Raw genomic sequence first — 60,948 nt, forward strand, 5'->3', positions numbered from 1 at the left:
TCCCGCACATGTTGCCACACAGCTGGAATTTTTTGGTATTATATTTCATTAGAATGTCGTGCAGCTTTCAGGCCAGGTAACAGTTTCCTGCTCAGACCAATGGCTGATCTGTCCCACTGTAAAAACATTGCAGGGAACATTGCAGTCTGCACGGACTCAACTAAATAAAATTTCATGGTCTTAGTCAGTCACCATGACTGGTGATGAGGTCCTTGAGCTGCTCTGACAGTTGATTGCGACACAGTGGTTAGCAGATTTCAGTGGGATTCTCCTCAAGAAGCACCTCTTAAGGTTTGGATAGGATTATTGTTTCCTGAAAATCCTGGTCAGACAAGGACTTCACCTGAGAACCCTCCTCCCACTACCAGCAGCTTGTTCAGCCCGAGAGAATCGTTGATCATTCTCCTGATTTTAACTCTAAGCCAAAAAAAGCCTTCTAGTGCACTTGGAGTCTGAGTCATGGAGCTATTCAGTATAGAAATAGACATTTTGGCCCAACTTGTCTATACCGACCAAAATGCCTATCCAAGCTAGTCCCACTTGCCTGTGTTTGGCCATGTACTGTATTTCTAAAACCTTTCTTATCCATGTACCTGTTGAAATGTATTTTAAATCTAGTTATTATACCTGCCTCAACGACTTTCTCTGGCAGCTCATTCTAGCTGTGTGAAGAAATTGCCCCTCAGGTCCCTCTGAAATCTTTCCCCTGTTGGCATAAACCTGTGCCCTCTAGTTTTTGATTCCCTTTCGCTGGGAAAAAGACTGTGTATTCAGTCAGTCTATGCTTCGGCACTAAGGCTCAGTCCTGAACTCAGGGTGTTCTGTACAGAGTTTGTGTGTTCTCTGCATGGGTTTCCTCCAGGTACTTTCATTTCCTCCTATATCCCAAAGATGTGTGGGCTGGTAGGTTGGTTATCCATTGCAAATTCTCTTTTGACAATGGAGAGTGGGGGAGTTAATGGGCACGTGTGAGAGAGAAGCACTACAGGAAAATCAGAGGACAGAACAGGACTGATTACATCATTCCCAAGCCATAATAAGTATAATTAGCGCCTCTCTTCTGCAAACCCTGAAGATAACAAGTATTCTCCCAACTCTAACCACACTTACCTTTACAGCTCTGAAACACTAAAGCAGTTTAAGTCTTAAAATACATACTATCGTGGCAAGGCCTAAGAAGAATCAGTTAATACTGACCTTTAAGAACTTGATTACAAACAAGAGAAAATCTGCAGATGCTGGAACTCCAAGCAACACACACAAAATGCTGAAGGAACTCAGCAGGCCTTTAAGAACTTCAGCAGGTCTCAGCCCAAAACATCAACTGTAATTTTTTTTTCCATAGATGCTGCCTGGCCTGCTGGGTTCCGCCAATATTTTGTGTGTGTTGTTTTTAAGAAGTTGATGATCTCTTCAACTAGCACAGGTAAGAGGAACATCCTGAAACCCGATCTGTGTTCACCTGTGCAAAACTACAAGAGAGTTTGGCTGGAGGGTAGGGTTCTAACACGGCGGCACTTACTAACCTCATTCATAGTTTGCCTGTTTTGAATACTTCCAGTGAATGCTTAACTCAATGCTTGTTAATATACTGGCTGAGATGGTATCCAACATGCCTTACCAAAATAACAGGGGATACTGTCTCCAATTCCATAACCTGATTAAAAGTGCAAAACTCTTCTTTTACTCACTCCAGATGAAAAAAATATACCCAATCATGAAGATGAAACTGCACTTTATAACGGATTCAGCGCCATCTGTGGCTTTTGTGCCTGGTAAAATCATCCTCGCAATATCTGGAGATATCTATGCCTTTGCTATCTTACCAAATTCAACATCAGTTCCACTCTTCAATGTTAAACAGGTGAGCTTTAGTACTAATTTGAAAATAAAACAATTTGATTTACAAGTTGTGCTGGGTTGTTGTAGCTGAGTCTTCATCTTCATTTACAGAATGCTCACATCACAGCCACAGTTGGTATAAAAGATGACAAGATAACCGGGAAACTGGCTCTTGATAGGTAATGTCAGAACATTATGATTATATTAGAGTGATTGAGATAAATAAATTCAACTTAATGAATTATGAATGAACAAATATCCAAGATGCACATTCCTATTAAATGGGAAATCTGCCCTCCTAGGTCACTATCCTTCCCTCTTCCTTGGTATGGCGATGATGTTGTTACCATCTCTGACTACTCTCTTACATTAAGTCTACAACTTCCCCTTATCTATAATTACAGTTAACTCCTTGATCTCAGCACTTCCCAATGTATTGGTTAAAGAAGGGACCATAATTAAACCACACTTTGTCCTGCTATTTTCTGCTAATGGTCCACTGACGTAAGCTTGGTAGAAAATAAATTCAAGTTACGGTTCCCAGAAAATCTTTCATAAATTGTAACTTCTCAGAAAATTGCACAAGCAACAAAATGGTTTGACAATAATTGAGTGATGGAGTTTGGTGAGAGAAACAAACAAGAAGAATTTACTCCAGCTGTTGCAGATCTCTCTGTCCATGACTCTATTATTCAGCACAGTTCCAGACTCAGCAAATGCAATGGTGTGGTCGAGTCAGGGGTAGATTCAAAACATAGCAGCTCAAATAGCTGATAGGTAGTCAGAATCATTTTCCCCAGGGCAGGAGAGTCTAGAACTTGAGGGCACAGGAATATGGAAGGGAGAAATTGAAAGGAGATCTGAGGGATAAGCTTTGCCACACAGAGGATGATGAATACTTGAAACAAGCTGACCGAGGAGGTAGTGGAGCCAGATACTAGTACAACTTTTAAAAGACTTTGGACAGGTACTTAGGTAGGAAAGAAAGAAAGGGATAAGGCATCAATGCAGGCAAATTGGATTCTGCCCAATTCATCATGAACACATCCTTCCCCGCTATCAGTAGTATCGGGAAGATGTGGAATCGATATGGGTAGAGCTGCGTAACACTAAGGGGCAGAAGACGCTGGTGGGAGTTGTGTACAGGCCACCTAACAGTAGTAGTGAGGTCGGAGATGGTATTAAACAGGAAATTAGAAATGTGTGCAATAAAGGAACAGCAGTTATAATGGGTGACTTCAATCTACATGTGGATTGGGTGAACCAAATTGGTAAAGGTGCTGAGGAAGAGGATTTCTTGGAATGTATGCGGGATGGTTTTTTGAACCAACATGTCGAGGAACCAACTAGAGAGCAGGCTATTCTGGACTGGGTTTTGAGCAATGAGGAAGGGTTAATTAGCAATCTTGTCGTGAGAAGCCCTTTGGGTAAGAGTGACCATAATATGGTGGAATTCTTCATTAAGATGGAGAATGACATAGTTAATTCAGAAACAAAGGTTCTGAACTTAAAGAGGGGTAACTTTGAAGGTATGAGACGTGAATTAGCTAAGATAGACTGGCAAATGACACTTAAAGGATTGACGGTGGATATGCAATGGCAAGCATTTAAAGGTTGCATGGATGAACTACAACAATTGTTCATCCCAGTTTGGCAAAAGAATAAATCAAGGAAGGTAGTGCACCCGTGGCTGACAAGAGAAATTAGGGATAGTATCAATTCCAAAGAAGCAGCATACAAATTAGCCAGAGAAAGTGGCTCACCTGAGGACTGGGAGAAATTCAGATTTCAGCAGAGGAGGACAAAGGGCTTAATTAGGAAGGGGAAAAAAGATTATGAGAGAAAACTGGCAGGGAACATAAAAATTGACTGTAAAAGCTTTTATAGGTATGGAAAAAGGAAAAGACTGGTAAAGACAAATGTAGGTCCCCTACAGACAGAAACAGGTGAATTGATTATGGGGAGCAAGGACATGGCAGACCAATTGAATAATTACTTTGGTTCTGTCTTCACTAAGGAGGACATAAATAATCTTCCAGAAATAGTAGGGGACAGAGGGTCCAGTGAGATGGAGGAACTGAGCGAAATACATGTTAGTAGGGAAGTGGTGTTAGGTAAATTGAAGGGATTGAAGACAGATAACCCCCCAGGGCCAGATGGTCTGCACCCTAGAGTGCTTAAGGAAGTAGCCCAAGAAATAGTGGATGCATTAGTGATAATTTTTCAAAACTCGTTAGATTCTGGACTAGTTCCTGAGGATTGGAGGGTGGCTAATGTAACCCCACTTTTTAAAAAAAGGAGGGAGAGAGAAACCGGGGAATTATAGACCGATTAGCCTGACGTCGGTGGTGGGGAAACTGCTGGAGTCAGTTATCAAAGATGTGATAACAGCACATTTGGAAAGCGGTGAAATCATCGGACAAAGTCAGCATGGATTTGTGAAGGGAAAATCATGTCTGACGAATCTCATTGAATTTTTTGAGGATGTAACTAGTAGAGTGGATAGGGGAGAACCAGTGGATGTGCTATATTTGGATTTTCAAAAGGCTTTTGACAAGGTCCCACACAGGAGATTAGTGTGCAAACTTAAAGCACATGGTATTGGGGGTAAGGTATTGATGTGGATGGAGAATTGGTTAGCAGACAGGAAGCAAAGAGTGGGAATAAACGGGACCTTTTCAGAATGGCAGGCGGTGACTAGTGGGGTACCGCAAGGCTCAGTGCTGGGACCCCAGTTGTTTACAATATATATTAATGACTTGGATGAGGGAATTAAATGCAGCATCTCCAAGTCTGCGGATGACACGAAGCTGGGTGGCAGTGTTAGCTGTGAGGAGGATGCTAAGAGGATGCAGAGTGACTTGGATAGGTTGGGTGAGTGGGCAAATTCATGGCAGATGCAATTTAATGTGGATAAATGTGAAGTTATCCACTTTGGTAGCAAAAATAGGAAAACAGATTATTATCTGAATGGTGGCCGATTAGGAAAAGGGGAGGTGCAACGAGACCTGGGTGTCATTATACACCAGTCATTGAAAGTGGACATGCAGGTACAGCAGGCGGTGAAAAAGGCGAATGGTATGCTGGCATTTATAGCGAGAGGATTTGAGTACAGGAGCAGGGAGGTACTACTGCAGTTGTACAAGGCCTTGGTGAGACCACACCTGGAGTATTGTGTGCAGTTTTGGTCCCCTAATCTGAGGAAAGACATCCTTGCCATAGAGGGAGTACAAAGAAGGTTCACCAGATTGATTCCTGGGATGGCAGGACTTTCATATGAAGAAAGACTGGATGAACTGGGCTTGTACTCGTTGGAATTTAGAAGATTGAGGGGGGATCTGATTGAAACGTATAAAATCCTAAAGGGATTGGACAGGCTAGATGCAGGAAGATTGTTCCCAATGTTGGGGAAGTCCAGAACAAGGGGTCACAGTTTGAGGATAAAGGGGAAGCCTTTTAGGACCGAGATTAGGAAAAACTTCTTCACTCAGAGAGTGGTGAATCTGCGGAATTCTCTGCCACAGGAAGCAGTTGAGGCCAGTACATTGGTTATATTTAAGAGGGAGTTAGATATGGCCCTTGCGGCTACGGGGATCAGGGGGTATGGAGGGAAGGCTGGGGCGGGGTTCTGAGTTGGATGATCAGCCATGATCATAATAAATGGCGGTGCAGGCTCGAAGGGCCGAATGGCCTACTCCTGCACCTATTTTCTATGTTTCTATCTACAGAAAGCACTGTCTCAAGTAGGCAAAATCCACCATCAAAGATCTCCGTCACTTGGGCAACTACCATAGAGCAGGAAGTATAGAAGCTTGATGTCCCACACCACCAAGTTCAGAACAGCTACTTCCCTTCAGCTATTTGGTTCTTGAACCACCTGGCCCAACCCTAATCACAACAGTTTAGCAATACTATAACCTCTCTGATAGCTTTGCGCTTAAATGGACTTTGCTTTCTTTGTTCTAATTCTGTTCTTTCTTGTAAAAATTGTGTAATTATGTTTAATTGTCATTTTTCATGCGAATACTGTGTATCTGATGCTATGTCCCTGTGATGAAGCTGCAAATTTTTCATTGCACCCATGCATACCTATCTACTCAGATGAACTCAGATAAATGATTCTACAGTTCTAAAATTAGGCATCCATTGCATTGTATTCGACTCCAGCCTAAAACCTGATATTCGTCGTTCTACCATTACCAATGGCCAAGTGGTCAACTCTCATTCACTGAGGTGTGTTGATGATCATGCTAACTTCAAACAAAAGCAAAATGGTGAATGCAGGATTACATGCAAGCTAAGTAACAATACTAGTCCACAGGTCCAGTGCTCCATGGTCATAAGCAACACACACAATGTGAGAGGAACTCAGATCTATGGAAGAGAGTAAGCAGTCAACATTTTGGGCCAAGGCCATTCTTCAGGACTGAGAGGCAAGGGGTGAGCTGCCTGAATTAGAAGGTGAGGGGTGAAGCCAGGTGGATGGGAAGTGTCAAAGACTGGAGAAGAAAGAATCCGATAAGAGGGGAGAGTGGACAACAGAAGAAAGGGAGGGGAGAGGGGATCCAGGGGAAAATAATAGGCAGGTGAGAAATAGTAGAAGTTCAGAGCGGGGAATAGAATGGGAGGGGATTTTTGTTCCCTGGTAGGAGAAATCAATATCCATGCCATCAAATTGGTACCCAGAGAGAATATAAGGTGTTGCCCCTCCACCTTGAGGGTGGCCTCATCATGGATAAACACATCAGAAAGGGAATGGGATTGGAAATTAACCTGTTTGGCCACTGTGAAGTCCCACTTGTGGAGGATAGTACGGAGATGTTCAACAAAGCTGTCCCCCAACTTACGATGTGGAGGGAACATTGGACACAATAGACAACTCCAGCAGATTTGCAGATAAAATGTTGCCTCACCTGGAAGGAATATTTTGGTCCCTAAATGGAGGTGAGGGAAGAGGTGTTAGGGCAGGTGTAGCACTTAGGGCAGTTGCATGGACAAGTGCCTAGAGGGCAAAGGGAGCGATCCCTGCAGAATACTGAGGGGGGGCGGGAAGGTAAAAATATGTTTAGTGGTGGGGTCCCTTCGGAGATGGTGAAAATTACAGGAGAATATGTTGAATGCAGAGACTGATGGGGTGGTAGGTAAGGACAAGAGGGACTCCATCACTCTAGTAGAGACTGATGAGCTGGTAGGTAAGGACAAGAGGGACTCCATCACTATAGCAGAGACTGATGGTGTCATGGTCCGGTCCGTGAAGTCTGCATTCCGGTTCACAGTCCGGTCCATTGCTCCTTATTCCAGGTTTTCCCGTTTTCTCTTGTCCTGTTGTGTACCCTGATTGAGGCACATGATTCCCATTTTGGGCTGGTTACATAAACATCTCCTGCGTTTAGCTTCAGTTGCTCCAACCGCCGTAAAACAAGATACAGTTTCAGTTGCTGGACTGTTCCCTTCCCTTCTCCCTCCCCTTCCTACTGAAGCCCTGCCTGCAATGCTGTCAAGTTCAACCGCTGGAGCAAGACTGAGTCCTTGCTGTGTCAAGATAAGGAACAGTCTGTCATTATTTGGAATTGTCTCTTTGTGTCCTTGCCTTCACTAGGTAGGTCCACCATTTGCTGTTACCTTGAGTTCATAACTGTCTCTGTGTCCACGCCTTCGCTAGGTAGGTCTGGCCGTTTATTGCTACCTTGAGTTGTGAACCGTCTCTTTGTGCCCTTGGCTCTGCTGGGTAGGTCCGGTTGTTTGCCGCTACCTTGAGGGGAGACCTGTCTCTCGGTGTTCTGTGTATGAGTCCCGGCCCTACGTCCTGTTCCCAAGGAGGGGTCCAGGCTCTGTGTTCTGCGTTCCTGTCTCCCTCGACCAAGGCTCTGCATTCTGCGTTCCTGTCTCCCAAGACCAAAACAAAGCTTCGGGGTCTCATCCTGTCCTTGTGCCTCGCCCAGCCCAGGAGTACCTCGTTTAGTCCAAGCCACGTCCAAGTACCTCATCTAGTCCAAACCACGTCCAAGTACCTCGTCTAGTCCAAGCCACGGCTTTGTATTCTCCTCCTATGCAGGAGTTCCACGTCCAGTCCTGTAGCTGTCTTGTCCTAACCTAGATACGGGGTCAGAGCCCAAGTCAAGACCCAGGTTCCGGGTCCCTATCCAGTCTCTGGCTTGGAGTCCTTGTCTAGGTTCCAAGTCCCTAGTTCCTCGTCCAGGTCCTGCTTTCCTAGTATAGTCCTAGCCCAGGCCCTGTATCCCTGTCTTATCCAGGGCCTATGTCTTGTCCAGCATCATTTCTTCCCCACTTCCCTTGCTTGCTTAACTCTGGTCCTAGTCCTGTTCCTAGTACTTCAGTGTCTGTGTCTTGCATTTGGGTTCGCCACCAGCGCCCCCTTATGACAGATGGTGTGGTAGGTAAGGACAAGAGGGTCACCATCACTCTAGTGGAGACTGATGGGTGGTAGGTAAGCGCCAGAGTCTTAAGATGTTTTGTTAAGGATTTCAATGAACTATTTAAAAAAACGTTTTGAGGATGATTCAGGTAGTGAACAAAAGAATAGTTAAGGACACTACTTAGAAAAATTTGATGAAGTCCCTCAAAAGATATGTTTAGTTAAATCTGAAACTCATGAAACTCAAGGCAAATTCATTGAGTACAACATGACAGGGCATTTGTTGAACGTGAGCAATGGGAATTCACAAGGATATTTAATAAGGCCACAATTCTTCATTCTGTTATAAATTTATTTGGGGTGCTTAGCTAGATATTAGTTCACTGTTGAGGTAAAAATATGCAAAAAAATGCAAATATCCAAGCTGTGTTGATGTAAGCATTACATTGCAAAGAGATATTAATACATTAAATCAATTGATGTCAGAGACAAAAGAATCTTATTGTAGGCTAACAGTAAGCCAAAACATATTTAGAGCACTGTGGGAGTCTGGCCCTATGCATTAAAAAGGATACATTGGCCTTGGAGAAAGTTCAGTGAAGGTCTACCAAACTGACACCTGGATTAAATTAAGAAGATTATTAGCAGGTCAATCTGCAGTTCAGTGAGCAGTTCCATAGAGATGTGCCAGCTAGTTGGAGCGCATGGAGGTAAGGAGACCAAAACTGTACACCATAAACAATTGAAGGACAAGCCTACCATTTACACTATTAATGGCTATATAAGTTTTCAGTGATCTTTACATAAGAACATTGGTCTTTTACTACATTAACTATTACCAATCTAGCATAATTTAAATAATATAGCATGTTCATGTTTTCCTACTGAAAATTCATCATAATTATTCACATTATACTGTATCTGCATATTTTTGCCCACTCAGTCTTCAAGTGACTTTCTGCTCACCTCACAACTCATAATCTCACCTAGTTTAACATTTCAAATATTTAATTTGCCTGCTCTGTCCAAATTACTGACTATACATTTTGACTTCTTGAGGCCCAATCACTGCAGTGCTTCACCAGCCTGAAAACACACATTTGTTACTGCTCTCTGTTTCCTGTCTGTCACCTAGTTTTTGATCCATAATACTGCTGACGATACTAAGTGCACTCATTTTACACACTTATCATTCTATGGTATTTCATCAGGAACTTTTGAAAATCTGAGTGCACTAAATCTACCGACTTGCCTATATCTATTCTACAAGTTCCAACCTCAAAAAAAGCTCCAGTAGGTTTTATTCATTTCTTTCGGGATACAGAACAGAAACAGGCCCTTGGGGCCTAATAAACTTGCACCACCTAGTTACACCACATGATCAATGAACCTATTAACCTGTACATCTTCAGAATGTGGAAGGAAACCGAAGCACCCAGAGAAACCCCATACATTCGCAGGAAGAATATACAAACTCCACACAGATGGCAATGGGAAATGAACCCGGGACGCTGGCACCATAATAATGTTATGCCAACCACACTACCTTGCCACCCCCAAACAGTGTTTGTCGAACTCTATTTCTCTTACAGAAATCCATGTTGATATTTTATTGTATCCCATTGACATTTTCTAAGTGCTCTGTTATTTCATTCTTTATAATGGCCTCTACAGTACTGATGTTCATCTAGTTAGTCTGTAGTTTCTTGTTCTCTCTCTCATTTTTTTATTAAAATTATGGGGGTACCTTAATCACCCTTCAGACTACAAGAACTATTCCATCTATAAAATCTTGGAATGTATCCACAATTTCCACAGCTATATCCCTTGTTACTCTACATTGCAGATTATCATGCCATGGGGATTTATTGACTTTGAATGCCAGTAATTTCCCCAGCACTATTTTCTTACTGATATTAATTCCATAATGGTAGACATCACAAGTCGTGAATGTAAACGGAGACAGGATTCGTAAAAGAACACATCTTTTCAGGTTGTTAAGCTAGAGGAGCTTTCATAGATATGGAGATGCAAAACCGTGGAGGAAAATAATACAGAAAAATGGGGCAGCAATGAAAAGTAACAGTTAGCATAATGCTATTACAATGCCAGCAATCTGCATTCAATTCCATTGCCTCCTGTAAAGTGTTTTGCAGATTCTCCTCGTAACCATGTGCATTTGCTCTGGTTTCCTCCCACATTCCAATGACATCCAGGTTAGTAGGTTAATTGGTCACATGGGTGTAATTGGGTGGTGCGGGCTCCTTGGGCCAGAAGGGCCTGTTACTTTGCTGTATCACTAAATAAAAATAAAATACAAGTTTTTAATACTGAAGCACTAATGACACTCAAAACTTTACCTCAGAGGGCTGTGAAACTTTGGTCAGGAAAGTGGAAATTGCCATCCTGTTGAGAGGCACAGCAGGTTTGAGTAGCTACAGGCCCACTTTATTTCAATATTTATTTATTTATTTGTCTGTTTGTTGAGATACAATGTGGAACACGCCCTTCCAGCCCGTCAAGCTATGCTGCCCAGCAACCCCCTAATCAGCCTAATCATGGGGCAATTTACAATGACCAATTAACCTACCAACTGGTACATCTTTAGACCGTGGGAGGAAACCATAAGACCGTAAGATATAGGAGCAGAAGTAGGCCATTCAGTCCATCAAAACTGCTTCGCCATTCAATCATGGGCTGATCCAATTCTTCCAGTCATCCCTATTCCCCTGCCTTCTTCCCATACCCTTTGATGCCCTGGCTAATCAAGAACCTATCTATCTCTGCCTTAAATACACCCAATGACTTGGCCTCCACAGCCTCTATTGGCAACAAATTCCACAGATTTACCACCCACTGACTAAAGTAATTCTTCCGCATCACTGTTCTAAATGGGCGTCCTTCAATCCTGAAGTTGTGCCCTCTTGTCCTAGACTCCCCTACCATGGGAAATAACTTTGCCATATCTATTCCGTTCAGGCCTTTTAACATTTGGTATGTTTCTATGAGATCCCCCCCTCACTCTCTTAAAAAAACAACAAATACAGCCCAAGAGCAGCCAGACATATCCTTTCTAAAATAAGGAGCACAAAACTGCACACAATATTCCAAGTGTGATCTCATGAGTGCCTTATAGAGCCTCAACATCACATCTCTGCTCTTAAATTCTATACCTCTAGAAATGGATGCCAACATTGCATTGGGCTTCTTCACCACCGACTCAACCTGGAGGTTAACCTTTAGGGTATCCTGTACAAGGACTCCCAAGACCCTTTGTATCTCTGCATCTCTGCATTTTGAATTCTCTCCCCACCTAAATAATAGTCTGCCTGTTCATTTCTTCCACTAAAGTGCATGGCCATACACTTTCCAGCATTGTATTTCATTTTTCACTTCTTTGCTCATTCCCTTAAACTATCTAAGGCTCTCTTTTGCCTCAACCCTACCCAATCCTCCACCTATCTTCATATCATTGGCAAATTTAGCCACAAATCCACTAATCCCATAGTCCAAATCATTGACATACATTGTAAAAAGCAGTGGTCCCAACACTGACCCCTGTGGATCTCCAATGGTAACTGGCGGCCAGCCAGAATAGGATCCCTTTATTCCCACTGTTTTCTGCCAATCAGCAAATGCTCCACCCATGCTAGTAAATTCCCTGTAATTCCATGGGCTCCTATTTTGCTAAGCAGCCTCATGTGTGGCACCTTGTCAAAAGCCTTCTGAAAATCCAAGTATACCACCTCTACTGCATCTCCTTTGTCAGTCAAAAAATTGCAGTAGGTTTGTCAGGCAGGATTTTCCTTTCAGGAAACCACACTAGCTTTGGCCTATCTTGTCATGTGCCTCCAGGTACTCTGTAATCTCATCCCTAACAAGCGATTCCAACAACTTCCCAGCCACTGATGTCAGGCTAACAGGTCTATAGTTTTCTTTCTGCTTCCTCCCACCCTTCTTAAATAGTGGAGTAACATTTGCAATTTTCCAGTCATCCGGTACAATGCCAGAATCTATTGATTCTTGAAAGATCATTGTTAATGCCTTCACAATCTCTCCACCTACTTTCTTCAGAATCCGAGGGTGCATTCCATCAGGTTCAGGAGATTTCTCAGACCATTAAGCTTCCTGAACACCTTCTCAGTTGTAATTTTCACTGCACATACTTCACTTCTCTGACACTCTTGAATGTCTGGTATACTGCAGATGTCTTCCTCTGTGAAGACTGATACAAAATATGCATTCAGTTCCTCTGCTATCTCTGCGTCCCTCATTACAATATCTCCAACGTCATTTCCTATTGGTCTGATATCTACCCTCGACTCTCTTTTACCCTTTATATACTTAAAAAAAGCTTTTAGTATCTTCTTTGATATTAGTTTCCAGCTTCCTTTCATAATTCATCTTTTCCTTTCTAATGACCTTCTTAGTTTCCTTCTGCAAGTTTTCAAATGCTCCCAATACTCTATCTGCCCACTAGCATTGGCTTCCTTGTATGCCCACTCTTTTGCTTTTACTTTGGCTTTGACTTCACTTGTCAGCCACCGTAGTGTCCTTCTTCCTTTCAAAAACGTCTTCTTATTCTTGCACTTCCCTCATTTTTCACAGAAACTCCAACCATTGCAGCACTGCTGTCCTTCCTACTAGTGTCCCTTTCCAGTCAACTGTGGCCAGTTCCCCTCTCATGTTATTGTAAAACCAGAGCACCTGGAGGAAACGCAGTGGTCACAGGAAGAGCATACATAATCCTTTTCGCTTTCATTTCATGTGTCTTTAACTACAAACACTTCTGCACTATGGCATGGAACGGAAACTTGATTGCTGTAATTCACACATGAGATTCAGCAAAAGGAAAGCACAAATTTGACAACATGAAAACACAATCCAAGAGTTCATTGAGGAAATAGATGGTGGTGTTTTGTAAGAATGGTTTACTTTCAATATCAGCTGGTATAAGACTTGTGAAACAAAGCGGTTAATAGTTTAGTCAGGATAGGAGGTGAACGAGAATAAAAAGCAAATATGGGTGCTTAAGACAGTTTGCAATAAACTAATCATTTTAGCAAACTTAGACTGACATTGAAGTGTTCAGAGAATTTGAGGATGAGGATTTGAAATAAGAGGATTATGCAGTTTTAGCTTCATCCCTTGCCTATATGCCACACCAACTTGCATCTAGAATTACAAGAGACAAGTAACATGTGGGTCAAGCAGTTCTCAAGTATTGATTATTTCCAAAAGAAAGTTTCTGAAACACTTCACAATATTTTAATGGTCATTACTGTTAATAAGTACCCTGTCATCAACAAGTTGATGGTGTGGTTTGTGCGTGCCTGTCTATCTGTGTGTCTGGGGATGAGGAGGAAAGGGTGGTGGGAAATTGGTGATGGGACCAGGAAAGAGCATGGTACGAAACTTCTTTCACCACCATAATATCTGTTTCAACAAGGACAGGGTTCTGGGTATTCTGTGGTGAATTTTTCAAAGGATGTGCCCTTGAATATGCACTGGGACTAAAAATCCTCTATGGATATGATGCAGACTGATGAAAGATCTCATTAGTCTTTCTTCCCTTTTTTAAACCCTTATGTTTCACAAAACCTGCAATGAGGTGTCCGTTTAATATTAAAATTAACCTTTCATAATATGTATTTCTGTTCTTCTTTAGGGTAGAATTATCTCTAAAGAAGTCTAACATTGGTCCATTTGAAGTAAGTATTAATCAGACTTTGTACTTGTACTTGTACTTTTGACAACGAGAACTTTAAGTTCCTCCCTCCCACTGTAGATTCATAATTTCACTGGCATGAATGAAGCCTCCAAAACACAGCAAGAGCAAATTCCAACAAAAACTACAGAGAACGTCAGTTACAAAACATAGACTTTTCCAACATTATGAAATCAAAAATGTTTTTTTTATCCCCCAGGGTGAAATGCGAACTCTTTGGCATTTTATGCCAGTTGGAAAACATCTGACAAATGTCAGTCCTGCTCGCTTATCCCTCACCCTCTGGAAACGCTGCCTGCACTGCACTGAACAAAGCCTCCTCCCCTTGTTCTCTTTTCCAGCCCCTTCCCCAACAGGAGTGAGCAGAGTGGGTCCGAAATAGGGCTGCTTAGTCTAGCTGCCGAAATCCTCTTTCCGCCTCAGTCCAAGAGCCCAACGACTGAATCGAACACCCCACTACCCAATGTGCTTGTTCATGACTAGCGGCTTCCAGAAATTACCATTCCAGATGTACTGCCCCTTCATCACTTGTTGATCCCCACGGGACTTAATCCAAGATGCTAGGGTGCATTTTATTAATGGAGAACGCCTGTGCACGAGTTTGTTTAATATGGGGAGGCAGATGCACAGGCAGTGGTATGGAAAGCAAGATCACTGGGAACCCTTCCTGTTGCAGTCTTGTTCCACCTTCATTATTGTTGTGATGTGTCATCATCTTCTGCCGGCTTCACCATTGAGGTCTTGGTTGTATTGTTCCTTGTCTGGAATCTCCCCTTGGCCTCTTGGGATCTCAGTAATTCACAGACTTTTCCATCATAGCAAGGTGAAGCCCCTTGTCCACTGCAGCCCCACATCACAAAACCTTAGGTTCTCCTGAGGGCCTGCTCTGCTTTTCCAAACTCAACTGCATCCCACAGCCAATCTAATGCTGCCCCAGCCCTCTTAAACCCACAAGGCCCAGAATCCAACATCCCATCTGCCAGCCTACAGTATCTTGAAATTAAGGTCCCCCATGTCACATGGTGATTTAATCAAAATTTCTTATCTATTTGCATGTGATCGCTTTCTCCTCATTATAGCATGCTTTGTTCTCAGGTAAACTGTCTACAAGCTGGAATTGATTTCTTAATTTCCATTGTTATTTTACCACGCATTAACTGTAAGTAACCAAAGGAAGTTGTAATTTTTACTTGAGATTGTCTACATTAATTTCACCATTTCTTATCCTCAGCAGTACAAAAATCTCTCAATTGATTCAAATGTAAACTCTGCTGATAACTGATTTTTTTTGAGGAAGCAGATGATCAAGAAGATCAGTAGATCATAGGAGCAAGATTAGGACATTTGTCACATTGGGTCTGCTCCGCCATTTGATCATGGCTGATTTATTTGAGTCTCTACCCCATTCTCCTGCCTTCTCCCCATAATCTTCGACACCCACAGCCAACAAAGAACTTAGCAATCTCCATTTTAAATACACCAGATGACTTGACCTCCACAGTCAACTGAATTCCATAGCTTCTCCACCCTCTGGCTGAAGAAATTCCTCCTTGTATGTTGTAAAGGAATGTCCTTTTCTCCTGAGGCTGTACACTATGGTCCTAGGCTCTTCCCACTAATGGAAACATCCTCTCCATATCCGCTCTATCCGAGCCTTTCAATATTTGTTAGGTGTCAATAAGATTCCCCCTCATTCCTCTAACTCTATTGAGTACAGGCCCAGAGTCATCAAACGCCCCACATGTTAACCCTTTCATCTCCAGAATAATTTTTGTAAACCTCTTCTGGACCTCTCCAATCCTAGCACATGCTTCCTTGGGCATGAGGCCCAAATATTAAATGCTAGAAAAATCACAGGTTCAGTTTCAATACTGGACTGCAACAGGGACAATAATTGTTACTCATAAAGTGAAAATCAATTAGGATTCATATTCTGACTTTAATTGGGCATTGCATTACTAGAGTGGTAGAGTCATACAGTATGAAAACAGGCACTTCAGCCCATATCATTCATGCTGACTGTGGTTGCCCAGCAAGCTAGTTCCATCTGCCCTAATTTGGCCATAGCTCCCCGAAACCTTTCCCATACATGTACTCATCTGGGTGGCTTTTAAATGTTGCTAATGCTCCCACCTCAACCTCTATTTCTGGCAGCTCATTCCAAATACACGCCATCCTTTGCATATAGAAGCTGCCCCTGATGTCCCTTTTAAATTTCTTGCCTCTGATCTTAAACCTCCAGCCTCCTGCTTTCAGCACCTCACCCTAACCCCAGAAAAAAAAAAATGATTAAATGTTTTCACTCTGTCTATGCCCCTGATGAAGTTGTATACTCCTATCAGGTAACCTTTTAATCTCCATTGTTCCACAGAAAAAAGTCCCAGTCTATGCAGAGGTTTCTTGTAAATCAACCCACACTGTTTCCCCCTCCCCACAACGTCCAGGCAACATCTTGGTGAATCTTTTCTGCACACTTTCTAATTTAATAACATCTTTCCTAGAACAAAAACTGCACAGAATACTCAGTGTCAAAGTGTGATCTCACCATCTTATATAGCCGCAACATAACTTCCTACCGAACTCCTATACTCAATGAAGGCCTGCATGCCGAACACCTTCTTCACCACCCTGTCTACCTCTGACGCTGCTTTCAGCTAACTATGCACTTGTATTCTAGGTCCCTCTGTTCCATAATACTCACCGGGGCCCTACCATTCAATGTATAAGTTCTACCCTGATTTGATCTCCTAAAATGCAAAACTTCACATTTATCTGGATTGAAAGCTATTTGCCAATCCTTAGCCCACATACCTAGCCAATTAAGATGCCCCTGTAATTTTTATAACCTTCTGCACTATCAGAAAACTTACTAACCATGCACTCTACACTCACATCCAAATTGTTTATATAAGTTACAAACAACAAAGTTCTCAGCACCAACCCCTCTGGCACACCATTAAACACAGGTTTCCTGTCTGAGAAATGACCCTCACCCATCACCCTTCACTTCATACCATTGAGCCAATTATGAATCCAGCCTGCTATCTCCCTGTTAGATCCCATGCAATCCAACTTTCCAAACTGGACTGCCATGAAGGACCTAGTCAAAGATCTTGCTAAAGTTCATGTAGACAGCTAGATAAAACAGTTCATCAATGTACATAGACCCCTCAAAATTGCCAAGCAAGTTGATAGGGTAATTGAGTAGGCATATGGTGTGCTGGCAGGGATTCAGCTCAAGAGCCAAAAGTGATATTGCAACTCTATAAGCTCTGGTCAAACTAAATTTGGAGTATTGTGTTCATTTCTGGTTGCCTCATTATAGGAAGGATGTGGAAGGTTTAGAGAGGATGCAGAGGAGATTTACCAGGATGACACGGATTAGAAGGCATGTCTTATGAAGACAGGTTGAGCAAGCTAGGGCTTTTTGTCTTTGGAGTGAAGGAGGTTGCAAGATGATTTAATAGAGATGTACAAGATGATAAGAGGCATAGATAAAGTGAATAGCCCGAGACTTTTTCTCAAGTCTTAAATGGCTAATTCAAGGGGGGCATAATTTTAATATGATTGGAGGAATGTATGGGGGGGGAGAATGTCAGAGGTTAAGTTTTTCTACTCAGATGGTGATGGGTGCATGGAACACCCTAGCAAGGGTGATGGTAGAGACAGATACATTAGGGACATTTTTTAAAAAAAACCTTTCGATAGTCACATGGATGATAGAAAAATAGAGGGTTATGTAGGAAGGAATGGTTAGATTGATCTCAGAGTAGGTTAAAAGATCAGCAGAACACAGTGAACTAGAGGGTGCTGTCATTTTCTATGTTTTATGTCACTGTCAAAGCTTACACGTTATTTAAGGTCACTTGCAAAGAATCAATGTTTTCAAGACTGGAAGAAAGATCAGAAATAAGTACATTTCATCAACTTTTGGAAAATCAATATGCAACAATTTATACATTTAATTGTGCTTCGAGGCTCCACGCAGTAACATCATCAGTTCACAAGATTGCATCCAGTGTGGTATTAGGAAGAATATATCAATGTTTTTGAAGAAGGAGGGTGGTTTAGGGGTTGTGGATGAGAGGTGTACCATGAAATGTTTTTAGAAATTGAAAGAGAAATAAGTTGCAAACTAAAGGTATGGTCAGAACTGTAAGATGGCCTAATGTTAATTTAACAATTAAGCCTATCATACTTATAACTGGCACACAAACTATTGTTTTATGCAGCTGTCCTTGCCAATGGATATTCACTGCCTCTGATAGACCAGATCAAACTTTCCAACATTATTGTACAGCCACATAAGGTAAAGTGAGTTAAGTGAATGGTGCATCCCATATGATGCAATGTACAAAAGCAAAAGGAAATTACAGATGTTGGATATCTGAAATAAAAGCAAAACCTACTTGAATGTCTTCGCATGCCAAATATCAGCTTCAGCTAAAGAAGTAGGGTTAGCTTTCATCAGAACATACTGATCAGTAGCACTTGTATTTATTGGCCATGACAGGTGCCATGAGTGATCCAAAATATGATGTCTGCAGCAAACAAGTACATCTCTGAGGCAAAGCAGGCAGGTGCCATTTTGAGAAAGGTATTCACTAAGGAGTTGGACAAGGCACTTTTTGGTTTGGGCAAAACTAACATTAGACAAGAGCAAATCACCCAGTAATTCTTGGTGAATCAGAACCCAATATATGACATCCCAAAATGCATTGCCTCACACTTGGTGATTATAAAAGCTGATACCCACTATACTATATCTGCTGAATTTTAAAATATTTCTGGTACAAGAATTTTGCTGCATGCATTCATACGTCATCTTGCACAGGCTTTCAAGACTTTATTAAAATAAATCATTTACACGTGGACTTGTTAATTAAAAACCAAATATTTTTTGTGTACAAGTCACCACTTGGTTACATTTGAAGTGAGTCTCAGACAAACATCAACTACTAATCATTTGAATCAGCAACCTCCTCCTTGCATCACCTTCCTTTCAATGTCTGTAATGAAAACTTTAGTTCAGAATGCACATTAAAAAATGGAATTTAATTCAGAATGTCTCCATGACATTTCCTTTAAGGTATTTTTATTTTGAAATTTTATATTAAGTTTGATTTTGCATTAAAGTGTGTGTATACTTTCAAATTCCTAATTCCAGTTTAAGGAGTCAGTCGTGTTAACTGTTTCAGACCCATAGGGGTCACTACCGTACTGATTGTGATTTTGAACAAAGTATGTATAATGAATGAACAGACTTCGAATTCAAAAATTTCACTCATAAACAGAAAGACTGATGTTATCACTACTGACCTTATTTTGAATGAATTACATAGAATATATTATTTCAATATTTCAATTGCAATTTTAACATTGATTGGCACTTTAACATTATTTCTTCCAAATTAATCAGTTGTTAGAGTGTGCCTCCGCTGACACATTGGTTTTATGATCACTTCCAAAAGTTTATTCATTTTTCACTTGTTTTCTCTTTTTGCCTTTGATTCACCACCTTCATGGGTATTAGGTGTCTTTTGTTATGTCAACCAATGGTTATTCTTAATAGAAACAAAAAGTACTCAGCAGGTCATGTAGGAGACAGAAAAGCTAACTCTGTTTTATGTCTCCACAGCTGGATTACCGGCCATGTATTTCCAATTTCTTCTGCTTTTAGTTCAGATTTCCAGCGTCAGTTGATTTTTATTTTGCTATTCTTAATTCAACAATTAAAACATTTTGTTTATATTAGCAGTAAACTATTGAGGAGTTAGGATGGTGCATTTTATGAGTGACCTGGCAAATGATGGGACACAACTGAATGAAAAAAATGATATGAGCTCGTATTTTAGTATTAGAGAATATGGAAACAAAACATGTCAATGTAGCTAACACAGTATACAGATCAGATATTACTTAACTTACAATGGAAAATATTTAAAGGATGGATGACTTAATCACAGTCTTATTTTACACTACAACAGGAATAAAATCAGTTATTTTGCCAGCAGATACCATAAGGCCAGACAACTGAATGTAAGAATTTGAATAAGGGAGATATTGTAAATAATTCACAGTTGTGAAGGCTGATTCTATTTTGCAGTGAGAAAGTTTGCTTAAATGAAGCATGAAAATATGTATTATGAAGTATAATAAAAAGTACAAGAACACAGATCCTCCCCAGTGCATTAGACTAAATATATATGCATGTATGAACAAATTTTACTATTAAAGACTTCCAGGTAAATGCTTCCATGATTATTAAAATCTGTAATGTATAAGTAAATATTATCAGTTCCATGTGCTTACTGAGTTTCTTTTTTATACTTTAGAACTTCCTTCTGTTTGCCACAGACATCACCTATTATTGAACATCAACAGATTCGCCTCAGATTCAGCGGTCGTTAGCTGAAACATTGGGAAGAAATGACTTCAATCTCCTTTGTTTAGAACCACGTTTATCTGAAGCTGTTCTTTATTGCAATTCACACACCAAAATTAAACATTTCAGTATTTTTTTATTATTTCACTATAATTACCAATGACAGAAGGCTGATAATAAATGTGTCCATGCAGTACTGCAGACATGTAAGTTTGGAATAAGAAATGTTTTCAATGAATAAAGGGATCTCCATTTTTTAGCATTAAAAATAAAAAATGATTCTGATTTTAGAAATATGTTATGTTTTCATTGGCCTTAATTGCTTCACGAAACTGAATACAATGTCCAACATACCCTGTGGTTTTTGCTGGATCCATAACTATGTGTTTCCAGATAAACATTTGTCATTGCATTTGTCACCATCACTCTCTTTGACTGCTTCTGCGATCACTTTTGCTGTTTTTAGTAGATTAATACAAGGCCCTCTCTTCTGGTCAAGCAACAATAACTTCTGGCTTCTATATTTATTCAGCAACCTCTACAGAGAATCTATGACATCTCTGAGCAGTTCAAGCAGCAGAAAGGCTCTTTAACCAAATAAATGAAAGCACTTTCACTGAGTTATAGAGTGTAGAATAGTAGAAATTTAAGTAGTAGGAATTAACTACTTTTAAATCATCATAAAGAATGAAAACAATTCCTATACATATACGATTAAGAGAAAGAAAAAATATTCAAATTACATTTTTAATTTATTCCATTAGAATTATAGAGTACACAAACAGGCTCGTGACCATGCTGACCATCAAGTTCCCACCTATACTAATTTCAATTCTACCCGGTTTGTAAACTTCTGTGCCTTGGCAATTGAAATGCTCATCCAGATACCCTTCAGGTGTTGTGAGAGCACTTGCCTCCACCACCTTCACAGGCAGTGCTTTCCAGATTACAGCACCAACTGGGTGAAAAAAAAAATCCTCACCTTATATCTATGCCCTTATTATCCCATTATAAGGAATAGTCTCTAACTATCCACCCCATTTATCCCTTTATAAACCTGTATGCCTCCATCAGTATACTATCACCCCCCCACCTACCAACACACACATACACGCCATAATGATTTAAATGAACAAGAATGTATACACACACACACACACACACACACAAAAACACATATATATACACACACACAAGATTACTCAAATATTACTGAAACATTAAATACATCACCTTTCTTCTCCAACAATTGAATCTGCTATCAACTGGTCAATGAATTGCCTCCAGATGTTATCAGACACAAATTCCACTGTGTAGGAGTGGGGTCCAGTTCTGTCTTTAACTTTTCTGCATACCCACTTTTGATCACCTCTGTAGTCCCTCATCAGAAGTGCTTGTCCAGGAGTGAAACATCGAATCTCGTTGTTTGAGGAGACTTCAATATGTTTCAGATGTTTGTCCTGCATACTTTTTCTGTGATTGGATTTGAAGAGAACCAAATGTGAACGCAAGGGAAGACCCAGGGACAGCATAGCAGGTGAGTTGTTAGATGTGGTATGTGCTACATTATGCAAGGAGGAAATTGGCAAACTTCTGATTCAGTGTTAGTGCAGTGTGCTCTGCTGACATTGCTCTCAGTGCGTTCTTTAGGCTCTGCACCAAGCCATTTATAGCTAGGTGGTACAGCACAGATATAATGTGTCTTATTCCACTCATTTTCAGGAATGACTGAAACTGTTCCACCATGAACTGTTGGTTCATTGTCACTGACTAAATGTTCTGGAACACTAGTACTTGAGAAGAGGCTTCTCAACACATCAACAGTGTGCGAGGCTCTAAAGGAGGCTACTGGAACACTTCTGTCCACTTTGTAGCTGCATCCACTACGAAGAAATCGGTGCCCATGAATGGTCCGGCAAAATCCGCATGAATCCTCTGTCAGGGCAATGCAGGCCATTCCCAGGAATGAAGTGGTACTACTCTTGGCAGCTTCTGGACATGTGGCATCCCACACAGTGCATGGCAAGCTACTCGACCTGCTGATCTATCCCAAGCCACCAGACAAAGCTTTGCGCCAATGCTTTCATTTAAACCACTCCAAGATGACTGGCATGTAGCTCCTCCAACACTTTAGCTCTCAGCTTGGATGGTAGAACAATTTTCAATCTCCACATAAGGCAAGCGCCATCTAGGGCAAATACATCCCAGTGCTGGACAAAATGGAGAAACTGATGTTTCTGCTGCACATTCCAGCCATTTTTGGGTTGCAATGTAGACCCGAGAGAGTGCGGCGTCTCTTCTGGTTTCCCTCTGGATTATCTCTGCCATAATAGGAAGACATTCAATTTGCATTAGAGAGAATACATCAAAAGGAGTATCCTCTTTTGTAAATGTTTCTGGTGCTTCCTTTTCCAAGGACAAACGAAATAAACTGTTAGTAGTTCCACGACTCGGCGTCCTCTTGATTTCAATCTTGCAATTGCATCCTCTAAGAAACAGAGCCCATCTCCGCACCTGTGCTGCTCCTGTTAGTGGAAACCCTACTGTGGATTGCAAATGGGCACCAGTGGTTGATGATCAGTAACAAGGGTAAACTCTCTCTCATACAGGTACTGGTTAAAATATTTTACACCCAAACCAGACTCAAGGTCTCTCTGGCAACTGTGTGTATTTTTGCTCCACAGCATTAAGGAAACATGATGCAGAGGCTATGAAGTGTTCACTTCCATCACTCATGAGACAAAACTACACCTATACCAGAAGATGAAGTATCACAGGCAAACGTCACTGGATGACATCAATCAGAATGCTTCAATACAGTGCCTGACATCACCATTTCCTTTACCTTTTTGAAAGCCACCTCACACTGCTTTGCCCACTGCCATTTCTTCCCGATCGGCAGTAATGAGTTCAAGGGGTGAAGCACAATACCCGAGTTTGGCAGAAACCTGCATAGTAGTTGACAAATCCTAAAAACGACCTTAACTGTGGCACATCCTTTGGCCTCTCTTCCCGCCATTACAGACATTTACACCACACGCTGCACCCGTAAAGCCAACAGCATTGTGAAGGACCCCACGGCACCCCTCATACAAACTCTTCTCCCTCCTGCCATCTGGCAAAAGGCACCGAAGTATTTGGGGTCTCACAACCAGACTACGCAACAGTTTCTTCCCTGAAGCCATCAAGACTCCTTAATACTCAGACGAGACTGACATCTACATCACTCATTATATTGAAATTTGTCCTCTACTGTGCCTATTGTTTTATTATTTTTTGTACTGCCCTGCACTGTTTTGTGCACTTTATGTAGGTCTGTAGTCTAGTGTAGTTTTTGTGCTGCTTTACATAGTCTAGTGTAGCCTTGTGTTGTTTCACTTAGTCTAGTGTAGTTTTGTGTTGTTTCATGTAGCACAATGGTTCTGGAGGAACATTGTTTTGATTTTACTGTATACTGTACCAGCAGTTTATGGTCAGAATGACAATAAAAAGCGACTTGACTTGGGGTATCCACCACTGCTTGAAATTTCTCAACACACTTGTGTAAATCTTGTACGTCAATGGTGTGACCACAGAAAGTGGTGCTTGGTTTAAAGAATTTATACTTGTCACATCATGCTCTAAATCCATAGTCTTCTAATCTTTTTAACACATTTTTGAGATTTTGGAGATGTTCCTTGTCAATGGTACCAATGATCTCATCCAGATAACACTGAGTGCCTGGACAGCCTTGTAACATCTGGTCCATAGCTTTCTGCTACAGTGCAGGTGCAGACGCTACTCTAAAAATAAACCTATTATAGCAATAAAACTCTTCATGAGCGCTTCTGGTGAGGAACACTTTGGACTTTTCTTCCATTTACATCTATATGTAGGCCTCAGCTAAGTCCAGTTTGCTGAAGTGCTTTCTTCCAGAAAGGTTTGCAAAGATATCCTCTACCCTGGGCAGATGGTATTGATCTACTTTCAGTACTGTGTTGATGGTGTCCTTAAAATCACCACAGATCCTGACAGGTCCATCCTCCTTGGCTACTGGGACCACTGGCATTGCCCGTGGACTTCACTCAACCTTGGAAAGATTTCCTTCAGCCTCCATGCACTCTAGCTCACTGGCTACTTTATCACAAATGGTATAAAGGAACCAGGCGGGTTTTGTAAAACTTGGGTGTTGCATTTTTATTGAACACAATCGTACCCTTGATATGTTTCAGTTTTCCATGCTTGAACACTGCTGTGGCATCATCCAGTACCTTTCTTAATTTGCTTTCAGCTGACGCTATTGCAGATGATGTGGCATGGAAATTGTGGCTGGACCTCCAATCAAGTTGTAGTTCACTCAGCCAATTACATCCCCACGATGCTGGTTGCCCTGGTTTTACCACAAACAAGCCCATTGTGGCTTGTTGGATGTTGTATTTCACTGTTACGAATGTCATTCCCACAGGAGTTATCGGTTCTTAGTTGTTTACAGTCTTCAGTTTAGTGTCTTTGAAATGTTGTTCAAACTCATTTTGTGGAATTACTGTAACAGCCGAGCCAGTGTCCAATTCCATTTTAATTAATTTGCCATTCATTTCTGGTGTAAGCATATTATTTTTCACACTAAATCTCAAGTCCACACAGTCTTGTGTCACTCTCATCATTATCAGATTTTTCTTCAACAGCGTGTAGATGAGTGCTCTTTTTGAAACAGCTACTTGACTTTTTTTTCTTTTTCTCTTCTCTGTGCAGACGATTTTTATTTTTGTTTGCCCGACATACTCCTTGCATGCGTTCTACTTTGTTGCATTTTCTACAAGTTTCCCTTTTAAACATTCATTGCCTGGTGTAAGTGAGCTCCTGCCACAACAGCAACACAGCTTCTTCAGTCAAGGTGGCCTCCGTATCAATGCTGCAAGTTTGTTCACGCTCACTTTCATTTCTGACTGTAACTCCACTGATACAGCAATTTCAATTGGGCTTTTAAATGTAAGTTGTGCTTCAGTCAGGAGCCATTTTTACATGCTTTCTTGTAAGATTCCACAAACTAAGTGGTCTCTCAGTGCATTATTAAGACCATCATTGAAGTGACAATGCTCAGGCATTCTCTTCAATTCAGCCATGTATGCTGAAATGGATTCCCCGTCCTTTTGATTCCTCTTATGAACCCTAAAGTATTCTGCAGTCAACAATGGCTTTGGCTCTAAATGTTCCTGCATTACTTTCACAATATCAGCAAAGCTCTTTTCTGCTGGTTTGGTAAGAGCAGTTAAATTTTGAAGCAGACTGTATGCCAAAACATTCAGCAAAATTGGTACCTGTTTCTCAATCGCTATTTCATTTGCTTCAAAATACTGTTCAATTAGCTTAGTAATCATAAGCCAACTACCTATTGAACAATCAAATGCTATCGTTCCAATGTAGCCAGCTATTTCTGATTTTTAATGATTATTATCTCCCAGTATTCACTGTTTATGAACATTTGAATTCTTCCATTTTTTGCCTTTTAAAAAAAAACTTGATCGTCTCTATACATGCTGCAGTGCACTGTTTTCTTACTCGCAGTTCCTCACTGCACTTCAATAGGTCAGTAATCATCTTGGCTTTGTTTTAAAAAATACCTCATCACCACCATTGTGCTTTGTAACTTCAAAACATTAATGTAATTCAAAGGAAGACACGGGAGTCCAAAATGTGAGTCTAACTTTGTTCTTTACTTTAAGCGAGGTGCACTCGTATCATGTGGTCGTGCGACGATGTATGCAACTCACGTATTTATACGTATAACCCGTAATGAATTATTGAAACAAACGAAAATGCTTCATTAAACAATATATTTTAAAGATTACTCAAATATTACTGAAATATTAAATACACAAGAGTATGAATGGGATAGAGAGGAGGCCGATGTCACTAAAGCTCTATCACAAGTCAGGTGATTTTACTCTATAGATTGCAGAGATACCATCAGTCTTTTCCCTCTTGCATTGCCTGCTGGTCCATTGCAACTTAGTTATCATTTTTCGGTTCCTCTTCGTTTAGCTTTACATTTACATTCAGTCTCTATTGTAACACAATCTCAGAGTATTTCAGTCTGACTATTATCAGTCTCAGAGTATTTTGCTCTGGGTGTCGGATGTGGGAATGCTGGGAATCCTCCAGTCTCCCAGATGGCCATATCCACACCAGGTGAACCGAGATGCAGCTCCTGAGAGACCGTGTTAAGGATCTGGAGCTGCGGCTCAATGATCTACAGCTTATTAGGGAGACTGAACAGGAGAGAGAGAGGAGCTACAGGGAGTTACTCGCCCCGAGGAGTTAGATAAGTGGGTGACGGTCAAGGAAGCAAGGGAAAAAGCTCAGATAGTAGGAAGCACACCTGTGGCCACCCCCTCAGTAATCGTTGTTTTGTTTTGGATGCGGTTGAGAGAGATGACTTGACGGAGGACGACCACGGCAATCAGGTCTCTGGCACTGAGCTTGGTTCCGTGTTGCAGGAGGGAAAGAGGAAGCTGAGGAATGCAGTAGTCATAGAGGATTCCATAGTGAGGGGAACAGACAGGAGGTTCTGTCAGCCTGATAGAGATACCCGCATAGTGTGTTGCCTCCCAAGTCCTAGCGTTCGGGATCAGGGGGATCTCATAGAAACATTCCAAAGTTAAAAGGTCTGAACAGATTAGATATGGCAAAGTTATTTCCCATGTAGGAGATTCTAGGACAAGAGGGCACAACTTCAGGATTGAAGGACGTCCTTTTAGAACTGAGATGTACCTGATCTCTCAACATAACGTGTATCCTTGGATGTTAAGCTCCCTTTTGTGCTCTTCTTTCAACCACGACTCAGTGACGCCCACAATATCATCCCTGCCAATGTCTAATTGTGCTACAAGACTATCTCCATTATTTTGTATACTGTGTGCATTCAAATATAACATCTCCAGTCCTGTATTCAGCACCATTTAGGAAGCATCCTGTGCATTTGGTACACATACAGTATAAACCAAAACTTTAAAATAAGTTTCAAGTTCCTAATCGTCAACATCTTAGAGAAACCAACAAGTTAGTGAAATTACGAAGAAGGCACGCCAGTTGCTGTTCTTCATTAGGAATCTGAGTAGGTTTGGTATGCCACCAAACACCCCAACAAATTTCTACAAATGTACCAAGGAGAGTTTTAAAGCCTGGTGTGAAGACGTCAATGCACCAGATCTAAAGAGACCACAAGGTGTTGTAGACTCAGTCAGCTCTCCCCACCAACGAGAACACCTGAAAAAGGTGGTCCCTATAGAAGGCAGCATTCAGCATTAAAGACCTTCACCATCAAGGGAACTCAAAAGTTTTAGGAACAGCTTCTTCCACTTGGCTATCATATTTCTGTATGGTCCATTAACCCATGAACAGTACCTCACTATCTCTTCCTGCTCTATTTATTGTTTTAATTTACAGTCATTTTATATCTTTGCATTATACCACTTCTGCAAAACAACAAAAAATGTTATATGTCAGAGATAATAAAACCTGATTCTGCAACCCCGCCCCGTCAACAGATATGTCCCGCAGCGTCGACTATTCATTTCCCTCCACAAATGTTGCCTGACTTACTGAGTTCCTCCTTCAGTTTATGTGTGTTGCTTAAAATCTCCAATATCTGAAGGACATCTAGTGTCTTTGACGGGTCACCGGTATAGACATTGCGGTAAGCCAAAGTTGGGTGCACTAGGACTAGGGGAAGGGGAGAGCGAGAAGACGGTCTTCCTTTACTAAGATGGCGGCAAAAGGTTAACGACGCGCCAAATACACGACCCAATCGCAAGATCTCGCGATGATACGACGCGGTTGTCGAGGGAGGCGCTACTGACGCCATGAGGCCTACCGAGGCTGTGAGGTGGTTGTTCCATTCTAGCCCAGCGGCTGCGAAGGGTGGTTTTGGATGTGTACCCCGAATTTCGGCGGCCAAGGCCGCCGCCGCCGCCGCGATCCGACGCCGACCGCCTTTAGGTGTTGTTCCGTTTGCCAGGCTATCAGATGGGCCTGGTCTCCGGGAGTTCCTTCGGTCGCCGGCCGGGAGCGGGGCAGCGGTGATGGTGAAGTGTCCTGACGAGGAGTCGCCGCCCCCCTACCTGAGCGGGGAGCCGGAGCCCGGTGGCGATCGAACTGGTGAGTGCCCCATAATTAATCTACCAGCTCTCCACATCGCCGCCCCTACCCACTTTGAAGTAGAGTTCACCTTGAAACCTCTTTACATCCTCGCTATCCATTAAAACTCCTGGTTAAATTCAAATTACAATATTTGGTTCCTTTACTTTGATTGCCAAGGCCAAGCATAGATATAATTTGGATCAGGCCAGGCGAATAGCGAGTTAGTTGCAAGCCCCAAGTCTCTTCTGTATGTTTTGAAGAATCAAATTGAGAAGGTACTGGACAGGTTAGAATAAAACTTGTGTCCTTACGGAGACCAACCAGAGTGGCTGAGCTACTTCAATACAGTTTTGTATTTAAGGTGAACAAGTCAACTACAAATCAAACCATGAATTAAGACCAGTATCTGCTAGCCATCTTACGTCTTGTACATGTGATGAAACATGTATAAAACCAGATTTGTCCCATCCCTAGAGGTTGGAAGAATGCTCCTTATAACGCAGTGACACTTGTCAAAGGTGATGATATCTGCTTCTGGTTTTGATCCTTGATTGTAACATTTGATTTGTTTTGTTGTCATTTTCAGTGTACTTTGAAACCTATGGGTGTCAAATGAACGTTAACGACACAGAAATTGCTTGGTCTATCCTCCAGAAAAATGGTTATAAGAAAGCCAACAGCTGTGCAGAGGTAATCTGTATTGTCATAAATTCGTTATTAATTAACATTTCTAATTGTAGCTATTATTTGCAGATATAGAGCATTATAATTACAGCATATATTTTTGAAATAAATGTTAAGATTAACCGTATTGTTAATTAAGCTGTCATCGTTTGGTGTGGGTTAGATGAGAACAACGGCTGAAAATTAACTGTTAAGAATTAAGCTCAGTGACTGCCTTCTTTGCGTCAGATTGTCAGACCAGAATTTAATTTTGCCATTTACTTGTATCTTTTTTAAATCTCAAAATGCTGGTAAATATCAGAAAACAAACACTCAGAGCTTCCTCAAGTTAATTTTATTGGTTGGACATAACATTTCAAGATGGTCACCATTTTCTGTAACAACATGGTGTTCTCACCATGGTCAATCCAGTAGAGGGAATGCTGCATTGTTTCACACATTTGTTCGTGTTTATTAACCTGGATGAGACTCTCAATAATCTGTCTGCCAGCTTTCCTGCTTCCACACTCCATAAGATAAAATCTAACCACCATCTTATCTCCCATATTGTCAGCTGTGCAAAGCATGCCCTGACCGCTGTAGGCTATTGCTTCTAATATACTCAAACATCAATATCCCCTTAGCTTTGCCACAATCCTATTTGGCTTGAGCACATCTACTTACTGCAGCTTTCTAAAATCCCCTCTTGTTACACCTTTGTGCCTCTTTCCCCAGGTTTCTTATCTATCTTGCTGCTCTGTAATAACAAGTCATGCAAATCCTTATTGTGGTTTTGAAAACAAAAATAAATCAAAATTGCATGGTATTCAAGTTAACATGTTTTATGTTTAGTAAATGTGTATGTGTCCTCTAATAATTTACTTTCAATTTAATTTTGATTGTAACTATACAGACTAGAAAAATGTATACTGGACTTATTTTAGTATTGTAGTATGAGGCAAAATAAATACTTGAACAGGATTTATAATCAGCAACATGTTTCTGCAGGAATCAGTCGTGCAGTGCATTATAGAACTGTAATACTTCACTGGTTCAAAAATGCTATACTTGCTTTTTGTGGAAAGCCATCTAAATTATTGTCATGTGTTGCAGCGTGACTTCAGTTTGAGCAGCTTTGCAGTTACAAGAGACTGCCACACAATGTTCCCTCTAATTTGTAATGACCAGCGTGCGCAAAAATCTTGTGCTGTGCACTTTTTTTTTACCAGTGAAGACAATGTGGGCATGAATAATTTCTTCAATAAAAACAATATAAATAAGCCAGTTCTAAAATCTGCAGACAAATCATCACACATTCATTGTTATCAACACTGTCTGCATCAGAAACCAGAAAAGGAAATGTGATTGTGTACGATCATGAAATATACCTAACCTGCCAACGAGGTAAAGGGTGACAACTTTTTGTGCGCAGTTTAAATACCTTTGTGCGCTAGTAGCAAAAGATGTATACATGCACAAACCTTAAGAGGGAACATTTCTGCCATGGCACTTATCAGCATAAAGACAGTAAAAGTCTCACAAAGAACACCTTGTTTTATATAGTAACAAACTGGGGGTGTGAAACCTGTCTGGCCATTCACTACATAATTACTTGGGATTTTTCTTCTTTCCAATATTTTTATTAATTTATTTATATAAGAATGCAGAGTACAAGAAAAAAATACATATGTCTATACACTAAACTAAATCACATATAAAGATTCTTTATCCTATATTCGTACAAGTCAATTAGTTCGTAACATTGAAACATAATAATTTCGTTATATAAAAAAAATCTAACCCACTACGAAGACCAAAGCTGATTAGTACAAAAGAAAGAAAAAAGATTGTTAGTCATCATCTGTGCTTTAACAGCAAATCAAAGGTTTTGAAAATAATTCAGAACAGGTCCCCACAATGTTTGAAAGTCTTGATTAAATTCAAAGATTGAACATCGAATCTAGGGATTTTTAATCACAGTAATCCAATGATTTTTTTTATAATTTATTTTTTATTGAAGTTCATCAAACAAACATTTCCATAAGATGTATTTCAGATATTGTACATATATATCATATAATCATATTTGCCACAAATCTCCACATAATATTTATCTGGGGTATACACCTACAGAAAAGAGAAGAAAGAAAGAACAAGCAAAAGGAGAAAACTATGTACAAGTAGAGAGTGATTTTTTTTAACAACACATTCATTGATCTGTGAGAATAAAATCAGGCCTATGAGGTGTTATGCAGTTGAACCATCTTTCCCAATATGAATCAAATTGTTCCAATTTATGATTAACAGATGCTGTTATCTTCTCCATTTTGTAAATGTCCATTGTAATTTCCATCCATGCGTTTAAAGTTGGGCTCTCCTGTGATAACCATTTCCTGGTAAGACTCTTTTTACCAGCCACCAGCAGTAGATTCGTTAAATATTTATCTCTTTTCAGCCATTCTTGAGGTACATACCCAAAATATATGGTCTTTCTTTCTAAGGGTATTTCACATTTAAAGATGTCTTGTAGGGCATTGTATATCTCACTCCAATAGTCTTTGATAATGGGGCAATCCCAGAAAATATGATAATGGTTTGCATTTTGATTTCCACAATTTCTCCAGCAAACATAGTTGCTATCATAATGGGATTTCTGAGAGGGTGTAATAAAATATCTTATCAAGTTTTTCCATACAAACTCCCTCCATTTCTGTGAACTGGTACTCTTCCATTGATACCTCCATATTATTGTCCATTCTTCCTCAAATATAATTATCCCTCCCTCTTTCTCCCATTTTTTAATGTATGAAGTCAAATGTGCTTTAAGATTTGACAAACCCTTATACACGTTTGAAATGATTCTACTACCGTTATCTGAATTATATGCTTTTCTAAATAGCTTTATCAAACATGTACTTGCCTTGGTTACATTTTTAACCCTCCTATTAACATACTGTCACATCTGTAGATACCGATAAAAGTCTTGTTTTTCTAAGTGTTTCTCTTTAAGCATTTCAAAACTGAACAGTGTTCCTTTTTTCATTATATTGCAAAGAACTGTTATTCCTTTAGCTGTCCAGACCTTAAATCTAGCATCCAGTTTATTCGGCATAAAATCTGAGACATATGCACACCATTTCAGAATTGCAATATCTCCCTCTAGTTTATATTCTTTTTTAATAGTTTTCCATATTTTAAGAGTCCCATTTCACCCATGGATTATCAATAGTATTTATGTACCTTTGTAGGTTGTTATCAGCCAAAATTGCTTATGAATTTTCAAAAAATAATCTGATTTGTATTTCTTTTATTGCAGGCTGATGTGATTTTACTTGTAACTTGTTCAATCAGGTATATTTTTCAATATTTTCTGTTTATGCAGTCAGTTTTTGTAACTAGATTATTAATTGTTATCTGTGCTTCTCATTCAAATGAAATCTGGGATACATTTTATAAGTGTTGGAGTCTGTCATACAGCCTATCACACACACCAAGCCTCCCACTGCTGATTTTTTACATGAATGTTAAAATGTCTACCTGTGTACACTTCTTAATTTAATTGAATTTATGCCTTAAATAAGATTAGTGGTACCTTTATTAACTACTACCTACATGTAGGACAATAGATGAAAATAACTTTCAGACAACCATAGGGACTGCAACTTTAGAAAGATAATTTGTAAATGCATCATAGGGCTTTTACTTTTGCAGAGAGAAGGCAGAACAGACCATCTGGAACAGGCTGAAACAACTTGCTGTACTGAAATCCAAGCGAGCAAAATCTCAAGTTCCACTTAAAATAGGAATTTTAGGTAGGATGATGTCTTTATCGTGATTATTGCAAAGCTAAAGCATTTGGCAAACAATTCACCTACCTCACATTATACCTTTCTGAAAGTTGAGTCTTAACTGATCAAACTTCAAAAGGGAAATTTGGCTTATAGAAATGAATTGTTACTCCTCTATGGAAAGGCACATTTAAAGGAGATCTATTTGGAGCCAATGTGACATTTACCAAAAGGGCTACAGTGAATGTTGAAGGAGGGAGAAGTAACCCAGTGACAGTGGTTCATATCCACAACGAAGGTTAGTGGTGTGGTGGGTAGTGTAGAAGATTGTGGTAGGTTAAAACGGGACATTGATAGGATACAGAACTGGGCTGAGAAGTGGCAGATGGAGTTCAATCTGAAAAAGTGAAGTGATTCACTTTGGATGGTTGAATTTGAAGTCAGAATACGGTCAATTGCAGAATTCTTAACATTGTGGAGGGACAGAGAGATCTTGGGGTCCACGTTCAGAGATCCCTCAAAGTTGCAACATAAGTTGATTAAGGTGGTTAAGAGGGCATATGATGTGTTGTCCTTCATTAATTGGATTGAGTTCAAGAGCTGTGAGGGAATGTTCCTGCTGTACAAAACTCTGGTGATACCACACGTGGAGTATAGTGTTCAGATCTGGTCACCTCATTATAGGAAGGATGTGCAAGCTTTAGAGAAGGTGCAGAGGAGGTTTACTGGGATTGCCTAGATTAGAATGTATGATCTTATGACCAAGCTAAGGCTTTTCTCTTTGGAGAGAGGGAAGATGAAAAGTGAGTTGATAGAAATGTACAAAATAAAATAATAGGCATAGATCGAGTGGACAGTCAAGAGACTTTTCCCAGGGTGGAAATGGCTAATACAAGGGTATCTAACTTTAAGGTGTTGGGGAAAATGTATAGGGGGATGTCAGAGGAAGATTTTTACTGGGAATGGTAGGTGCATGGAGCACGCTGCCGGAGTGGTGGTAGAGGCAGATACACGAGGGATGTTTAAGAGAGTCTTAGAGGGGCACATGGATGAAAGAAAAATGGAGGGCCATGTGAGCAGGAAGGGTTGGGTTGATCTCGGAATAGGGTTAAATAGTTGGCACATCATCGAGAGCCGAAGGGCCAATACTGTGCTGTGCTGTACTGTTCTATATGTGGAAGATACATAGATAACATCATGTCTAAATGTGAGAAATTCTGCAGGTCCTGGAAATCCAGAGCAACGCACACAAAATGCTGGAGGAACTCAGCAGGTCAGGCACCATCTATGGAAATGAATAAACAGTTGACGTTTCAGGCCAGGACCCTATTTCAGGACTGGAAAGGAAGGGGGAAGGTGACAGAATAAAAATGTGGGGAAAGGGGAAAGAGGATAGCTAAAAGGTGATGGGTGAAGCCAGGTGATTGTCTTTGCAGTTAAACAATTAAAGCAATGTGTTTCTATTGTCAAGCAGACTAGTACAAACAACTAACGAGTGTTAATGGTTTATGATAGGTTGCATGGCTGAAAGGCTGAAAGAGGAAATCCTGGAAAAAGAAAAGCTTATTGATGTTCTTGCTGGGCCAGATTCATACCGTGATCTTCCCAGACTTCTAACAGTCGCTGAAACAGGTCAAAAGGCTGTGAATGTTTTATTGTCACTGGATGAGACCTATGCAGATGTCATGCCGGTTCAAGTCAATTCCCAGACAAAAACTGCATTTATGTACGTGTGATCTTAATTTGCTAAGTTAAATTCAATGATAAAAAAACAACTTTGCTGACTGGAACGATAAAGGATCTTGGTTGTGACAATTGAGGGCTAATCACTTCAGCTGCAGGCTTATGAAGGAGTGTCCCAGAGCAGTGTCCTGTGCCCAGCCATCTACGTTATTAGTGAAGTGCTTCAGTGACCTGCACTTCATTAGAAATGGAAATGTTGCCTGATAATTTGCTCAGTGTTTAATTCACATATCACATAATGATCTTAATCATCATCCAGAAGTTTAAGGTATCATTTACCACCAAATCTCTCTGTGAACATACTGTCAAATAGCCATTGATTAGGAATTTAACTACATGAGCCATGTATGTGCTGTAAAGTTAAAAGTAGGTCAACGGCTAGACACTTTGCAAAAAATGACTCACCTCCTGACTTCCCAAAGGCTTTGTATTTCCTACACAATGAAAGTCACAGATTTATGAAATACTGCGTGAGTGCAGCTAGGCGACGCCATCCAAAGCTCAGCAGCTGGTTTGATTGAAACCCTGCATCCCGTCATATCCGGGGTACAATGGTTGCAGTTGCAGCGTTTACAAGATGCCCTGCAGAAACTTTATGAAGGGTTTTCAACAGCATCATCTAAATCCGAAATCTTGACTGCCCACAGAAAGGGCAGCGGGTCCAGTGGATCACCACCGTTAGCACATTTCTTCCCGAGTCGTGCAGTTCCACTGATACACTAATTTGTGAATTTCAGTTCTAGCAGCACAAAGCTGGCACTTCTGCATTTGTAAGAACTGTTGGCTCCACTGTCCTCACAGTGGCTGTAATATTAATATCCACTTTATTAACTTAGCTGGTATTTCTAATGTCTTAATGGTTTGCATCAAGATTGGAGTAACATTTCAGTGCTCATATGCTTTCTTGTATCTATTTAATGTAGTAGCTATTCTGTAGTGCAATACATAATAGAGATTCAAGTTCAGATTTATTGTCATTCAACTGTACATGTGTTCCTGTGGGGCCAAGGTGCAAAACACAGTCCATATAATCACACACAGCACAAGTAGTTGCATTCCAGCACATACAGTCACAAAATAATATTAGCACAAGTCCCTGAAGATTGACATAGAGTGGGAGTTGCATGTTTATGTAAGACAGTGTAATGAGACTGTTAATTTATTATTTATTCCACAGTAATTGCTTGTTGGAAGGTATCTTAGCACTGATTAAAATGGACAAGTTCTGGCTGGCTGAAAGTGTTTCCCTTGTTCTAGTTCTATCATGCGGGGATGCAACAACATGTGCAGTTATTGTGTTGTTCCTTTCACACGTGGGCGAGAGAGAAGCAGACCAATTTCTTCCATTTTACAAGAAGTCAAAATTCTTTCCGACCAGGTAACCCTAGTTTTGAATTTTGAGTGATAATCTTTAAATGGAAGGGAAAATATAAGCAGATTAGAAAATGTCCATCAAAAGTTCAAAAAATCTTTAAAAAGATCTTTTTCAGCTGCTTGTTGGATATTCTTTCCTAGTCTGTCTGTCTAGGTACCATATCCGATGCGGACGTTGGTGACCATGGTTTTCCATATAGATCTATCCCTCGTTCTTTGGATGACTTCCATTTCCTCGATGTGTAGTCACCTGGCTAGGCTTTTGATGTACATAAGCGGAGGTCTTCCTCTAGGTTTGCTCCCCTCAATCTTTCCAGAGAGTATGAGTTTTTCTAGTTCATCTTTCTGCATGATGTGTCCCAGGAATCTGAGGTGTCTTTCTCTTATTGTTGGTATGATTGATCTAACTGCTTGGGCTCTTCTGAGAACTTCTTCATTTGGTGTGTGTGTGGTCCATGATATTTTTAACATTCTCTTGTAGAACCACAATTCAGCTGCTTCTAGTCTCTTTTCCATTGCTGGAGAAGTGGTCTAGCATTCACTTCCGTAAGTCAGGATAGAATAAATGTAGCACTGCAGTATTCTGTTTTTAGTGTACATGTTCATCTTTCTGTCTGTCAATATGATCTTCATTTTTTGGAAAGCTTCTTTCCTAGTATTACTCTAAAATAGCTGGTTGCACAGAATCTGATGTATCTACAGGAAAATCTGCTGCAACCAATGGCTTGGTCTTGCTTGATTTTGATTGCTGTTTGCCTCCCTCCCCAAGCTCTTCCTGTGGCTTACTGCTGGCCCTATTTTGCTGATGTTTTAACCGTCCTGTGAGTCAAGGAAAGTGGCATCCAGTCCTCGGGCAGTAGATCCTCTCAGCCCACTCTGGACCATTGTAGAATTTTCACAACTCACTGCTGTTAATTAAGTAAATTAATTTATTGAATTAAGTTAATAAAAGAAACAACTTTTTAAGTTAAGGTTTGAGACTCATTTGAAGTGTACAGGTTGTGCTATGACCATTATTGGTCAGGGTCGACTGTGATTGTTGCGTCCCAGCTGTCTATATGATTTGGAAGCTAGGGCAGTACAATATGGAGAGCAAGTTGTTGCCTATGTATCAGGCTTCCCCTCTCCATGCGGCTGGTGAATCCAAAGGAATGATAGAGACCGATGCATCTTGGCACGAGCAGCATCACAGGGTTGCAAGTCAGCATCGGACTCAACGTAGGACTGTCTTAAGAGCCCAGCTCCAGATTTTTTTCTCAGGGTTTACTCCCGAAGCCTTCCTCATGAATGGGTATAATCGCAAGGCAGCAGAGGTGTGAGATCAGTTTTCTTTCTTGATGAGCTGCCGACCATAGCTGATGAGTCCCATCAAGCGACTGATTTTAAAGTTCCAGTAACCCACCTTTGCCCTTTCTCCTGTTGGTAGAAATGGTTCCGCCAGGCTCAGTAGCTAAGCCACACATGAAGGCCAGGAGCTAGACTTGGTTGTCAGAGACTATTTGAGATGCACAGCATTGGGAACATTTGATAGATTGTGGTCCTCATTACCACCTCTGGCTATAACAACCTTAAGGAACTTGGGTTATGCTGCAGACGCATTACAGTGTATGGGTTATGCTGTGGAATAAGTTAAAGCCAGTTTAAAACTGAGGGCCAAATGCAGTGGAAAGTCATCCATCTGACTTTAACAGATGGAATGAAATAAAATGGAGAACTAATTGGTATCAGTCACTAAATGCAAGAAAGTAAATAGCATGGATAATGCACTTTCAGTTTCATTAATAACATGCATGAAAATAATATTTCATTCCTTCATATATGTTAATTGATACAGTCTTAAATGATCAAGTGAAGAAGAATTAGTTATTTTTTTATGAATTGCTGAATCTGGACATCTGCAGGAGCAGTTAGAGTGTCTGGAAAAACTATTCAGGCCCCCAACTATTTTCACATTTTAGTTATCTCATTTTCTAAATTTAAGATATATTGAAGTAAGATTTCTGAACATTGTTCATAATGTCAAATGAAAAGAAAAATTCCAAAACTGTTAACAATTTACTAAACACTAAAAATCAGAATTGAGGCTGAAAAGCATTTCATCACTTTGTAATCACTATGCTCACTTTCCTCAGGTGCAGTACTATATATTACCTTACCAGCTCACTCAATTTGTTGACTTAGAAAATTGGAGGATCGCCTGTTTTCAATAAATTCGTAAAAATAAATACCACACTCTCCGTAAGGTCCAAAAGTTTGGTAGATTTTCAACACACCAAACCAAAATGAAATTAAGAGCATTCAGGACAAGTCAGGGAAGTGACAGTAGAGAAGCACAAATCCGGGGAAGGGTACAAAGTTTTTTCAAAGGCATGGAACATACCTTGGAGCTCAGTGCAGTCCATCATGAAAAAGTGAAAAAGGTATGAAATCGCAGCCACACTGCCCAGGTCAGGCTGCCCCTCTGAGTTAGTCACCGGTGAAGAATGGCACTTGGAAGAGAGGCTACTTTGATGCCAACGTTCACCCTGAGTGAGCTGCAGATGTCAGTGGCTGCAACTGGAGTTGAAGTTCATGGTTTCATATGTATTAAGGCCTTGCACAAGAAGGGTACTTATGGAAGAATGGCAAGGAAGAAGCTCTGGCTTTAAAAAAAAAACACGTATATCCTTGCCTGTAAAGACTTTGCAAAGTGTCACTTAGAAGATGCTGTAAAAATGTGGAAGAAGGTCTTGTGGTCATATGAGACCAAAGTGGAACATTTTGGCCTTATAGTAAGGTGCGTGTGACGTAAATCTAATTAGTATTGTGCATTAGCCAGGTAACACCACCACTACTGTAAAATATAGCGGAGGCTTTCAGCAGCAGGGACTAGAAATCTTGTCAGGATTGATGGGAAGATGAAAGCTGCTAAATACAATGAGATCTTGGATTAGAAACTGCTAACCTCTGCCAGAAAGCTTAAACTGGGGAGAAAGTTCGCCTTTCAGTAAGACAATGACCCAAAGCACACTGCCAGAGCAAACATGGAGTGGCTTCAAATGAAGAAAATTGATGACCTTGAGTGGTCCAGTCAGAGTCCTGACCTTAACCCGCTCGAACATCTCTGGCAAGACTTCAAGATTGCGATCCACTGCTGCTCCCCAACTAACCTGGCACAGCTTGAGCAATTTTGCAAGAAGGAAGGGCAAATCTTGCTCCATCACGTTATGCAAAGCTAATAGAGACTTATCCAAAAAGACTGTTGTCTGTAATAGTTGTACGAGGTGGCTCAACTAAGTATAATTTAAACCATGAAAAAAAAAATGGGATGATTGCCAGATTAACTTTAAAAAGAATAGAAACAAGATTTTTTAAATTTTGAGGGAAATGATGTAATCACTGTGCAGGCTGGTGATTTGGCTCTTAGTTCAACTCAAACTCTGAACCAATAATATTTTAGCCTGGGAACCCAATTACAAAATGATCTTGTTAAGATTTACTTACCTTGGATATGGCCTCCCACGTTCTGTGGTGGGAGGGAATTGAAGGGAATGTGAGGAGAATAAAACAAAAATACATTAATGTAGGATTCATGTAAATAGGTGACTGATGATGACTAACTGGGCTGAAGGGCCTGATTCTATCCTGAATCCCTCTGAATCTGTAATTAATCTATATTGACCTGCTAAGACTTTTCTAAGACATTACAAAGATTAATTCAAGGAAAAAAGCAACAAGACAGGCATATACTGAATCTGATGAAACAATTGTGCTCTTGATTGCAGGGTGTAAAGGAGATTACACTACTGGGTCAGAATGTCAACAGTTACTGTGATACATCAGAGATTCAGTTTCTCACAAGGGAGCCAACACACCTGAGCCGTGGGTTTAGTACTATTTACAGGAATAAACTAGGTGGCTTGCGTTTTGCCAGTTTATTGGATCAGGTTTCAAGGATTGATCCTGAGATGAGAATCCGTTTCACATCACCTCACCCCAAGGATTTCCCAGATGAGGTATGTTTAACCACTCATTTACATTTTATAGGTAGAAATAACAATGGAGGATTCTAGTGTTTGCAGTCCAGAATTATAATAAATGTGTCTTATTATACTCCATTATAGTAATACATTTTTCATGTGAATCATTTGTACGAACAGAGAAATCTTTAGCAGTAATACTTGTTGAATCAGCAGGAAGTGAGGCAAAATTATAAAGATCTAAGTTTAAAAAGTAGATAGAACAGAAGATGAATTCTAAATTTTGCTGCATGTTCCATCTCAACGTGACTTAATAAGATGCTGTTTGGACACTGTTGCCCTGTCACGTTCTGCCTATGTTTTACTTCTGTTTTTTTTTGTTTTGTTTGCTATTTTAGTAATTGCAAAAGATGGAAATGTGTACTTTTTTGGTTTGATACTTGTTGGTGAGCAGGCTGTGACTGATTCTTTCTCCTTTTTTTATGCTTCATAGGTTTTGCAACTTATCCAGGAGAGAGCCAACATTTGCAAACATATCCATTTGCCAGCACAGAGTGGGAGCACAGCTATACTTAAAGCTATGAGAAGAGGGTATCCTACTTTGCATTAATTCCTCTGTTAAGCAACATTGGTATAAGTGACTAGGAAATCACATTGATCTTCTTAGATTAGACAAAACACAGAAACCAGTCCATCAGCTCTCCTACTCTGAGGTATTCATGCACAGGATAGGTAGCATTATTTTAAATGGAGTACATACTTGGAGTGTAAATATGGTACAGTGAGGCTGTTTTTCTTGGGCAGATCCTTTATGAACATGATGTGCTTCTACTCCAGTTTTCTGAATTCTAATGTGGCTGAAGCATGTGGAGATTGCATAACTGGAATAGAATCAGGTTTAGTATCACTGGCATATGCTGTGAAATTTTTTGTTTCATGGCAGCAGTACTTGCAAAGCATAAGAGAACTATAAATTGCAATAAGAAATATAAAAAATACATTAAGTAGTGCAAAAAGAACAAAAATTAAGAAAAAAGTGAGGTAGTGTTCATGCGTTCATTGTCCATTCAGAAATCTGATGGCAGAGATGAAGAAGCTATTACTGAAATGTTGAATGTGTGTCTTCAAGCTCCTGTACCTCCTCCCTGATGGTAGCAAAGAATGCCTGTCCTGGGTGAGAGGAGCTCTTAATAATGGATGCTGCCTTTTTGAGGCATGGCCTTTTGAAAGTGCCCTCAATGCCGGGGGTGGCCAGCATGGATGGTGATACAATCAGTTAGAATGCTCTCCATGCTACATCTGTAGAAATTTGTGAGTGCCATTGGTGACATACCAAGCCTCCTCAAAGTCTTAATGAAATATAGCAGCTGTTATAGTTTCTTTTAAACTGTATCAATATGATGGGCCCAGGAAGTGAAACTGCTCACCCTTTTCACTGCTGATCCCTTGATAAGGACTGGCACGTGTTCCCACAATTTCCCCTTCCTAAAGTGCACAATCAGTTCCTTTGTCTTACTGACTTTGAATGCAAGGTTGTTGTTGCAGCACCACTCAACCAGCTGTTCTAGCTTGCTCCTGTACACCATCTCGTCACCATGAGAAATTCTACCAGCAATATTTGTGTCACTGGCAAATTTATAGATGCTGTTTGAGCTGTGCCTAACCACACACTCATGGTGTAGAGAAAGTAGAGCTGTGGGCTAAGCATGCATCCTTGATGTGCACCAGTGTTGATTGTTAACAAGGAGGAAGTGTTAGTTCCAATCCACACTGGTTGTGGTCTTGTGGTCAGTAAGTCAAGGATTCAGTTGCAGAGGGAGGTACAGGCACCCAGGATTTGGAACTTGTTGATTAGAACTGGGGGTATGATTATGTTGAATGTGGAGCTCAATGTGTTAGTGCTCAGCGGGATGGGTGGGTGGATTATGCATGTTGCTCTTAGTGACATGGCCCGCTGCATGCTCCTGCCAAGCAAATTAAGGTGCCGTTGCCCACCTGGAGGCTCCTTTTCTATTTTGTGCCATTAGAGGTTGGAATTTCCGTGAGGAGACAGGTATGTAGAACACACAGCCAGTCTACTGCAACTGTCTGTCTGATCAGAATCTGCATGATGACAGCTATAGTTTGGGAGAGGACAGTGATCCAAGTTCTCTGGTCCTTTGGGTAATTTTTGTAAAGGTGCAGTTGATGCAAGGTGCCCACTGGATGGCAGTAGTCACTAATGCTTAAAGGGCCTTGAACTTGGTGCTGGGTTAGATGCCTTGGTCTCCAAGCAGCCTTTCCTTTGGTTGGCAAAAGACTGTAGTGATCATAAAGAGGTGTTACTGGGTCTTGTCTCTAATGTTTGTCTTCACTGGGAGCTTGTTCCAAAGTAATGTGAAAGTGATCTATACTCAGTGGCCACATTATTTGGCTTACCTCTTGGGTACAGTACTGTGCACAAGTCTTGGGTATATTATATTGATGCCTAAGACTTTTTCACAGTACAGTAGTAATTTTGTGTATTGCATTGTGCTGCAGTCGCAGTAAAAAAAACAAATTTCATGATGTGTGAGTGATATGGGTCCCTATTGTGAGAAGGGGCAAGGAGAGGGGAATCATGGCTGGGAAAAGGGGAAGGAAGAAGGGAGGGAGCGTGAAGCACCTGGGAGACATTATGTTGTGATCAATAAGCCAATTGTTTGGAATCAAGTTCCCTTGCCTAGTGTCTCAGGGCTGGGTGTGTGTGTACCCACGCCATTCCCCGCCCCAGCACTCCTTCTCTGCAACCTATCCCACACTTCTCCCACAGCACTCCACATTGACAGATACAATACTGTGCAAAAGTCTTAGCCACTCTAACTGTATATCAACATCTGCTTCCTAACCACTTCAAGGTTCAATGTGCTGTGCATTCAGAGATGCTGTTATGCATAGCACTGTTGAAACACTTGGTTATTTCAGTTACTGTTGCCTTCCTGTCAGCTTGAACTAATCTGGCCATTCTCTGACTTCTCTCATTAACAAGGTGTTTTTGTACACAGAACTGCCACTCACTGGATTTTTTTTGTTTATTGTGCCATTCTCTAAATTCTAGAGACTGTTGAGTGTGAATACCCCAGGAGATCAGTTTCTGAGTTACTCAAACCACCCCATCTGGCACTAATAATCATTCCACTGTCACAGTCACTTAGATCAAATTTCTTCCCCATTCTGATATTTGGTCTGAACAACTAAACCTCTTGACTATGTCTGCATGCTTTTATGTGTTGAATTGCTGCTACATGATTGGCTGATAAGATGTTTGCATTAAGGTGTACGAACAGAGTGGCCGCTGAGTGTGTATTTGGCCTATTGCAACCTGAACTTCCTAGCTTGAATTTCAGGTAGACACAAGCTTCATTCAGTCTTTTCATTCACTAAATGTTGGTGCGCAGATTGTACTTGTACTGTTTCCTTCAACCTTTACAAATCTGACCTGTACACTAATATTTGGTAAATGTTCCTTGGACTTTATTGCAGCAAAGGAAAGATACTAAAAATTAAATGAAGTTGTGTGATGAATTTGAACATCCTGTGTAAATTCAATTAATGACTCATGCAGACTCATTTAAAATTTGTTCTGTCTCATTCACCATGTATTTCTTAAGGTATGTAATAGCCTTCAGTGTGTATAATTGAAAATTCCTCAAAATTTGCTTCACTATTCATCTCACCTTGGGTTTTGCAACCCTCCAGCCATACCTGACCACGTGTGTGCTTATCCAACATTACCTTCACTTCACATTCAATGGAAAATCTTCTGCAATATCTCTGGATATTCCAATTTTACATTATTTATTCTCAACTTTGAAAGTCTTCTCTTCCACTCCCTCAAAATTTGAATGTGTGCATTTTACTAGTGTTGTGCTATGCAATGTACATGCTGTATATAACTTGTCTGCATTTAAAGGTGGTAAGTAACTGTTAATGTTGATATTTCACCATCAAATACTTTTTATCACAGGTATACAAGAGAAGCATATTTGGAACTAGTTGAACACATACGCAAAATCATCCCAGTTAAGTTTATCTTCATTTTTTATTTAGAGAAACAGCACGGAACATGCTCTTCCCGCCTATTCTGCTTCCTCTAAGCCTTAAACATAAAGGCAATCCTAGTTAATATTAGGGAAGTTAAAATTACCTACTACACCTCTCAGCTACTACTGAAAAATGATTGTCCTCTTATTGTTTCTAGCATAGTTGGTTAGTTAGGATGCTGTTATTTTGTCTCAAACGTGACGGTTGAATTGATTTTATCCAGAAAGATTTATTATTAACATTATTCTACAGGAATTTAAGTAGTCCTGGCACATTAAACAAACCCCCTAGTAATTAAGGAAGCACTGGTTATTTAAAATATTTGGTAATACTTGAGATGGGATTTGAATTTTGAACCTCAACACTAGACATTGATAAATTTGAAACTTGTTATCTGATGCCATACAAAAGAAAAATATTTTGAAGGCCTGCTGTTGTAAATATTTTTTCATTTTTGTATTTATGGGATGTGAGTAATCTTCAGCATGATTGGATATGCTGGTTTCAAAGGGGAATACACAGCCATCAGGGACAGAGAAATAAAATTGAGGGAACAAACTAATTTTGCAACAGAAGGGTTTGCAAGCCAAAGGTTCTCTCAGTGGGTGACATAGTTTAAGATAAAATTTTGAAATATTTTGTTGGGATACATGTTGACAAGTCACATTTGGATATAAAATTGTTCTGTCAAAGCTAAGTGTTAGCTTCGGCTGCAGCTTGGCTTTCATATAATTTCATTTAATCGAATCTAATAATCTAGTATAATGCAGCATCTCCTACATGTGCCGTTCTATTCAGTATGAGACCATTCAGTTTCTTTAAAGTAGTTTATGATATTTACATGTCAAATTTATATATTTTTTCATTTTAAATTACATTGCACTAACGGGGAACACAGCTAGGTGGGTGGATAAAGTGTCAGTGAGAGAGCTTTTCAGAGAATGTAACAATAATTCTGAGATTGTTTTGAAGAAGAGCAAGGATAGACCACTTACTAAGGTCCTGAATAATACAGTTTATTTGTAGTATTTAGATGCCAGCTTTATATCTTTATTTTATTGTACTTTGCACAAACAGGTGTAAGTTTAAGTAGCGATTTCATTGCTGGATTTTGTGGTGAGACGGAGGACGATCACTTTCAGACCATATCTCTTCTTCGAGAGGTCCGATATAATGTGGGATATCTTTTTGCTTACAGCATGAGAAAGGCAAGTTACACTAATTAATCTCTTCTTTTGTTTAGAAAAGGTAGAATATATTTGTATTTTGTAATTATGTAGGATATCATTTTACTTACAACCTGAGAAAGGTGAGTTATATTAACTAATATCTTGATTAGAAAAGGGAATATGTTAGTAGTTTGTAATTATGTTGTTACCATTCTTTCAGTAAGTTATTCATTCTAATCTAATCTAATTCATCTCTTAACGCAGCCTAATCACAAAAAATTGAGGTGACTTTGGGATATATAAATATTTTTCCTGATGTCCTTTACTATTTCAACTCATATTTAAACTATAACTTTTATTTACACTGTATTATCAATAGCAAAGTTTCCCAACAGCATTGCTAAATAAGGTTGGTTATCAGTCCATGTGAGGTGTAACTAGGACAGGTGATTAAAGTTCTGGTCACAAGGATATCATAGGAAGAAGCGGAAAAGTGTGGAGTTTTAAGACGAGAATTCTGGCACTCAGGGCTTGGACAGCTGATAGCAAGTGTGGCACTAGTGGTGGAGTTAGAATTGTGACTGCATTGGGGACTAGATTTAGAGAGGCACAGAGATCCTGGAAGGCACTCTGGCTCATGAAGAATGGTATGGATAATGGAGTTCCTTGAAAACGTGATTAAAAACTGTAAAATGGAAATTGCTTCGGGCAGGAAGCGAACAAGGGTGGTAGGTAAATAGAACTGAGTTTAAGTTAGGAGGTAGCCGAGATTAGAGTGAATTTGAGTTTCAGAGAATGAATTGCTGGCCAGAAAATGCCAGTTTGGACGCGCCTAGTTATACAAAAGCGTAGGTGAAGCATTCAGCAGTAGACCGTGACAGCATTATGTCTGCAGATAGTTGTGACAAAGGAATGGATGTGTGGTTGGGTTCTAATATGGAATGAAATAATAAATAATTTGCTTCAAACAGTCAACATGAGGAAAAGATGAGGTTAGTTATTAGGGAACAGAATGTAACAGGTTTCAGATGCAAAATGTTTAGCTTTCTCCATTGTTTAGTTGTTTTCCTTTTATCTAAGTTTGGATGTTGACAGTTGAGCAACAGTGGAGAGGTTACAGTTAAGTAAAAGGCTATTGTTATAAGCGTACATGTAAAACATGTTTTGTTTTCAGGTGAGAAGGAATTAACAAGTATTTGAGATGTACAGATCCTGGGAGGGCTCCAGGTAATGGACAGAGGCAGCAAAAAATACTAATTGTAGGTTATTCTGTCTACAAATAGATTGCTGACTGTTGAACCAGGAAATAGCAGTCCTCTTTAGCTAAGTACTTCTCCTTGGAAAGTAGTTGGACGGACCAAATTAAATAAGAAAATGGAGGAATTGAATTGGGCAACATTTTTATGTCAATGACTAATTTTCTTTTCTCAGATCTTGCCTGATCTGAATAAGTTCAGCATTTTTTCTTTTTATTTTGGATTCCGAGCATATGCAGATTTTGTTTTGATTTTTGTGTGGGAGAGAACTTAATCAAATATGACTAAGATCAATCGGGGAAATTTTGCCATTGTCAGAATCACATAGAACACACATTTGACTTCTGGTAAGCACCGTTGGGTTCATTATTGGGCAGATACTTGACTAGGAGGAGTTCTGGGACAAACAGGCACACATTTTGTAGCCTGTTGAAGAATTTGAGAGGAAAACAGATGAAGAAATTGAAGTGATTTGCCCAGGCAGTTATTTTGTTTGAGAGTATGAGTGTGATGACAGTTTTGAAGGGAATCAGAATCAAGTTTGTTGTCACTGACAAATGTCTTAAAATTTGTTGTTTTGTGGGAGCAGTACAGTGTAATACTTAAAATATGCTATAAATTACAATAAGAAATACAAAATAGAATGGAAATATTATTACAAAATCAAAAAGGCAGTTTTAAGTGCATTTGATTTTGTTGTCTGCAAGGACTGTTTTCTTTTCCTTTTATTGTTCATGTCATGTTTGCATTTTAATAATATTTTTTGGGAAAAGTTGCTATATTTTCTGTGTTCTTTACTTTCAATTTACCTTGGGTGGAGTGGTCTTTGTTGATGGTACTATTCTTAGAAGCTGAAAATACTTTGCGCTGCAAAGTTAAAAGTGATTGTATTGTAACTGTCTTCTAGAAGACGCACGCCTACCATAGGCTGAAGGACAGTGTTCCTGCCATTGTAAAGCAACGTCGATTGGAAGAGCTTATTACTGTATTCCGAGAGGAGGCAACTAAACTGAACACTGAACTCGTTGGAACTGAACAGGTTGTGCTGGTAGAAGGGGTAAGTAAAAGATCGTTTGAAATATGAGCTTGTATTATAAAATAAATAATCTGTTCAAGATACTAAAACGTGCAGAAACAGAAAAAATTCTAGAAGCACTCAGCAAGTCAAGCAGCTTCAGTAGGGAAAGAAGCAAAACTGATGTAACAGGTCAGGGACCCATCGTCAGAATTGCAAAAGTGAGAAAGTAAATGTGTTTTGAGTTGTAAGCAGGACAGAGTGAAGAGGCTGGAGGAATAAAGCGCATCAGATTTTTTAAAAATTCTATCATTTCAGATGGGTAACCTTCATGTATTCTCCTGCCATAACTTTCGCCTTCTTTCCCTGCTTCTTTTGTTTCCAGTTTGTCAACCTTGGTTCTTCATTCTCTTCTTCTGCGGGTCATCTTGAATTCTGGACTACCCTTAAATGTTAAAAGATTAAAAATTGAGAAAATATACAGAGAACTGTACAGTAACAATATTGCTCATTTTAGAGGGGTACTTATAAAATTTCCACTTCTGCGTACTTTTTACGTTTTTCAGCATCTGGCTATCACTAGCACAATCAGTCTGTTGCCCATCTCTAATTGCCCTTGAAAAGATGGTGATAATCCACCTCCCTAAAGCATTGCAGTTACATGTTGTTGCAGAGAGAGTTCCAGGGTTTAAATCCAGTAACTGAAGAAGCAGTGATGTATTTCCAAATCAAATTAGTGTTGATATAGAGGGGACCTGGAAGATGATGCATTTTCAGTGCATAACTTATCTTCTCCTGCTTGATGATAATGAACAAAGATTTTCAAGTGCTGTCAGAGTTGTCTAGGTGAATATCTGTATTACATTTACTTAGGTACTGTGTGTCAGTAGTGGAGAAAATTAATTTTTAGGATAGTGGATGGGGTATTTGTCAAGTTTTCTGCTTTGTCCTGAATGGTGTCAAACTTTGTGCGAGTTGTTGACCTGCACTCATCCAGACAAATGGTGAGTATTCCAGCGCACTTCTGGAATTCAGCTCCATAGTCCATGTTTGCATCAAGGCTGTGATAAAATGTAGAGTGGAGTATTCCCCATGAAACCCAGGTGAACAGATTATTTGTAGGTGCCACTCGTTCCCATTGTCGATGAGAACTTGCATTCCTTGCCATTGATTGAGAGTAGAACCTGGAGGATGAGCTTTTCGTAGTCGATCCTTACTGTGTTGTGTGGCATTCTGCAGAAAGACCTTCAGCCTCATTCTGCTGTCAGAAATGCTTTCTGTGAGTGCAAGATTATATTATCTGAAAATTTCCTTGCCTCAGGGTCTTTCCAAACAGCCAGAGAAGAACTCTCCTATTTCACCCAGCTTGCTCTTCATTGTTCCATTAAAGGTAGACTCAGATGTTGTATTGTGAAGAAATTATCTGATCTACTTTAATTTCATTGAGGTGTATGTGGCATCATGGGCACTGGGACTATCCAGTATTGCTGGTTTCCCACAAGTGCAGGAAGCCATTGATTGCTCTCAAGGCCATTGGAACTTCCTTTAATAACCAGGACCAACTTACAAAACAAATCAGTTTCTTCTCTCGGAGTGTGCAGATCACAAGTAAAATTTCTTTGGGGTGATTACTTGATTTCCAACAGGGATGACATCCTTACCATTAGGGAGTTAGCATTGTTGGCACAATCCAGTTTTCCAGTTTTGCTTAGATGAATGGATACTGGGGAATAAAGGTATCCCTTTACTTGCACTGCTCACCAATGTATTCTCCATACAACAATATGGAGTTTCTCAATAAAAGTACTTGAATTATACCAAAAAATATCATGGATTTCAAAAAGAATTTGTCAGTTGAATCAATATTCTGTGATTATATCCATTGTGCAGATGCAAACAATTATGTAAGTCACCTTTACATATCTTTTGACAACTTTCTCTCATTCTTCATTGTACAGAAGTTTTCATTTCTGAAAGAGAATATGGTAGCTTACTTTATTTTTCCTCAGTGTCCTTGGGGTTGCCACCACTTTGGTTTTGTGGTTTCTAAGGTAAGTATTGAGGCCATTAATGGAACCTTCACAAATGGGCAGGCGAGTAGTTTGTGGGATGGTGTACTCCTTTCAGAACATGTGCCCGGATTTGAAGTTCTTAATGCCACCCTCGATACTCTTACTTCATATGGAGAAATTTTGGTCCAAAATTGCATAGAGTTGATGTGGATGTGTCATTTCCTCAAAGATTAACTACCAAATACCAGACTCTTAAGGTATTTCAGGCAGATCGCCTGCTCCTCCAACCTCCCCTGATGCATAAGAACTTTCTCCTGGCACGTATCTTGCTAGCCAAGGTTTACATATCCTTTTGATATATGGTATGGACTGCCTCTTCTTTCTTTCAGTGTCTCTTTTGGTGCATCCAAAGTGTCCCTGCTGTGTTAAGTGCAACTTTAAGAACTGATAGCCTTCTGGATAGTGTACAGGAAAGCATCGGCAGATGTTCTAAATTGGTAATTATCAGATCGCACTTTGGTGTTTTTTTTCTGGATAAAACCCTAGCATCACTTCAAACAAGATTTTGACCGATTTCTCTCTTTGGAGGCAGAAGAGCGGCTACAGGGTTGCTTTGTGTCGGTGCACTAGGCCGTGTTTAAGGACTCATCTGATCTGTAGATCTGAATGAGTACACCATGGTTGTCATGGACTTTATTAAAACAGTTGTAGCTGAGCGTACTGCCACAAAATCAGAGTCTTCCCCTAACAGAAACCCTGGATGAACCATGAGATTTGCAATCTGCTGAGGGCCAGGTCCGAGGCATTCAAGTCTGGTGACCAAGAACGTTACAGGAGGTCAAGGTACAACCTGCAGAAAGCCATCTCATGGGCAAAGTGGCAATTCCAGAATAAACTTGAATCAGCGAAAGATGCTTGACTGCCGTGGCAGGGCTTAAAAACTATCACCTCTTATACAGTTAATCAAACAACTTGGGTGAGGTGACATCAGGGCTTTGCTTCCAGATGGACTCAATGCCTTCTATGCTCACTTTGACCTTAAAAAAACATGGAGGAACCATCACAACCTCCCACAGCCCCTGATTTCAGTCTCTGGCCAATTTGTGAGCAGCCTTCAGGGGGGTGAACCCATGAGAAGCATCCAGCCCAGATGGTGTACCTGGCCAAATACTAAAGAGCTGTGCTGATCACTTGGCTGGAGTGCTCACTAAGATCTTTAGCTTCTCACTTCAGCAGTCAGAGATACCTACTTGCTTCAAGCAGGCTTCAATTATACTGGTGCCTAAGAAGAACATGGTGACCTGCCTCAATGATTATTATCCAGTAGCACTTAGTTTGATAGTTGGTGATGAAGCAAATCAACTCCTGCCTGAGAAGTGACTTGGATCTGTTCCAATTTATGTACTGGAGCAGTGGGTCTACAGCCCTGGAACATCTGGACAGCAGAAATGCTCTTTATCACCTCAAAACTAATCAATAAGCTTCAAGACCTTGGCCTCCATACCTCCTCGTGCAATTAGACCCTTGAGTTCCTCACTTGCAGTTCCCAGTCAGCTGAGATTGGCATTTCCATCAGCACAGCCGCACCACAAGGCTGTATGCTCAGCCTCCTACTCCACTTGCTTTACACTTATGACTGCGTGGCTAAGCACAGCTCCAGTGCCATATTCATGTTTGCTGACATTACCACTGTCGTTGATCAAATCACCATATAGGAGGGAGATTGAAAATCTGTCTGAGTGGTGCCAGAGCAACAACCTCTTATTCAGTGTCAGCAAGATTAAGGAGCCAATGATTGACTTCAGGAGCAGGAAGCTAAAGAATCAGTCCTCATCGGAGGTTCAGAAGTATTACTATTTTGGAGGAGCTGTCTTGGGGCCCAGCATGTAAGTGCAATTGCGAAGAAAGCACAACAGCATCTTTACTTCCTTAGGAGTTTGCGAATATTCAGCATGACATCTAAAACTTTGACAATCTCCTATAGATATGTAGTGGAGAATATATTGATTGGCTGCATCATAGCCTAGTATGGAAATGCCAATACCTTGAATGTAAAATCCTGCGAAGAGTAGTGAATGTGGCCTGGCCCATCATGGATGTAGCCCTCCCCTCCATTGAGCACATCGACATGAAATGCTGTCACAGGAAAGCAGCATCCATCATCAGGGACTCCCTGCACCCAGGACATGCTTGCCATTAGGAAGAAAGTACAGGTGCCTCTTGACTCTCACCTCCACGTTCAGGAATAGTAATTACCCTTCAACCATCAGGCTCTTGAACCAGAGGAGATAACTTCCCCCATCATTGAATTGTTCCTACAATCTATGGACTTACTTTCAAGGGCTCGTCATCTCATATTCTTGATATTTATTGCTGGTTGCATAAGTCTAGGGAATACACTCTCTGATCCCGCCTACCCGTGAGATTCGGATGGCTCTCCCACCCCACACCTCGGTTTGTGTGGGTGCTGTGCAATTTGCTACCCGGTTACAACTCAGTGCCAAGAAACAACATATAGTGCACTGTGTACAATTAAAGGAATGATATTTATGAATTTAACTTAACTAAAGGGGTTAGTAAAGAAAGGAAAAAAACAAAAGGACCCATTATAATTAAACAGTCAATTGTGCACAAGTTGCTCAGCTCTTCCCAAAATTCATATTCACCAATCCTCAGTTGATTTAGGTGCCTGGCTCCATCGAATCACGGTCCCCCACTAGGTCGAATCCTATGACCAGTTCTCTCCAGTGTCTTTTCTCTTCATCTCCTGATGAACAATAAAACCCAAAACCTCCCCCTCCCCCGGTGTTCTCTCAAACCTTCTCCCAGTTCCGCCATCCTAATTGGATAACACACATTCCTCAGCATCCCTTATCTTCAACAGTAACCCAAATAGGCTGAAAGCAAAACAGACTGCTCTTACAGAGCTGCTAAAATGAAATACATACAGTATAGCAGTGAAAATGTCAACCAGGGTGTTACACTCTTTCCTCCCACCAAAAATAGTCATGTCCTCATGACTCTGAAATAATTTATCATCCCTTCATTAATAACGGTTTTCAAAGGAATTTCATGATGTTTCGTGATCCATTTATAAATGGTAGTGACATATCTTTATAGCAGGATAAGTGCAACACTCTGTTCCCCCGGTGCGATGTAGGCGTACCTTGATTCTTTGAGACTTCCTTATCCCATCATTTACTTCAGTTTCAGACACTCCTTAGGATCTTTCTTGTCTACATGGCCAGGCCTCCCCCTGCCCATTACTCATGCCTTCTGGCAACTGAGATCCCTCTGTCACTTGGCTGAGCTCAGCTTCATTCCCAGTTACTTTAGAGCTCAGTCTCCCTTCATTGTCCAGCAGCAAGCCTGCCTGTCCACTGCTAGTGCCCCACCAATTTCACCTGCTTCAGTGAGAGAAGGGTTGGGAATCTCTTCAACAATTGTTGGGGAGTTTGCGAAGGGCAGTATATACCACACCCCTATTTCCTCATCGTCCAAGTCCGTATCACATTCAGGGGTGGGGTCTGGTCTAATCTTTCTCACTGCTGGTCCTTCGGTTCCTCCACGTTGCCGTAGGGTCCGGATCAGGCTCTGGATCAACACACACCTCTTGTCCCAGAGGTAGAAGGTGGTTCCGATGGAGAACCTTGACAGGCCCATTCCCATCCTCTGGTTTCACCTAGAAAACTGATATGTTTGGCACCTGACTCTCCAATACATAGGGCATAGCCTCCCAGCAGTCAGCCAACTTATGTTTCCCAGGTAGCCCCAAATTCTTTGAGGACTTGGTCTCCAGGCATATTAGTTAGGAGAACCTAACCTTCTGATCATACCTCCTCTTATCTCCTTGACTTTGCTTGGTAGCTAGTTCATAAGCCGCCTTCAGCTCCCTTCTCATATCAGACACACACTTCAGGTAAGTCTTCTGTGGTAGATCTTCCTCACCAGTCCCAAAACAGAGGTCAACGGACAACCTTGCTTTGCGCCCATACGGCGAGTACCTGATAGCTTCGTTCTGTGTACAGTTGTAGCAGTGGACCAGATGTCCAGTATGTTGACTCCACTTGTTTTTTTTAGCTGATCTCCAATGTTCCGAGCATGTCTAACAAGGTACGATTGAACCTCTTAGGCTGGGGATCACCCTGCAGGTGATAAGGCATAGTCCTTGACTCGAAGCATGCTCAGTAACTCGTGTATGAGCCTACTCTCGAAATCCCATCCTTGATCGCTATATATCTGCCTAGGGAGGACATAATAAACAAAATACTTCTGTCATAACACTTTGGCCACGATGGATGCCTTCTGATCCTTGGTAGACAAGACTTGCACATATCTGGTGATCCATAATAACCAAGATATTCTCCATATTGCTGGCATCAGGCTCAATTGATAGGAAATCCATACAAATCAGATCAAGTGGCCCCGTGGTCTGCAAGTGAGATAACAGAGCAGCCCTTGTAGGCAACATCTTCTTCCATATGCATCAAATGCACTACTTACAGTACTCTTCAACCCCCCAAATCATCATGCAGTGACTTCAACACAATCTTCCGATGCTTCTCAGGCAGAACTAGCTGGGAACGCCGAGGCTTGTTTGGAGACGATGTGACCCAGTATAGAATCTGGTTCCTCAGCTCCAATCTGGGCCATTCTTTCAGTAGCAGAGACACTGCAGAGCGTTTCATCTTGTCCACATGGGCCATGTCCCCTTCTGCAACCGCTGACCAAACAGTGCCCATGCACGGGTCATCTCACTGAGTGGCTGCTGCTTCCCCAGGGCTCAATCCTGGCAACTGCTTTGTCTTCAGAGCAGATAGGTTGCATTAAGCCTGTGGAATGGACCATCAGAAGCTCCCAAATGATCGACTGCTTGATTCTGCCCTTGCCTTTCCTCTGCCTTCCCTGTGATGGAAAACTGGCACATGGCTTTGACTCCTGGGGCAGGCACGCTCCCCACTCTCTGTCCCTGTCCAGCCTTCATGTGCATGTCAGACAATGCATCGGCATCAATATTCCGATTCCCTGGCTGGTACTTCAGGCTGAAATCGTAAGCAGACATTGCTGCCAATTGCCGATGGCCTGTGGCATCCAATTTCATCAAAGTCAGAATATAAGTTAATGGGTTGTTGTTCGTTCTCACCTCAAACTTGGCACCATATATATAGTTACGTAGCTTATCCACCACAGCCCACTTCAAGGCCAGGAACTCCGACTTCCGTGTGGGGTAGTTTCGCTTAGGCGGTGACAGACTCGGCTGACAAACCCTGTGCCCTAATCCTGATACTGAACACCCCCTCTCTGTTGGCATCCTTATGCAGTACATACGGCAATCGAGGGTCTACAAAAGCCAGCACGGGCACTTCCGTCAGCAGCTCCTTCAGCAACTGAAAAGATCCCTTCACACTTCACATCCCATCTCAATCCAAAAGGTTCCGAAGAGCTAAGATAATCTTTACCATCTTCTCCTTTTGCCCTCCTCCCTTTCTTCCTCGAGGAAGGGTAGCTGCACGGAAGTTGCTTTAAAGGGTGACTTACTTTAGAGTAGTCCTTCACGAACCTCTGGTAGTACCTACAGAATCTAAGGAACAAACGCAGGGTGCTCACAGTCTGGGGTTTTGGCCATCTGGTCACCGCCTCTCTGACATGAATCCATAGCTACTCCATTCCGTGAGACTATGTTCCCAACATAGTTGAGAAACGTCTTGCAGAACTGGCACTTGTCCAGGGAAAATTTTAACCCTTCAGCTTTAGGGTGGACAAGCTTCAGTAGCCTCGCTTCATGTTCCTCCAAGGTGGACCCAAACACTGAGGTCATCCAGGTACACCAACATCTCAAGCAAGTTCATATCCCACCTCACCACCGCTTTCTCCATGACACACTGGAAATTCGCCGGGGCTCCTGATGTGCTCTGGGGCATCCTTTCAAACTGGAAGAATATGAATGCTGTCGTCTCTTTGTCAGCCTCATTCAGGGAGATCTGATAATACCCACTCCTCAAGTTCAGACAGGCCAGCACGTCTTCAATTCTCAGGACCGTATACTGGTCGGGGACTGTGCGCTTGTTCACAGTCCAATAGTCCACACGTCCGTACATTCCCTTCTTCCTGGCTACCACTATTGGAGACGCATCGGGGCTTCTGACTCAGTGATGATCCCAGCTTCCTTCCACACATGCTGCTGATCGTCTTCCACATCTGTAGGCACCAGTTGCCATGACCTTTCTCTGAACGGGGTGTCCTGTGTCACCTGGATGGTGTGACAAATGCTCTTGGAACAACCCATATCAAACTTGTCAGTAGAAAAGACATCTTCCAGCTTCAACATCATCTCTATCCCTCCTATTCCAACTTCCAGGTACAGGTGAGGCCCCAAAATTGAATGACTGGGTAGTCAACTTTCCCTTTTTTGGAGTGAGTTTCTTCCTGGCTCGTCTCACAGGGACGTTAGACTTTACCGTCACTGGAAAGAGGTTCATTAGCATCCCCCGTTTGAGGGTAACCTCCCTCTCCGAAGTGTTCCTGACAGTCACTGTTTTCTTCACCTGTACAACCGAGGGCTTCTGCAATACCCCCGCAGGTAAGCATGATCTTTTTGGTCTTACGAAGCAATATCCAGGAGGATATTGGCCTCAGGCATTGTCAGAAATTTGTGGTTTCCTGTCAATCTAGCTACTTCCCCAGGCCGTAACACAAATGGTTTGGACTAGATGTACTACACAGTGCCTAGTATATGCTCTTATCCAGCCCAGTGCGGCTGCCCACTTCCTCAAAAGCAGCTCAGAGCACAGTGTGAATGAACAATGTTTTCGGAAAGCTCTGTCCAACCATCTCCTTGCAGGCTCCCACTAGCCTCCTCACAACAGGAGTATTTGCCTCCACAAGGATTGAAGCTGTGCGCTTCTCAACTGGGTCTGGACAAACTGGCACTAATTTATCAAGGACCTCAGTTACTCCCACATCTGCCTTCGAAAACTCCAGCTTCAATGACAAGTAGCCATCATACGGATAATCATCTGTATGAAGACCCCAGATCTCTAGTGCACTGAGTGACATCAAGGGTAAGTATGTCAAATACTGGTTGTAAAATGAATGGTACAGCAGAGTAACCTGAGAGCCTGTGTCAAGTATGGCCCTAGCATAAATACCCTCAATCCATTGCGATACTCTGGAGTTTGGTCCCACTAAGCCTTCAGGAATAGGTTTTTTTGCTTAAGGGTGTTTCTTGATATATTGCTGGGAATGTGCTTCCCACCCCTGAGACGCCAGGCTGTTCCCTCACTGGGTCTCTTCTAAGTTTCCCGATGTCTGTCTCCCCTCAGGTGACCGGGGGCTCGCTCTCCGAGGGTTTTCCCATGCTTCACACTGATATTTAAGCAGTCAAACATGCACAGAGTTGGAGTTCAACTCTTCCAAAAGTCATATTCACTGATCCTCAGTCGATTTCTGCACCTGGCTCCATTGAATCACAGTCCCCCACTGGGTCAAATCCTACAGCCAGTTCTCCAATGTCTTCTCTCTTTATCTCTTGCCGAACAAAACAACCCAAGACCAACCTTAGTGTCCCTCACAGAACCTCTCCCTCCAGTGTTCTCCGAACCTTCTCCCAGTTCCGCCATCTTAATTGGATGACACACGTTCCTCAGCATCCCTTATCTTCAACAGTAACCCAGACAGGCTGAAAGCAGAACAGACGGCTCTTACGGAACTGATAAAATGAAGTATTTACAGCATAGCGGTAAAAATGTGAACCAGGGTGTTAAACCTGTTTATTATTATTATTTCTTTCTTTTTGTGTTTGCAGTTTGTTGTCTTTTGCACATTGGTTAAACATTCAAACTCATGTGGCCTTTCATTGATTCGATTATAGTTATTATTCTGTGGATTTTTTGAGTATGCCTGCAAGATAATAAATCTGGGGGTTGTGTTATTGAAATATATTACTTTAATAATAAACTTGCTCTAAACTTTGAATCATTTTTAGGCAACTGGTGGTACTTTTCCCATGTCCTTAAAGCAGTTCTATGAAGCCTTGTTTCACCTTCCAGAAAATTGTCAAATCCAAGACCAATTTCCTCTCAAGCCCCATGTTCATTTCTGATTTTCAGTGCTGTCCTTGTAGAGTTTGCACATTTTCCCTGTAAGACCAGATGGATTCCCCTCTTCTTCCCTCCCCCATGTGCCCCAGTTTCCTCCCACATCCAAAGATGTAGGGTTAATCATCCACTGTGGAGCGATTGGTAGAGTATGAGGAGAAATTATTACTGTGGAGATCAGCGCAGGAATGCATTTGCTCTAAGCTGGCACAGACTCGATGGACCAAAAAGGCTGGCTGATATGTCATAGAAATATATGGAACAAAAACCAGGAAGATTTTTCCCATCCCTGGTTCAAGTGTTGCAGGTGAAAGAAATGATCATCACTATTTGCAGCAAGCACCTTAAAGACTACTTTCACAACGTTCTGAAGTTCACTCTGTTTCTGGAGATCATCTTGCCTTCTCTTCCCATCTCTCTATGAATTCGAACTTCTCTGATCCAAGGGTACAATATTACTGATAAACCATATGGAAACCTGCCAAATCCATACTGTTTTGTCACATCTCCACACCCTCATATCCTTCTTCATTTAAGTTTTTTTTATCGTTACTCTCAATTCCTTATTCCTTCATATATTTCCTGGCACCTTAAAACCAATCGCTTTAGTTAGATGGGGCTTGTCAGCTGTGATTAACAGCTCACCTAAGAGAAGGGAAACTGTTCTCAAACCTCCGCTACCTTGAGCTAGTTGTGAGAGATTTTGTTTACCCTTCTGATCCAATTTTGTATTTAATCAAATGCAATAATGGTTATTGATATAAAACTTTAAATTCCACATCAAAATGTCAACAAATTAATGAGATCAGCTACAATGCATAAATACATTTTTTATCATTGATAAATAATTTTGAACTTCAAGTGTTGTTTTGCTGTTTGTTGGATTCTGCCAAGTATTGTGGGCATGCTGTGTTAGTGCCGGAATGTGTGGCAACACTTGCAGCCTGCCCCCAGCACATTATTAGGTTGTGTTGTTTGAGAATGCAAATGATGCATTTCACTATGTTTCTATATACATGTGATATGTAAATAAATGGGAATCTGAAGAGTTCAACCAGCTGTGGTTTTTCAACACTCAGAACCTAGTTCCCAGTAAATTTTCACAACAAGCTGCATGTTCAGCTTTCAGACTTAAGAACTCCACAGCAACTTCTATGTCCATTTGAAGTTGCTGCTACATCAGGACTGCCAGTGAATTCCCCTTAGCAGCTGTTACAGAAATTTCCATTTGAAAGGGTCTTGTTAAGAGAAAAAAATCAGCTTTTTCAACAATAACCAAGTAGCAAGATCATTTCGAGAATAGAAGAAGGAACAAGTTGCTTCCTTTATGGAATACTTTACATATTACTAAGAGCTTTGCAGAGGCAGGCTATAAAGTGCCCTGAGAAGATGCCCCATAATTTTACAATAGTTTTTTTTATTTGCTTAAACATTTAAGTATTTGATTATTTTTATTATTCTTATTTTCTTTTAAATCTCAACAGGGAGTAATGTGAATGTTTTCCTAACATAGCCCTTTATTAAGAATAATCAAGATTTTGTAGAAATTCACCTTTAGTTGTACCTGTAAATATCCTTGGATATCTATTATCCTTTGAGCCATTGTTACAGATACCCATACTAATTTGTTAATGTTATTGTTTATTCCCAGGTTAGTAAACGATCCAACGTAGAATTGTGCGGACGAAATGATGGTAATATTAAAGTAATATTTCCCAATTTGGCAATACCATGTGATAGGTCATCAGACCTGTGTGCTTCTATCAGACCTGGGGACTATGTATCAGTGCAAGTAAGTGAACTTATTGATGAAAATTGTATGGGATTAGTGGATGGTTGAAATGTTTATATATTGTAGAATGGGATATCAGGGTTGTAAACAAACTTAATGACCAGGGAGAAGAACAAATTCAGTAGTTAGAACAAAGGTTGTTGCAGGGCCCAAGAATTTCCTTCTCACTGAAGCCCGAGTGCTGGATGATCAGTATAACAAAAGGCATAAAAAGTGAGATGATGCTGAGGTGGAGCAGAATGCCCTTGAAGAGATTGTATTTTCAGATCAGGTCATTAAATGACAATATATAGACAGAAAGTGGAAGAAGGCAAAGAAGAGAGGTTTGGAGCAATAGAGATAACTATGTAGGCCCAAAGTTATGAGCTGTTGAAGGGGATTCTGGCACTGATTGGATAGATAAGAATGAAACCAGGTGATCCAATACCTGGATGCCAAAAGATTTCAAAGTACATTTATTTAAAGATTTGGTCTTTGGAGCACAATTTTTTCCTCAGTTACATTGGTTGAAAGGTATGAGAGAGAGTACCATGATCATTGTTTGCAACTTTGAAGAAGATTGCTTTAACATTTTGAGGGAGGAAACCAATTTGGAGGTGTGTGGGGGTAGTTCCAGTGTAACAGTGGTTTTCACTTGTGATCACTGAGAAAGGGGAAGCCTTGACTAGCTTATGTAGACCTTAAACTAGAGGAACTAAGATCAGTTTAATTGTTCTTGTGGTGGGACAAGAATGTGACCCAAATTGGAATTGTAAACTGATCTACTTGAAGGTTCTCCCCTTGAATAGCCCACTTAGGGTCAGTTTACATGAACGTACACATTATCTTTGACGCACCATCCCCTGAAGCATGCATATAGAAATGGAAAATATAAATAACTTTTATGCTTTTCACTTTGAGCAAATATATAATTTAATTGTCTTTTATTTTCAGGTAACATCAGCCAGTTCTCAAAGTTTAAAGGGTATTCCCATTTGCCATAAAACCTTGAGTAAATCTACAGAAGTGATATCCAAACAATTTGCAGACTGTCTGTAATGAAAAATAGCATTCAGTGGGAAGAGTGCTGAAATGAGTTTTATGAGATGAAGAATGATTGGAGAAAGTATAAAGTTATGCTTCACCGGAAAACTTTGCTGAGGGTAATAAAGTGGAGCTTTTGCAATTTTCATCAGAGGAAGTACACATAATGTGGAGTTCAAAAATGCATACATCTGCATGTTTAAGTTCAAATGGGATCAAATTTGTGATTGAACCTAAAATTTTGCTACAAAATAAACTATGATGGTATGATTATGAGAACACTCAGTCCTCTTTTATTGTCATTTAGAAATGCATACATGCATTAAGAAATGATACAATGTTTCTCCAGAGTGATATCACAGAAAACAGGACAAACCAAAGACTAACACTGACAGAACCACATAATTATAACATAGTGACAGCAGTGCAAAGCAATACCATAATTTGATGAAGAACAAACCACAGGCACGGTAAAAAAAAGTCTCAAAAGTCCCCGAGTCGATCGACTCCCGAGTCCCCGATACGGTGGCAAAAGGGAGAAACTCCC

At 40.7% G+C, this 60,948-nt stretch overlaps 1 protein-coding gene and 1 long non-coding RNA gene across 2 annotated transcripts; both read left to right on the top strand.

Annotated features, from left to right (window-relative positions):
* The first annotated feature begins 12,861 nt into the window (after positions 1-12,861).
* On the top strand, positions 12,862-20,569 carry LOC140208152 (uncharacterized). The gene is made up of 5 exons (XR_011888673.1): positions 12,862-13,138; positions 13,887-13,929; positions 15,042-15,105; positions 18,179-18,255; positions 20,282-20,569. It is a non-coding gene; the product is annotated as an uncharacterized lncRNA (long non-coding RNA).
* Positions 20,570-28,144: 7,575 nt separating this feature from the next.
* On the top strand, positions 28,145-60,680 carry cdk5rap1 (CDK5 regulatory subunit associated protein 1). The gene is made up of 13 exons (XM_072239639.1): positions 28,145-28,467; positions 29,036-29,139; positions 32,429-32,463; positions 32,824-32,924; positions 34,416-34,626; positions 35,901-36,021; positions 39,782-40,012; positions 40,470-40,567; positions 43,962-44,014; positions 45,113-45,246; positions 47,371-47,520; positions 59,238-59,378; positions 60,312-60,680. Exons 1-13 carry the CDS (start codon positions 28,173-28,175, stop codon positions 60,414-60,416), a joined length of 1,779 nt encoding a protein of 592 aa, XP_072095740.1. The 5' UTR covers positions 28,145-28,172; the 3' UTR covers positions 60,417-60,680.
* The last annotated feature ends 268 nt before the right edge of the window (positions 60,681-60,948 follow it).

Source organism: Mobula birostris, chromosome 2, assembly GCF_030028105.1.
Source record: "Mobula birostris isolate sMobBir1 chromosome 2, sMobBir1.hap1, whole genome shotgun sequence".
In the NCBI taxonomy this organism is placed as follows: Eukaryota; Metazoa; Chordata; class Chondrichthyes; order Myliobatiformes; family Myliobatidae; genus Mobula; species Mobula birostris.

What these genes read in the sequence shown, in the direction of transcription:
- cdk5rap1 (XM_072239639.1), top strand. Translation starts at nt 28,173, where the DNA reads ATGAGGCCTACCGAGGCTGTGAGGTGGTTGTTCCATTCTAGCCCAGCG. An exon ending in CCAAGGATTTCCCAGATGAG is followed by an intron (nt 40,013 to 40,469) that starts GTATGTTTAACC and finishes TATGCTTCATAG; the next exon opens with GTTTTGCAACTTATCCAGGA. An exon ending in GGGACTATGTATCAGTGCAA is followed by an intron (nt 59,379 to 60,311) that starts GTAAGTGAACTT and finishes TTTTATTTTCAG; the next exon opens with GTAACATCAGCCAGTTCTCA.